This window comes from Papio anubis, chromosome 1, assembly GCF_008728515.1.
Source record: "Papio anubis isolate 15944 chromosome 1, Panubis1.0, whole genome shotgun sequence".
Classification (NCBI taxonomy): Eukaryota; Metazoa; Chordata; class Mammalia; order Primates; family Cercopithecidae; genus Papio; species Papio anubis.
Genome location: NC_044976.1, coordinates 108388131 through 108447197, shown reverse-complemented (window position 1 = coordinate 108447197; position 59067 = coordinate 108388131). Strand labels below are relative to the sequence as shown.

At 42.9% G+C, this 59067-nt stretch overlaps 1 protein-coding gene across 3 annotated transcripts; it reads right to left on the bottom strand.

The window, feature by feature from the left end:
• Positions 1-10640: 10640 nt before the first annotated feature.
• AHCYL1 (adenosylhomocysteinase like 1) lies at positions 10641-51797 on the bottom strand. 3 transcript variants are annotated; one of them, XR_002515509.2, is made up of 17 exons: positions 51310-51704; positions 25924-26035; positions 23708-23851; positions 22614-22714; positions 22076-22178; positions 19861-19955; positions 19188-19294; positions 18246-18362; positions 17965-18028; positions 17112-17200; positions 16677-16747; positions 16226-16320; positions 16043-16141; positions 15573-15817; positions 15066-15144; positions 13821-13941; positions 10641-12703 (listed from the first exon to the last, which is right to left on the bottom strand). XR_002515509.2 is itself a non-coding variant. In XM_003892349.3 (17 exons), exons 1-17 carry the CDS (start codon positions 51427-51429, stop codon positions 12697-12699), a joined length of 1593 nt encoding a protein of 530 aa, XP_003892398.1. In that variant the 5' UTR covers positions 51430-51797; the 3' UTR covers positions 10641-12696. The 3 variants fall into 3 exon arrangements, 2 of the variants coding, with proteins under 2 accessions (XP_003892398.1, XP_003892399.1); XM_003892349.3 differs by having other exon boundaries at positions 15573-15641; positions 51310-51797; XM_003892350.5 differs by lacking the exon at positions 51310-51704 and adding an exon at positions 31659-33748 and having other exon boundaries at positions 10648-12703; positions 15573-15641.
• Between the last annotated feature and the right edge of the window lie 7270 nt (positions 51798-59067).

The window sequence follows — 59067 nt, the reverse complement described above, 5'->3', positions numbered from 1 at the left end:
CCATGGTGATAGTTACAGAGACCACTACAACCAGACCTTGCAGTGAAGAAGAGGAATTAGACTCAACTCACTCCAACAAGAAACAGTGGAGATTTATAACCAAAGAGCAGGATGACGGTCAGTGGACGGAAAACTGTCATGCCCAACCGTGTGAAGAGACCACCAAACAGGCTTTGTGTGAGCAACATGGCTGTTTATTTCACCTGGGTGCAGGCGGGCTGAGTCTGAAAAGAGAGTCAGCGAAGGGAGATAAGGGTGGGGTCGTTTTACAGGATTTGGGTAGGTAAAGGAAAATTGCAGTCAAAGGGGGGTTGTTCTCTGGCGGGCAGGAGTGGGAGTCAAAAGGTGCTCAGTGGGGGAGCTTTTTGAGGCAGGATGAGCCAGGCACAAGATAATGTCATCGCTTAAGGCAAGGACCGACCATTTTCACTTCTTTTGGGGTGGAATGTCATCAGTTAAGGTGGGGCAGGGCCTTTTTCACGTTTTTTGTGATTCTTCAGTTACTTCAGGCCATCTGGGCGTATATGTGCAAGTCACAGGGGATGCGATGGCTTGGCTTGGGCTCAGAGGCCTGAGAAAAACTACTAAGAGAAACATCAAGGATAAGAAGTTTCTTGCTAAACTGACTTAACAGGATTATTGCTGAAAGCAGGACAGGGTGCTAAGATGTTGAGGGTGGTCAGATACCGAGTGCTATGGTTTGACTGTGTCCCCCAAATTCCATACGTTGGAAACTCAATCCTAAAGTTCATATGTTGATAGTATTTGGAGGTGGAGCCTTGAAGGGGTAACTAGGATTAGATAAAATCATCAGGGTAGGGCCCCTGTGATGGGACTGGTGGCTTTATAAGAAGACGACGAGTGATCTGAGCTGGCACACATGCTCTTGCTCTCTCATCGTGAGAGGCTCTCTACCATGCAGTTTAAGAAAGCCCTCACCAGATGCAACCCCTCGACTTTAGGCTCCCCAGGCTCCAGAACTGCAAAAAATAACTTTCCTTACTTTATAAATTACCCTCTTTGGTATTCTGTTACAGCAACAAAAAATGGACTAGGACGCCAAGAGTGGAGAGTTCTTGCACAAACTGGATTCAACAAGGACAGAAAGGGAAGCCCAAAGGGTTAGGCCTAGTCAGGCAGAGGACTAACAGGAGCCTGACTAGAGTTTTGGTCAAAGAAGAGAATCTTTGTTAGAAGAAACAAAAATTAAGAGGTTAAAAGGTGGCAGTGGGGCGGGGGACGGGTTGGTGGAGGCGGAGAATGTGGCTATAATACAAGCATGCTGCCCAGGGAAGGCCTGAGGGTGTGATTTTAGATGAGTTCTGAAAGAAGTGAGGAGAAGCCCTGCAAAGTTCCAGGAAGGGCACACAGACAGAGGAAACGGCTAAATGCAAAAGCCCTGATGTTAGAGTGTCTGGAATTGAGTGAGCCAAGGGAGGGATAGTAGTTGATGAGAGCCATATAATGATAATGCAGGGACCAGAAGAATGCAGGGCCTTGAAGGCAGTGGGAAGGAGTTTGAATTTTATTCTAAGTGAAATGGAAAACCATTCGAGGGTGTTAACCACGGAGATGTTATGGTGTGATGTTTACAAGTTCAATCTGGCTGCTTTTGGAGAAGGGATTGGAGAGTTGCAAGAGTGGATAAGGCAAGACATGTTAGGGGACCATGTAGATGGAGATGATGGTACTTGTACCAGAGTGGAGCGTTGGGTTGATATTTCTATTTTGTGTAGGTAGGGGGACAGGATTTGCTGGAATCTGATCAGCTGGGTGGGGGGAATAAACAATGACCCCCTAGATCTAGGTTTGGGCAACTGAGTGGATGGCTGTATCACTTTAATAAATAAGTAAGCCCAAGAGTAAGAAAAACAGGTTTAGAGGAAAGATCAAGACTTCAGTTTTGGACACATCAAGTTCAAGATACTCATCAGACATCTTAGAAGTGTTGTGTGATAATAGCTCTTACTATTATCTCTTGTTATACTGTGAAATCCTTAAAGGCATTTTATCTATCTTTGTCTCTCCAGCTTTACATATTGCCTGCTCTACACCCCAGGCTCAAGTCCAGAAAGTCCCTGTGATACAGCTCTCCAGGGATTTTCCCTGAGGTCCAACCTAGTAGGTGCTTAAAAAGTCTTTGTTGTAAATTTAAATAATCCAAAACTACCACGCTGCTATTTCTTCCTATCTATCTTCCTGTGCCTATCATAAGCTGTGCCACCTGGGGAAAAACATGTTTCAGCTAAATTTAGAACAGGGAAGGTTTTGGTTCAATAATTCCACTTCTAGTAATAGATTCTAAGGAAATAATCAGATTTAAATAAAGATAGGTGTACAATAATATTCCAGGCAATGATGTTTTCAATAGTGTAAAGCTGCGATTAACCTAATTTGAGAAATAGCCAATAAGAAAATGGTTAACTTTGAGAGGCCAGGCACATGGCTCACTCCTGTAAGCTCAGCACTTTGAGAAGTTGAAGTGGGAGGATCGTTTGAGCCCAGGAATTTGAGACCAGCCTGGGCAACAGAGCGAGACCCTATCTGTACCCCCCCCACAAAAAAAAATCAAATTTAAAAATTTTTGAAAAAGAAATGGCTAACTAATGGAATGGGGCATGCATAAGACAGAGTATACAGATCTGGAAGGAAAAAGAATCCCAAATGTGAAGGAGCAGAAGCACAGCTGGAGAGCTCACTACTCCAACTTGCTAGGAAACTTTGAGAGAAGCACAACCCAGTAGAGAGTAGAAGTTGTAAAGTGTCTTCATGCACTTCTCTTTGTTCCTTCCCCATCTGTAAAATGAGAATAATCCCACTTGCCTTTTTGTCGGAGGTGTGTGAACCAGGGCAACTCCATCTTGAATAGGGGCTGGGTAAAATGAGGCTGAGACCTTCTGGGCTGCATTCCCAGGAGAGTAGGGCATTCTTAGTCACAGGATGAGATAGAGGTCAGCACAAGATACACGTCATAAAGATCCTGCTGATAAAACAGTTTGCAGTAAAGAAGCTGGCCCAAACCCACCAAAATCAACATGGCGATGAGAGTGACAGCTAGTCCTCCTCGCTTTTACACTCCCACCAGCACCATGACAGTTTACAAATGCCATGGCAACACCAGGAAGTTATCCCAGATGGTCTACAAAGGGGAGGCATGAATAACCCACCCCTTGTTTAGCATATAATCAAGAAATAAGCATAAAAATGGGCAACCAGCAGCCGTCGGGGCTGCTCTGCCTATGGAGTAGCCATTCTTTTATACTTTGACTTTCATAATAAACTTGTTTTCACATTACGCTATGGACTCGCCCTGAATTCTTTCTTGTGAGAGATCTAAGAGCCCTCTCTTGGGGTCTGGATTGAGACTCTTTCTGTAACATTTTGAGCCATGGTGGCAGGCGCCTGAAATCCCAGCTACTCAGGAGGCTGAGGCAGGAAAATAGCTTGAACCTGGGAGGCAGAGGCTGCAGTGAGCCGAGACTGCACCACTGCACTCCAACCTGGGTGACAGAGGAAGACTGTGCCTCCAAAAAAAAAAAAAAGAAAAGAAAAAAGAAAACTATAAAGCATTATTTGTTTTTGTTTGTTTGTTTTAATAAAGGAGAATTATTACCAAGAGGTGATAATCAAGGTGAGAAGCCCTTCCTTCACCACGAGCAGTCATTGTTCAAGAGACTGGAGGAAGAAATTTCATATTTGAGCCATTCTAGTATTGCAGGAGCTGCAGGAATATAGTGGCTGCTCCAGTTGGGCTCTGTAGAAGGAAATTGGCATGTATTCTGTGCCCACAGCGTGTCAGGTACTCGGTAACATGTTTCACATTCATTGATACCTAAGTATATGCTGGGAGGCAGAGTGAGCCTGTTTCTAGCAATTTCCATCCTAGCCCTGGACAATACATTGCTAGTCACTGAAATGCTCAATATTAAAGTAATCTATATAGCATATAAAACATTTATGGGTCTGGTCTTACCCTCTAGTTACTGTGTCACATGGAGTTCTCTCCATTAATGGCTATCAGAAGAGGATAATATTAATAATGTTTTGGTTAATTAATAAGGCAAATAACTAATAGTTAATTCTGTCTTCCAAAGGGACCAGCCAGCTTCACTCTGTCTCAGGTCAGATTAATTTATAACATCTCAGCTTTCTTACATACAACATGAATTAGTCAAAAGACTACGTCAAGGCTGGTCATGGTAGCTTATGCCTGTAATCATAGCACTTTGGTAGGCCAAAGTGGAAAGATCACTTGAGATCATGAGTTTAAGACCAGCCTGGGCAACATAGCGAGACCTGATCTCTACAAAAAAATTATAAAATTAGAGGCATTGTGGTGTGCCTGTCATCCCAGCTGCTCAGGAGTCTGAGGTGAGAGAATCGCTTGAGACCAGGAGTTCTGGGCTGCAATGAGGTACGATCCTGCCATTGCACTCCAGCCTGGGAGAAAGAGCAAGACCCTGTCTCTAAACTGAAAACTAAAAAAAAGATTAAGTCAAAGTATTATGTAATATACTGTGTCTTTATCTATTTCCTAAACACCTGGGAAATTCTCAATTTCAAAATATAGGGGTTTCAGAGAAAGAATTTCAGACCTGTATTTTATTATCCTTTCTTGGCAGGCGACCCTGACAACCAGATCACATGAGAAAACGCGCCATCTGGTGGTTGCAGTGGAGAACCACGCCACAAGACAGCCAGATGAGGAAGAAAGGCCTGGATCTAAGACAAGTACCCTCAGGGCCACAACCCAGAACAATTCCTTCTGGAGGACATTATAAAATGTCTTCAAAGTCCGGGCGGGGTGGCTTAGGCCTGTAATCTCAGCACTTTGGGAGACCGAGGCGGGCGATCACGAGGTCAGGAGATCGAGACCATCCTGGCTAACACAGTGAAACCCTGTCTCTACTAAAAATACAAAAAAAAAAAAAAAAAAAATTAGCCAGGGGTAGTGGTGCGTGCCTGTGGTCCCGGCTACTCCGGGGGCTGAGGCAGGTGAATCGCTTGAACCTGGGAGGCGGAGGTTGCAGTGAGCCGAGATTGCACCACTGCACTCCAGCTTGGGCAACAGAGTGAGACTTCTCAAAAAATAAATAAATAAATAAATGAAATAAAAATGTCTTCAAGGGCTGCCTGTGTGGACAGATGAGATGTTACTTCAGCTTAATAAGTTACTATTCAATGTATTAACGTAACAAAAACATGACTTAAGCTTTTTGAAGTTCAGCTTATAGGCCAGGCCCGGTGGCTCGCACCTGTAATCCCAGCACTTTGGGAAGTCAGGGTGGGTAGATCACTTGAGGTCAGGAGTTCAAGATCATCCTGGCCAAGATGGTGAAACCCCATCTTTACGTAAAATACAAAATCTTACGCAGGAGTGGTGGTACACGCCTGTAGTTCCAGCTACTCAGGAGGCTGAGATGGGAGCATCGCTTGAACCCAGGAGGCAGAGGTTGCAGTGAGCCGAGATCATGCCACTGCACTCCAGCCTGGACAACAGAGTGAGACTCCGTCTCAAAAGAAAAAAAAGAAAAAAAAAGTTCAGCTTATAAATCTTATTGTAAAAACCTAGCAAATATTAATGACTTCTAAGGGATTTTGAATATCCCACTTAAAAACTTAAATTCCTTTAAACCTTTTCAAATATGTTTATACATTTAATATATTAAGTTGCCTTTTGTCAATGGGCACAAAATACAAACAAAATAAAAGCAAACAAAATACTATTCTTTCTTTTCCTTCCTTCCTTCTTTCTTTCCTTCCTTTTTTTTTTTTTTTTCAATTTGAGACAGAGTTTCAATTTGAGACAGAGTTTCAATCTTGGCTCACTGCGACCTCCGCCTCCTGGGTTCAAGCGATTTTCCTGACTCAGCCTCCCAAGTAGCTGGGATTACAGGCGCATGCCACCACACTCGACTAATTTTTTGTGTTTTTAGTAGAATCGGGGTTTCACCATGTTAGCCAGGCTGGTCTCGAACTCCTGACCTCAGGTGATCCGCCCACCTCGGCCTCCCAAAGTGCTGGGGTTACAGGCGTGAGCCACCGCGCCCTGCCCAAAATACTATTCTTAAAAGTTCTGATACTGTGTACTTGTATGTTTCCAATACATAGTATAAATTTCCAATACTGTATGTAAAATTGGTTGCAACTTAAAATTGCAAGTTTAAATTGATTACTCAAGTACATATTTCTAAATTGCAATAACAATTACCTTCCCAAGCACTATCTGAGTTGCTTTATCAGTTTGCAAGATTTCCTAATCCTAAAGTGAATCCTGGCCAGGATGCAGGTGAATTTAGCATCTGCAACCTAGACTGGAAAACTCTTTGTTCGATATCCTTTTCTTTCATGTTTATTCTCTGTTTCTGCTCTCACACAGAGATCCCTCTTGTTACCTAACAGATTGCAAATCAAATGCTTTCTGTTACATCTTTACCTTTATACCTAACACAACTTTTATACCTGGGATCAGAAAACTTTCTGTAAAGGGCCAGATAGTAAGCATTTTGGGTTTTGTAAGACATTTGTTTGCACCTATTCAGCTTTACCACTGTGGCACGAAAGTAGCCATAGACATTTCATAAATGAATGAGTGTGGCTATGTATTAAAGTTCCATTTATGGACACTAAAATTTGAATCTTATATAATTTTCACATGTTACAAAATATTAGTGATTTTTTTCAACTGTGTAAAAATGTAAAAACCATTCTTAGCTTGTGAACTACACAAACACAAGCAGTAGGCCAGTTTGGCTGCTGGGAGAGCTATAGTTTTGCCAACCATTGCCCTAACCCAGTGTTTCATACCCATTAGCAGAGAAGTACAGCTGTTTAATTCTTCTTTTACATTCTTTCAAAATTTACAAATTTCTCTAGAAATGTCCTGAATTCAGAAGTTATTTGGTGGGGAAGACTTTGTTCAGTATCCATAACCAAGGAACACTCTGGAGTAGTTTCTTGCAACCCCACTCGTCACTCGTCACTTTTTTTTTTTTTTTTTTTTTTTGAGACAGGGTCTCACTCTTCTACCCAGGCTGGAGTGATCAGGGTTACACTGCAGCCTTGACTTCCTGGGCTCAAGCAATCTTCCCACCTCAGCCCTCAAAGTTGTTGGGACTACAGGTGTGCACCACCACACCCAGGTAATTTTTAAAATGAGTCTCACTAATGTTGCGTAGGCTGGTCTCCAACTCCTGAGCTCAAGCAGTCCTCCCACCCTGGCCTCGCAACGTGCTGAGATTACAGGAGAAAGCCACTCCGGTTTCTTGTCGAACCCTCTGTGTATTACTTTAGTGGTGACGTATTGTCAGTGAAATACTTTTTTTGTATAGGCATGTAAAATGCTGTTTTTCTGTTGATTTTATTTTCCTTTACTAATCCAAAAGCCTTCACCTTTATTTTTGGTCTAAGATGTCCCTAAATAGAGCACAATTGATTTTTAAAGTTTTCTCGATCAAGCTGGTCGGATTTTGTGATCTTCAAATTCTCATTGAACAAAATTTTAACTTTGAAATAAACAAACAAAAAAGTAGCAAGTATATTACAAATAATTTTTTCCAGACCCATCCGAAAGTGAATTGTTGACTTGGTAACCCATCACTTCTAATACTTTAGTGTTGATTTCCTACAAACAAGCATTCTGTATAACCACAGATCAGCCATTAACATTTGGAAATTAACAGATATTACTATCGCCGCATCCTCCAAGCTCTTTCAAGTTTTACCAGTTGTCCCTATAAAGTCCTTTATATCTTTATATAGCAAAATGAACAAGTTCAGGATAGCATTTGGTTGTTGTCTTAGTCTCCTGCAGTTCTTTAGTCATTCGTTGACTTTGATACCTTAGACGAGCCAGTCCTTTTGTAAAATGTCCTTCAATATGGATTTGTCATATAAGGGATGCTGTATTCTTCTCAGTGCAACCTATCAAGTGGCAAAGATCTAGATTTGTCCCATTACTGAGGTTCATTTCTTTCCATTGATTAAGGTGGTCTGCCAGACTTCACTACTGTGAAGCTACTCTTTTCCCCATTATTGTATTTAAGAAATACTTTACGGAAGGCTGCTTTGAAAGTATATATAGGCTGGGCACGGTGGCTCACACCTGCAATCCCAGCACTTTGGGAGGCCGAGGCGGGTGGATCACATGAGGTCAGGAGTTGAAGACCAGCCTGGCCAACATGGTGAAACCCCATCTCTACTAAAAATACAAAAATTAGCCGGGTGTGGTGGTGGGAGTCTGTAATCCCAGCCACTCGGGAGGCTGAGGCACAAGAATCACTTGAATCCGGAAGGCAGAGATTGCAGTGAGCCAAGATCACGCCATTGCATTCCACCCTGGGCGACAGAGTGAGCCTCCATCTCAAAAATAAATAAATAGAATAAAAGAAAATATGTACATATACCATTCCTCATTAAATTTCTATTTACTTATTCAGTCATTCATTTCTATTAGCAGAGTCTTAGTTTTCTATTTTGTTACAATGGGTTACAAGTCATTACTATTCTGATGCTCAGATTGTCTCAGATTTACCCCATGTAAATCCCTTAAAGCTGGCTTATGTATTCTTTTTTAAGCCCTTCCTTGCTTTCTGGCTTATCTTGTACTTTTTTTGCTCTGCCATGAAATCAATCATTTCTCCAGTGAGTCCTGGCTCCTCTCAGTGGAGAATGTAGTGCCTAGACAGATTTCAAAGGATGCCTTGGAGAGTTTTGAGTTCCAGGCACAGAACTGCCACAGGGGCAGGGCTACTGTGGAGTTCCCACTAGGGCAATGCCTAGTGGAGCTATGGAAGTAAGGTGACCTCAAGAACCCAGAACAAACTCCAGCCTGGGAGAGCTGCAGACATGAGACTCCAACCTGAGAGTTGTCACATGGGCTGCACCAAGCAAAGCTTTTGGAGCCCAAACCCCACCCCAGTGTGTCCAGAGGTAGGGCATGGAGTCAGATTATTCTGAAGCTGTAAGATTTAACATGTGACCTGTTGGATTTTAGATTCGACTGGAATCTGTTACTCCTTCTTTCTTTCCTATTTCTCCCTTTTGGAATAAGAATGTTCCCTATGCCTACCCCACCATTGTATTTTGGAAGTACCTAACTCATTTGATTTTACAGGTTCACAGATGGAGAACAATTTGTCTCAGGATGAATTGTATCTTTTTTTTTTTAAGATGGAGTTTCGCTCTGTTGCCCAGGCTGGAGTGCAGTGGTACTATCTCAGCTCACTCACTGCAAACTCTGACTCCCAGTTTCAAGTGATGCTCCTGTCTCAGCCCCTGAGTAGCTAGGATTATGGGCACCCACCACCAGGCCCGGCTAATTTTTGTATTTTTAGTAGAGACAGGGTTTGGCCATGTTGGCCAGGCTGGTCTCGAACTCCTGACCTCAGGTGATCCACCCGCTTCAGCCTCCCCAAATGCTGGGATTACAGGTGTGAGCCACTATGTCTGGCCTTGGATGAATTATATCTTGAGTCTCACCTGTATCTGATTTAAATGAGACTCTAGACTTCTGAGTTGGTGCTGGAATGTGTTAAGACTTTAAAGGGTATTGAGATGGATTGAATGTATTTTGCATATAAGGAGGACATGAATTTGGGAGGCCAGGGATGGAATGCTGTGATCTGAATGTGTCCCTCAAAATTCATCTGTTGAAGCTTAATTGCCAATGTGATAGTATCAAGACGTAGGGCCTTTAGGAGCTCTGTCCTCATGAATGGGTTGAATGACCTTAAAAAAGGACTGGAGGGAAATAGGTAGGTCCTTTTTGCCCTTCTACTTTCTGCTATATTAGGATGCATAAGAGGCACCATCTTGGAAGCAGGGAGCAGCCCTCTTCAGACACCAAATCTGCCAACGACTTGACCTTGGACTTCCCAGCCTCCAGAACTGTGAGAATATCAATTTCTGTTCTTTATAAATTACTTAGTCTCAGGATTTGGCTGGAGCAGCAGAAACTGACTAAGACAAATACTTTGTTACATCAGAAGACACTAGCCAGTAATCCCAGTACTTTGGGAGGCAGAGGCAGGAGGATCACTTGAGCCCAGGAGTTTGAGATCAGCCTGGACTTCATGATGAAACTCCATCCTTACCAAAAATACAAAAAATTAGCTGAGACTGTGGTCCCAGCTACTTGGGAGGTTGAGGTGGGAGGATCACTTGAGCCCGGGAGGCAGAAGTTGCAGTAAGCTGAGATCAAGCCACTGTACTCCAAGCTGGGTGACAGAGTGAGACCTTGTCTCAAAAAAAAAAAAAAAACAAAAAAAAAACCCAGACACTGAGACCACTTCAGAAATGGATACAGGTGTAGGAGGAGGCTGAAGCTTATGTAACTTTGGGGGCATTCTTTAGAAATTAGGTCTTAGAAGGAACTATGCAAATGAGGAGCCCTGAGGCTGAAGCAGCAAGTCTGCTTCCTGAAGGAAGTTAGGAGTGAAAGTACCCAGGCCCGGTGCTTGGCACAGAGCAGGCATAGAAAACTTCAGATATTACTGAAGAATCCTGTATCCAGCCTCTACATATTAGGCCCTTAACACATCTCTATTAAATGCTGTTGACCTATAACTTGTCACACCCTAGAAAACAGGTTCTGATGAAGTTTTGCTGTTCAACAAAGAATGACACATACAGACTGCCAATAAGGTCTTATCATTTTAATCGATTTTAATGATTATTGCTCATCTGCAAGGATTAATATTGCATTCATTAAAAATCATTCAATACAAAATGAACTTGTTCCTCCCAAGTTGCTCTCCACATGCTCCCTCTGATGCCAGACTTTTTTTTTTTTTTTTACAGTGTCCTTTGTTACATGGCTTGACAGAGACACAGCCCTTACCTATTATTCCTATGGACACGGTAATAGATATGGGATCGGGGGCAGGCCAGAGGGCAGGTGAATGTGGGTCCCTTCCCTCCAGCAGGGCTGATGTGATGGACACACTGTTGGCCAGGTTACCTCCCCTAACAGATGTGGTGTTCTGATTGGCTGGTTAAGTGCCTGAGGAAAATGGGCCTTAACTGTTAACATCTACAGCGAAGAAAGCATGGTCACACTGGCAAGGAGTGAGAAGGGACTGGGTGGGAGAAAATGGGAGAGAAAAGGGAAAAAAGTTTTGGCAAGACAATTGTCCCCTGCTAAGAAGCTGCAGGGTGAAAGCTTTCCTTTCTTCTATTTTTGTTTTTAATGTCTGTCTCTCTGATCAGTGGAAAAGTGAAAATTTCTAGTATCTAGCACTAATGTATGACCCAACTTTGAAGGATCACAAGCTAGAACAAGTTGAGGATTTAAAATCCTGGATAATTATATACTTAAAGCTCATGAGCATAAAGCTCATTTGACCATGCAGAAATGCTGGGAAGCAGGGTGCATGGCATGGGAATATATCTCCCTGATCTTTGAGAGAGCCTCTCTGGAGATTCTTTCAGAGCATGAGCCAGGATGTACTGACTACTTTCTTCCCACATCAACTGCCCTTTAAGATCTCAGTTCATAAACTTCTTGTGGTATGTAGCAATCAAAAAGTCGCATTACTTCTGTAAAACTAACATTATATAGGGTGTATAATCCCAGACAAATTATATGAAGCTAGATATTTCTTGCCCTGGCCCAATTTATCATTTCTCCTCCTGCCCACACCTACCTCCCTTTAAATATTTTAGGTTGCAGAAGCACAGCTGACCAGAAATTTGCTCTTAAAGATAAATCCTAAAGATAGAACTCAGTGCTTTATACTAAGCAATGGCTCAAGAAATTTGCCTTCAGCACAAGCTGTATGGGACAGAGCTGATAGAATTTGCTGTTATGGCTCCAGTTCACTGATGCTATAAACTATAGGCTAGAAACAGAGGGACTTAAAAGGGCTTGAGACTAGCACTTCTCTAGACTCAGCACCCTTAGCTCCAAAGGTTCGAAAGAGAAATTGGTAACAACTAACCACTCAAGTAGTTCCTCAGCATTAACACTAAAAATTCTCCTTAATTTTTCTGTGTTTTTCTTTTTTGGACAACAGAAATAAATCCTAGAGGACAAAATTAAACTCAATAGAGTCTAGTTAAAAACTAGAAAAATGAGAAAGTCTGGTGGGAGTAGAGGAAGGGCTGTACTATAAATCCAAGTGGGCCTCCTGGTCTTAACAAGCAACGCTCATTATACACATCTCTGAACCAGACATACCACCTTTACACAGGAAACAGGGCTTGGAACTTCTAAGGGAAATTAACATGCACCACCTACACCTAACCTACCTGCCGGGTAGGTACCATCCCTGCTTCTCTGAAGAAGTGAAAGAGCACTGATTTCAGCAGCTAAGAAATGGGCTCTTTTAAGGCGATTTAGACATTGCAGATTGTTCCACAGAGAAGGTACCTTAGCATTTCCTGTTAATAAGGTACCTAATTAAGACTAAAGTCCCCAGAAATGGTAAAGAAAGAATCACCTTTCTGGGATGGGAGAGTAAAATCCTTCTTTAGTGACTAGGATGAGGAACCCTGAACTTCTATTTCATCTAAAGAGCCATGAAGCAAGTTCCTGTGTGGTCTGCAGAACTTGGATAATGAGATGAAAAAACAAGAATGAAATTATAGGAAAGAAATCAAGAGGAAAGGAATAAGAAGAAAATAAAAGTTATCTTAAAAAATATTTCTTTTAGAGTGTGTGGGGTCATGTGGACTGGTCCTTGGTAATATGGTCCATTAGTATCTGTAAAGAGAGAGAGACTGGTTAACACTTATGTCTTCCATATGAGAGTTCCAAGAGAACAATCAGAAACAGAGCACCTTCTCCAGGGCCCCTCCCCAGCCTGGGTGGGATCCCTGCAGTCATTCTCCAGGGCACCATTCTCCCTTGTTCTTCCACAGGGTCTCTAGCAATGCCATTTCTGGTGTTACCACCTGTTCCCAGGAATGAGTCAGTGTTTTTTTCTTTTTCTTTTTTTTTTTTGAGACGGAGTCTCGCTTTGTCGCCCAGGCTGGAGTGCAGTGGCCGGATCTCAGCTCACTGCAAGTTCCGCCTCCCGGGTTTACGCCATTCTCCTGCCTCAGCCTCCTCTGTAGCTGGGACTACAGGCGCCCGCCACCTCGCCCTGCTAGTTTTTTGTATTTTTTAGTAGAGACGGGGTTTCACCGTGTTAGCCAGGATGGTCTCGATCTCCTGACCGTCTCGGCCTCCCAAAGTGCTGGGATTACAGGCTTGAGCCACCGCGCCCGGCCGAGTCAGTGTTTTTCAACCCTGACTAAACATTACAATAATCTGGGGAGGTTTTACAAAATAATGTTTTGTAAATTTGGTCCCATCGCAGACCATATATATCAGAATCTCTTGGGGTGAGGCCCAGGCTCCAAAATTTCAAAAAAAACCCCGAACTCCCTTACATCTACGACAATTTCTCTATCTACCTTGTTAATTGGAACAGGTTTTTTTTTTTTTTTTTTTTTTTTTTTAAGACAGACTCTCACTCCATCACCCAGGCTGGAGTGCAGTGGTGTGATCCTGGCTCACTGCAACCTCTGCCTCCCGGGTTCAAGTGATTCTTGTGCCTCAGCTACCTGAGTAACTGGGATTAGGTGCCTGCCACCATGCCTGGCTAAGAGATAGGGCTTCACCATGTTGGCCAGGGTGGTCTTGAACTCCTGACCTCGTGATCCACCCGCCTACACCTCTCAAAGTGCTGGGATTACAGGTGTGAGCCACCGTGCCTGGCCTGGAACAGATTTCTTGTACTCTGGTACAACATTTGATCTTTATGTCAGAAACAGGCTAGCCTGCTTGGTTTAATACTGGGAAAAAGAGCTTTTCACTTGCTTCTCCCCAGGTTTACCTGTAATAATTAGGTTTGAATGGCCCATTTTTGTTGAGTCCCAGATATTTTGCTTGGTCATCTGTCAGCTCTGTAAGGTGGGCATCAAATGATGGCAGGTGCAAGCTGGCAACGTATTCATCTAGGAAGAGCAAAGTGGCAGGAGAGCACACTCCTTTTCAAAATGTCTCTCAGGTTATAACTTCCCATTTTCATTTGAAGCTTTTTTAAGAAAGCAGACAAGGGATGGAATAACTCTAAAAGAATCCACAACTTGAAATATTTGCTTAATAAAAAAAAACCTCAAGGCTACCTTTCTGGGCAGGGTGCTTCTCTAAGCACATCTCAAGTGAGTTCAGAAAAGCCACTTACCAGGGTAAAAAAAGGGAGTGGGCTTTTACCTCTTTATCCTTCTGTGACAAAGCAGGGGCCTTCCCTGCAGTGGCCAACATGTCACATGCTACTCCTACCTTCCTGCAGTAACCTCCTTAACTAGATTAAATTATAGTCAAATTAGCAATCAAAGTGGACACCAGTAAGCTAGAAAGAGCCTATGTCAATAACACTTATTTAGGATAAGATCCATGGATCTTAGGATCAAATCTTAGGATCATGAATTTCCAAGGTAGTTGGCACAAAATTATTACTTTTCCAGAGATAAGCTTCCCTTTTATAATTATACACTTAAAAAAAAAAAAAAGTCTGAAGTAAGCTATAGGAGGAGAGGACAGCAAGAAGTATTTTAGCGTTAAGAAGTAAGGGATTTGGCCTAGCCAAGGAGATATGGGAGATGGGTACCACCGTGCAGAAAGGTAAAGGACTACAGATGATGTATTATGTCACTTTAACACAGCATGGGTTGCTTATAAGAGATTGGATAGTTTGCATATCCTCACAGATAATGGACAATAAAACCTGTGTTTCTTTCATTTTGGTCCAAGGCTGTATGTACTCAGCTGCACTAGGAAGTTTACTGAACTTAATAAGGCTACTTAGAGTAAGAACATCTACCCTAAACCATTTTGTTAAGCACTGTTACTCATTAGCTGGGATTCTCACACAATTCTACAATGTATGTAGTATTATTCTCATTTTACCAATCAAGAAACTGAGGATCATGGAGATTAGAACTTGTCCTGAGGTCAAACAACCAGTAAGCACAAGAACAGGAATTGGAACTCTGACTCTAAATCCAATGCCTTTCATGGCAGTCATTTTACCAAACTATGCAGCTGTCTGCATAGGATTCCACTGTTTTTCACTCACCCATTTTCTTAGGAAGCAAGTATACATCCTGCTTGTATCGTCCCTCAGGTGCATTATAGAGTTCTATCAGTGCCAAAGCCTAAGGTGGGAAAAGAAGGCCAGAAAACATAAAAATAATTGTTAGACAGGTACATAAAAATAAAACCAGGTTTAATAGCATTTGGGTAAGTACTACAGTGATCTACCATAGTGACAGCACCTAAGACTTTGCCTATACTAAAGGGCAGCACACATCCTAAGAGGATTTGTTGTTTTTGTTTAGTTCCTGACAAAAGAACAACTCAAATAAAACTAAGCTGGAACATTATATTCTCAACTAAACAGCCAATTCAACAAATACTGACTAGTGACTCTTTTCTGTACTTGAGAATACCTAAGTCTCAACAATTTATTACATAAAAAAAGAATAGGATGATGAGAACATAGTACAGTACACCCTCACTGGAACTGATCTACGCCCAGTTCCACAAATTGCAGTGCAGTGTAAGCAGGCATTTTGCCACATACCTGTGTTGTGGCTGTGATGGACAGAACAAAGGTGGGAACTGTGGAGCAGCTCAAATTGAGTAGACGACCCTGGAAAGGTAAGAGAGAGCCCTGGGATGAGCTCTGTCTCAGATTCCAATGGCATACAAGTCAAGCCAAAGCGGAAGAAGACTTTACACCCCTCTAGACTCAGCTGGAAGAGGAAGAATTACAGTTCCAGATCAGGACTCTAGGCTTTTTCCTATTTTCTGCAAATCCATCTGAGTCTGAAAGGTTAAAGAATCAGCTGTGGTTAGGAAATAGTGTTACTTAGTAATGAGATTTTTTTAAAGTGGTTTTATTTTGGGGACCAGATAATTTGTGAAATATATCTCTCTCCAAAGATAAAATTCAGGGAAACACAGGCCCAATATTTGTTCCCCCCGCCACCCCCACCATGGATCTAACTACTCTGCTTGTGCTGCTCTGCCAGAGTCCTTTTCTGTGTGTACCTCTGCCAGGAGGACAACTCGTTTGCCATCTGGCCAGATGACATGGTCCACCTGAGAACGTACTCGCTCCCACGTCAGCTCTGGAGTGCGGAGGCTGGTCTGAAAGGAAGAAAGCACAGTTGACTATCATTATTAATGAAAGGTAGTAGAGAAATGCCTAGCAACAAATGAAAGGAGCCTTACCACATCGATTTCCGTATTGGAATGGCCCATATTGCATACGATACAACTGTTTTTCATGCGATCCAAGTGCTCCCGTGTCACTACATTCTTATTTCCTAAAAGTAAAGATGGGTGGCTAAGGAAAGAGATGCTGGGCAACAAAGGTACCGGCTGGCTTTCTGGTAGAACATAGGAGACAGGAGGCTTGCTGGCATTAAAGGACATGTACACATTCTGAGAGAAGACATGCATAACCACTCCTTAGGCTACCTGGTTTTCAGATCAAGCAGTATAAAAAGTCACCAGGGAAAAATGTTTTTTACTCTGGAAAACATGTTAAGGTTCTGACAGCTTATTCTAGTTCTGAGATCTTTATACTGAACAGAGGTCTCACCTCCTTTGTATAAAAGTCACTAAGACTACTTTCAAGATTTAGCCTCTGAATAAACACCCCTCTATGCAAGTTATTTACCTGTGCAAGTTATTACGACATCAACTTGCCGGATGACTTCATTTAACTTTACCACCCTGAACCCATCCATGCTAGAAGAAAAGAAAGGAACATTATGAGTAAAGCAAGAAGGCAGTGGGAGGGAAGATGGTCATGAAATGAGACAAGATCCCCTTCTAAAGTTGGATCCAGTGCCACCTCACAGGAATGGTGAGTGATAAGCTGTGCTAAACTATATACACTGGCCTCTTCAGAGTCCCTAAGACTCCATCCAGGAAGGAAAACTGCCAAGAGGCTCTAAGAGAGCCCTAGGGTTAGAGTGAGAAGAACAGAGCAGTCCTAGCCTTCTCTTCCCCTAGGTGATTTCTGCAAAAATGATTAATATACTCAATTATGAACTCTCAGTAACATAAAGTACCTAGGGTGAATCTAATAGTATTATCAGTCTGTTCTTACCAAGCCTGCAGAGCACAGATGGGGTCGATTTCGGTAATGTAGACAATTGCTCCAAGAGCTTTGAGAGCAGCACAGCAGCCCTTGCCTACCTGCAGAAGAAAAGAACGGTCAAGTCATTAGGTTCATTACATCATGGATATTTCGGATAGGTAGGTTATTTGTGAGACAGGAATTAACCTTCATGAAACAGCCCGTCATCTGATGAGCAACTGCACAGATGCTCCAATCCCAAGCAGAACAGAAACAGATCCAGATTACGTTGTGAACCTCAGTTAGAGAGGTAATTTAGCAGACATGTCATAGGAAGGACTGGGCTTTGCACAGCAGTTTTCATTAGGGAAACAAGACTAAGCAAAAGCAACTTACTCTAAGCAACCTCTAATTTCTTATACTCTTACTTGACAAGAATCTACTCAAGGATAGCTTCGTAGCTCAGGAACTTCTGTGGGTCATTGCTGAAGACAACAAAATCTGTGACCTATTCCAGTTTGGAGATATTCAACTGTATGCCATTTCAGATTCCACCCTTAATTCTACTGCAAGTCACTTGTGGAGGCTAAAATGCTACACATTCATTTGAATTAAGTCTCATTAAAGGTTATTGTTATAATTGGGGAAAATGATACTGGTATCTATTCCACAAAACAAAATGGTAAAATCTGAAAACTCAATTCATTTTGTATGTTTCTGTTCATAAATCTGAATAAAAGACTTTTGCTATTGTTTGAGATACATTATCTAAAAAAATTTAAACCTTGTATCAGTGACTCTAGATTGACAGCATAAGCCTCCTTCACCAACTATTTCTAATAAGTACACAAAAAGAAAGAGACACTGAGACCCAGCTATTTACCTCACCATAGCCACACACCACCACTTGTTTCCCACCAAACATCACATCTGTGGTCCTCTTCAGGCTGTGGAAACAGACAAGGACTCAACTCAAATGTTAACAGCTCAAACTCAGTTCCTCTTCACAGTTAAAAGTGTGGGCCAATGCCCTTGAGAATATCAATTGGAAGCTGGCAGAGCTCAGTATGAAATGGTCCCTCTAATAAACTTTTAAAGCCAAAGGAAGACCAGGGGACAAGACCAGAGCCCCTAGAAATTTGAATATATATACATTCAACCTACCCATCCAAAATGGATTCTCGGCAGCAGTACAAGTTATCAAACTTCTGTTTGGTAACAGAATCATTGACGTTCATGGCTGGAACACAGAGCTTCCCAGCTTTGGAGAGCTGATATAGCCTAAAGGGAGAAGAGGTCACAAAAACAAACAAAACCCAAGTTAGCTGGCACAACATAATATGTGGCAAAATCTGCCTAATTCTCTTCAAGTTCCATGCTGCCCTTCCCAGTCTCATTTATTGCCCAAGGATATTAGAAAACATGATTATTTCCTTGTCATCCCTCCACACTTCTTTTCATTTTCTTCTCCCTTTACCCCTTTTTTGGAAGAAAAAAAAAGCCTTTCAGTTGAAGAAATGTACTTCTCTTCCCTTTATAGGGCGTGTTATTTCCTCTGATCAGCAGTTTTCAATAGAAATCCATGCCTACTTCTGATAAACAAAGACTATCAATGATTCTGATATGGTTCCGTGTGTGTGTGTGTGTGTGAGAGAGAGAGTAAGCATGTGCAATGTGCCCCCAAGAAACACTCTTTCAGATATCTTTTCAGTATTCCAACAAGCCAAGAATATTTTGCCCAGTTTTACTTTTTGTAGTGTTAACATGTAGTTTTACAATAGGATTGTTTTTCATATTTCAAATATAAAATGATAATACAATATTGAATACAGTTTTTCAAGATACACTTATTCCCTACCCGCCCCTCAACACTAGTTGAGAATCACTCAGTGGAGTAAATGGGAGAGAAAAATGTATGAACTAGAACCTGAAATAACTTCCTTCTAGGATCAACTTGATTTTTCAAAAGTAAAAACTCGGAAGTTTTATCTAATGAAGATATTCCCATTTAGTTATAAGTCTGAAACACAGTCCTAAAGCCTAAGAGAGACCAGAAGAGTTTGCTGAGGCAAGGACACAAGGGGCAGCTACTCCAGAATCTGTTACCTGTGAACACCAGTCACGCTCTCTTCCACAATGCCTCGGATCTTCTTAAACACGTTTGGATACTTCTTATAAACCCAGTGGGTTAAGTCTCCCCCATCATCCAGGATCTATAGAACAGCCAGAAGACTTCTATGGGCATTCAGGCTGCTAGGGCTGGGGGGAACTTTGAACCCACTTTCTGTACTAGTAAGAGAGCCCTGTATGTTTTGGAAGAGCACTCCTCAGAGCTCCTTAGAGCAGGCTTAGATAGTGGAAATACAGTCAAATTTGTTGGTGTAAAATGGTTAAAAGGATTCCTAGGTTTGTTTTAGGCTACAGTGATGAGTATTAAGCTAATCACAGACTCATTTTTAGTCTAGAGTCTTGAAATATATAGGCCCTTTGAATATAAAAGGAGAACTGGGGCAGAAGGAAAGAAAGCAGAATCCTACTCCAAAGAAGCACCACTATTTCGTTCTGGTGTGTCTGAGCCATGTGTTCAGCTAGTCTTACCCTTCCCCCACCTTTCCATTCAGTACTCAGACCCATTCTGAATAGGTATCAAGCTAAACACTTTAGCAACAAAGTCAGTGCATAAGACCAAACATCCAAAACATATTTAGGGAACCATGCTTTGAGGGAAAAAAAGGAAATAAATCTATTGTCAAAGTGTAGGATGTATATGCATTATTACCATGTTGGCCTGCCACCCATCCATGTTCACACAGCGGTCAATACACCACCAGAAGTCATCTTCTGACTCGCCCTTCCAAGCGAACACTGCAACTCCTGTAGAGACAGAAATGAATCAGCTGCCCGCCTCCTTTGAGGAATGTCCTGTACCAAATCACTTTCTGAGATCCATGTGAAGAGAAAAAGGCAAAAGAAACAATTTCAGAAAGGAAAATATTTAGAGCCAAAAGTCAAAGAATCACTTTTGCTTCAGAAATTAATTATGTTAAGAAATTAAGGAATTTTTGTTTTAAAAGTATTTTGGAACCTTAAAGTGTTCCTTTCTTTGGGCTAATTTTATACTGAGAAGGAGATAAAAAGAAGTGGGAATTAATATAAAGCTGTTAACTGGAGCATTATTGATATTAGTAAACATCTTGAAACAATCTAAATGTTCACCATTAGGAAAATAGTGAAGTAAAATCACATAGCCATATGAATGAGTATTACAAATGATGCTGTCAAACTTTTCAGTGACATGGAAAACTACGTCTGAAAATATTATATTTAGGTTATAAAACTGTATACATATTAGAATTTATTTCATCCATGTAAAGTAGAAAAAAGGAAAAGGAAAAAAATTCATCAAATACTCTATGTAGTGGGATTGTAGGTTTTTTGGGAACTTCCTAAATTTTTTGCAGTAAACACTTACCAGAAAAGAATAAACAAAAAACCCCAAAAGTATTATAAAGTTACTTTCTGAGGTTCTTAGAAAGATGAGAGGTCTGGCTGGGTGCAGTGTCTCACGCCTGTAATCCCAGCACTTTGGGAGGCCAAGGCAGGCAGATCAAACATCCAGGCTGGTCAGGAGTTCGAGACTAGCCTGGCCAACATGGTGAAACCCCATCTCTACTACAAATACAAAAATTAGCTGGGTGTGGTGGCATGCATCTGCAATCCCAGCTACTCAGGAGGCTGAGGCACGAAAATCACTTGAATCCAGGAGGCAGGGGTTGCAGTTAGCCGAGACTGCACCATTGCACTCCAGCCTGGGCAACAGAGTAAGGCTCCATCTTGAGAAAGAGAAAGAGAAGGGAAGAGAGAAAGATGAGAGGTCCTCAAAGAAACTTCATGGTGATTTTCTTCTGAACATTTGAATAATAAAAATTATTATTATTATTGTTATTAATTTTTGAGATGGAGTTTCACTCTGTCGCCCAGGCTGCAGTGCAGTGGCATGATCTCGGATCACTGCAGTCTCTGCCTCCCGGGTTCAAGTGATTCTCCTACCTCAGCCTCCGGAGTAGCTGAAATTACAGGCGCACACCACCACTCCCGGCTAACTTTTGTATTTTTAGTAGAGGTGGGGTTTTACCATGTTGGCCAGGCAGGTCTTGAACTCCTGGCCTCAAGTGATCTGCCCGCCTCGGCCTCCCAAAGTGCTGGGATTACAGGCATGGGCCACCAGGCCTGGCCTGAATAATAAAAAATTATTTTGTTTAATTAAACTCATGAATAGCTCATATATTTTCAATGCCATACTGAATACCAAATTATTTAATGCACTATCAATATAAAAGGCACTTCCTACTTGTGCTCTCTCACAAAACTGATAGCACGTATATAGTTTAACATTCTTCCTCGTTCAACTAACACCAGAACTGTGCATGTCCCCATGCCATTAGATTATTTTCTTTTTTTTTTTTTTTTTTTGAGACGGAGTCTTGCTCTGTGCCCCAGGCTGGAGTGCAGTGGCGCGATCTCGGCTCACCGCAAGCTCCGCCCCCCCGGGTTCACGCCATTCTCCTGCCTCAGCCTCCCGAGTAGCTGGGACTACAGGCGCCCGCCACCTCGCCCGGCTAATTTTTCTTGTATTTTTAGCAGCGACGGGGTTTCACCGTGTTAGCCAGGATGGTCTCGATCTCCTGACCTCGTGATCCGCCCGTCTCGGCCTCCCAAAGTGCTGGGATTACAGGCTTGAGCCACCACGCCCGGCCGCCATTAGATTATTTTCAAAGGTCATTTTTAATGACTACATAATATTCCATCATGGATATACATCTTAATTTTATTATCCACATTCTTCCTGTTGAGGTTTTCATCATCCCCAATTTTACAGCCTTTAGACATATATGACATTGTAATGACAATTTTGATACATAAAAGTTATATGTTTGGATAACTATTTTGGGGCAAATTTGGTAAAAAAAAAAAAAAAAAAAAACTGAACTTACCAGCTTCAGCCAGTGCTGCAGCTACTTCATTCTGAGTTGAGTAGATGTTACAAGCAGACCAGCGGCACTGAGCCCCCAGAGCACAGAGTGTCTCAATCAACACCTGTGTAGAGGTATAGGAAGACAGGGTGAGGAAGAGAAGGGCCACCCAGGAATGGAGAGCAAGCCTCAGCAAGATAACAATACCTATGAACTCTGCACCAACAGGCGCTACACTGGGAAGTTAGAAAGGGGTATACTCCAGCGAGGTGGTGCACTGGTGTTTAACTTTACATAAAACGTAGGTTTCTAAAAGTCTTAATAACATTTTATAACAATCGTATGTTTGCAAATCTAGACTTTCCTAGGTCAAGTTTGCTGAAAGTGGGTTTACACATACAAAAAAACCCCAGAAAACCCCACTATTGTGTAGCAGGGAGATCCTACTAATAGTTAGCATTTGGAGGTTGGTGAGTTAGGAAGGAAAAGTGAAACAAAAAAAAAATTGATTTCTTTCTTCCCCTTATCAGAAGTCCCTCTTTTCTTCCAACAAACTCACCGCTGTCTGGGCTGTGATGTGTGTACAGCCCACTATTTTAGCACCAGCCAAGGGCTTCTCCCCCTGAGCACGTTTCCTGAGTGAAATCAGAGCAGACATGTCTGTGAAAGAACAGAGGATTTGAGCTAGGTCTGCACTAGCAGTATCATCAGTTCCTGCCCCAGGGCTGGTCTGGATCTGTTGAGATACGGTGAGATGAGACAGAAAAACTTTAAGCCTATTTTCATGATGACTGGCAGCTTCAACAGCACAGTAATAGTGGAGAGTGGTCATGCAACCACTTGGAGTTTCTCTCTTCCTCTACTGCTTCAGCTTTATACACAGAGGACTGAACAGAGAATGAAGTAAATCCTTAAAACTGATCAAAATGAAGGGTAAATCTCATCATTCATTTGGGAAGAGAGGAAAGTAGTTAAGGCACTGGCTAACAGATCCCTATATATAAAATCATCAGACCAGAAAGACTGTACCCTCAGCTGAAATCACTAACTTCTGTTTTTCTATGCTGTCTTACCGTATCCTGTCAGTCTGTTTGGTTTCTCTATTCTCTTTCAGTAAAGAACATGCCTTCAACGTGTAAACAACACAAGAGTAAAGAGGACCTTACTGGGAGTGGTTGGGGTAGGGAAACCAAGATTCAACTGTTTGTCAGTCACTTTTACTCTGCTCCAGCAGAGGGTGCTCAGGACCAAACAAGACGCTAGGTCACCACATCCTTAGCTTAAAACCCTTCCTCATCAGCTGTGTCTCTGGCATTGGCAGCTATAGTAAGATCCCATATAACCAACTACCAAGTAGTGATCTAGGACTTGCCAATTCTGCCATGTAGATCTTTGAATACGGTGGTGGGGTGGGGTGGGGAGGAAAACAGAAACTACTCTGTGTGTCATCACCACATGCTGAGAACAGAAGGAAGAGAGAACAAGAATCCTGAGACTCAAGTTCCATAGAGAGAGAAGTGTTTATCCGGAAGTCCATAATACTTTCTTCCCAGTATACTTTCAAGTCAGCTTTCAAGTCTTAAGTTGTTTGTGGATTCTGATGGCCAACAAGAGGGTCGTTTCTCGTCCCCTAAACCACTCCCTTTTCTTTACCTTGCTCTGCAATCTCAATCTCCCGGCGTCCAAATTCTGCCTGCTTGATGTTCTTCACACAGAAATTGCTGCTGCCCTTGGAGTTGGTTTGCTGCTTCTCTCGGGGAGAAACCTCGTCATCAGAGCTATCTGTGTAGGATGCAGCTAGAGCCAGGAAAGAAAAAAACAAGGATAGAAAAACCTCAGTGGCCCCAACTCTACAGAGTGCAGTCCCCAAGGGACTTTCATTTAAGTCAAGGGAACACTCTTAATTGGAGTTACCTTTTATAACCCTCTCACTTCTGCTCCTCTAGGTTCTAATTGGTGGTATGAATGAAAATGTTGTGGATGCTTCCGTGTTGCAGCTCTTTCACCCACCCTAACAATATTATGCCATTAGTGCCTGTGATAAGGGACTACTGATTCTAAACCTGTACCAGCTATAGTAATCCCAGATAATAGAGGTACCTGGTCCCATCTGGATTGGAACTAGACCTGGCAGAAACAGAAGAACAATTTAGGGCAGATAAGGAACGGTATTTCTGTAGATTACTGGTTCTCAAATTCAAGCATCTGTCAGGATCACATGGAAGGTTTGTTAAAACATATATTGCTAGACCCCATGGCCAGTTTCCCATTTGGCAGGTATGGGGTGGCACCTAAGAATAGTATTTCTAACAAGTTACCAGGTGTTGCTGATGCTGCTAGTCAGAGGACCATGCTTTGAGAACCATGGATATAGACAAAAGTGATCAGATAGTCTTACAAGGGATTTTACACTAAGTTGTGCTCAAGGAATAGAGAAAGAAATAAATGGCACAAAAGGCAAGCAGCTCTGGTTCTATTGATAGCCCTGGGAAAGTCTGTCAAAATGACCAACTTAAAAAGCGGTTTCACATAAAAGCCAAAAATACCACTTATCCGACAGATATGCATGAGGATATACAACAATCATTCCTTACCTCTCAAATCACTTTTTTCCTCTCTGAATTATTTTCCTCATCACAGTTTCTAGTATATCTGGACTCTCTCATGGACTGACTTCTATGTACAGGTCCTCCTCCGGTCCAGCTAACACAAATACTACTAAAGCTTATCTTCCCCATGATGACAATTTAACCATATCACTAAGCTTTTTAAAAGGCTCTAATACATTTCTGTAACATGGCCATCAAGATCTTTGAAGACTTTTTAAAAGCCTTCTTCAGTCGTTTTATCGTTCTTCCTCTCTTCCTCTCATAACTCAATTTTTCACAATTAATTTTTCTTCTTTCTTGGCTACAATTAGCCTGCTTGTCACACACCACTTTTTATCTGTCACTCCAAGATCACATATAATGGCTTTTCATTTATGTTAATCCTTAATGTTAGTAATACAATGTAAAAGGTATTCTGGCAAAGGACAATGAATGGTTTTTGGTACAAATATCTGCTGACATTAATAGCAATCTGTAACCTCTTAATCTTTTAACAATGAGTCTTCACTTAAACAACAACAAAGTTGTACTGGATGCCCCATTAGATGTCCCTAATGTTTTCTCCTATATTCAGCTGCCAAGATTCTATATTCTTTTCCATGCTAATTTTCTAATACATACTCTGTAGTTGGGAAGGACACAATACGAAATAGAAAAAGACTTTATTTATAGAGAGTTAAGACAGGAGGAGAGAACTACAAAGAAACAGAGCTGGAGTCACATTATAGTAGTCTGAATCTTTCCTACTCCAGAGGCTAACAGGGAGGATATTTCAACAGAAGGAATAACCCAATAAATAAAAGAAGCCTAGATATTAATTTTCTTGTTACAATCTAAGCAGTCTTGGGGACAAGAAAGAAAGAGATAGGTGGCAGGATATATTTCATACAAAGAAATCGTGCTTCAAAATGCACTTCTTTTTTAAGGCCAATTCTGTCAGCCAAAATAGCATTGATTTCTTCCCTTTGAAATGCGGGTGGATCAATGTGGGAATGGGAACTAGCCCAGTCCTACCAACTGGCCACTGGCCACAGACCACACACATAGACAGCCAGGGGGAAGAAAGTCTCGAGTCAACAGAAGCTTCCCCAGCTACTAGCCTGACTGCAGAACATTCCCAGTGCCCAGCCACTAACTAACAGTTTTCAGCACAAAGGTGGGCAGTCATAACATGAGGTATTTTCAGATTGCTAAGTGAACAACACTGGTAGCAAACAGGGAAGAGAGATTAGAGAGGACATAGAGTTCATTCACACCTACCTGAACTGTAGCTGTCAGTGGAGGACTGTGAAATCGAGCGAGACAAAGATCTTCGGCCAGTTTTGGTGGGGAATTTGGTGAACTCCTGCATGTCATCAGCAAACTGGATTTGCTATATAAAAGGAAAACAAACAGTTGAAAACTTGTACGGAAAATCAGTGAAATGTTTTCTTTTTGTAAGGTTATACATTGCCTTTCCTAAAAGCCAGTGTTGTCACATGGCTCCTACTAAGCCAGCAACTTTCCCACCAGAAATGGGGGAAGGCCGAGGCTCCCAAAACATCAATCACTGTCTCCTCCCAATTGTTTCTGCAGGATTTGGGAGGAGGGGCTAAGGTTAAGACCCAACTTCTTTTAGTATTTGTCCAATTTTACAAATCTTTCTCACATTCCATCAATTTTTTTTTCCCTCTTATAACCCTGACAGATTAAACTCTTTACCCTTCTTCCCAAATCTTTCAGAAAACAGAATCTCATAGTGCTACTGGGGTTTTTTGGTTTTTGTTTTCAGAATATTCTCTTGTAGCACATTCCTAAAGTTGGCGATGGTCTTGCTTTCTGAAAGAATTATAAAGAGATGCCTAGAAATGGTGATGGGCATTAGGGTGCCAATACTCGGAGCCCAACCATATGTCTATACTTCACAAAGCCAATGTAGTATCTCCAGAACCTTCTATCCTAGTAAAAATTTAAAATACCAGAATATAATTATAAAGATAAATTGAAAAACCCACACACACTATAGTAAAATCTAACTCATTAGGACTAATTTGAAGGAAGGAGAAAATAATGACTTGGTAAACTTTGCATTAAAAACTTCCTTAAATGGGCCAGGCACGGTGGCTCACGCCTGTAATCCCAGCACTTTGGGAGGTCAAGGCGGGTAGATCACGAGGTCAGGAGATGGAGACCAGCCTGGCCAAGATGGTGAAACCCCTTCTCTACTAAAAATACAAAAATTAGCTGGGATTGGTGGCAGGCACCTGTAATCCCAGCTACTTGGGAGGCTGAGGCAGGGAACTGCTTGAACCCGGGAGGCGGTGGTTGCAGTAGGCTGAGATCGTGCCACTGCACTCCAGCCTGGGTGACAGAGCAAGACTCCATCTCAAACAACAATGACAACAACAAAAACAAACAAACAAACTTCCTTAAATGAAGTAAGTCAGAACTAGATAATTCTTTGAAGAATACTTGGAAAACTGGATCTAATCAATAGCAAATAGCTTGCAATTGATATTATTTATAGATTTATAAAGTGTGTAACACTTTTATTACATGGTTTAAACCTTCCTCCTGAACTCCTGTTTAAACTCTGATAAACCCTTTCTTCAAAATAAAATAAACTTCACCATCCTGAAATAAGCAGGATGGTTTGAGAATGTGAACTGAGATTCTGTCCACAATCCAACTAAATCTGAAAAGGTTCCCATAGAGAATCCATTAAGCTAAGTCTTTGGCAAATACTCTGGAAGTGTAAATGACTACAGATTAAAATCTTCTCTGTATAATACTGGCAACATGGGTATAGCCACTTTAAATTAAAGCCAGGAACAGTAAACTACTCGTTAGTTACAGCTACAAAAGCTTCACCTCCTCTTTCACAAGTACCCTTCAGCTAGAGGAGCACCAGATTGCAGTGTAGGAATCAGGTTTAAGTGGGCAGCCTAGGCATAAGCAGCTAATATAAACAAATTGGAAACGGAATTAGCAGGACTCCACAGGTAATAAGGCAGTAATTAAGGGAACACAGGTTTGTGTTTGCAACTTTCTTTTTTTTTTTTTTTTGAGACGGAGTCTCGCTCTGTCGCCCAGGCTGGAGTGCAGTGGCGCGATCTCGGCTCACTGCAAGCTCCGCCTCCCGGGTTCACGCCATTCTCCCGCCTCAGCCTCCGAGTAGCTGGGACTACAGGCGCCCGCCACCACGCCCGGCTAGTTTTTTGTATTTTTAGTAGAGACGGGGTTTCACCATGTTAGCCAGGATGGTCTCGATCTCCTGACCTCGTGATCCATCCGCCTCGGCCTCCCAAAGTGCTGGGATTACAGGCTTGAGCCACCGCGCCCGGCCGTGTTTGCAACTTTCTATCTAGCATGGTTCACAGCAAGAATGAAAGCAGAGACCAGCCATGTAGTAACAGCCATGGATACTATCAGTAGTAGGCCTAAGATAAAACTCCGAGGGTACTTCTATTTAAAACTTATCCTAGTTCAGTATCCAGCTGGGCAAATTTTTTTCTTTAGCCTACTCTGTGAAATAAGGAGGTGACAGAGGACAGATCCTGTTTAATTAAATCTAAGGACAGATCCTAAAGGCATGAAAGGGAATGAGCTACCTATGCTGGCACTTAGCCCAGGGTCTTAAACATATGGGAAGGCATTCAATGAGTATCTGTGGAAGGAGTGATCCTTTCAAAATCCTTTCTTATGTTTCCACACAATTAGGATTCAAAAAAGGAAAGGAAGAAAAAAATACTTTCTTGTGTAAAATAAATCAATCAAGTTTCAAAGATAAATAAAAAAGTAAATAAAGACTCAAGTCAAACCACATATACTGCACCGGAGCTAAACAAATATCTTTATACATCCAAAGCTGCTTTTTTAGTTTAGGTGCTAAAATTTTAACGATAAATAGCTTAAACATCAAAAGCACAACTATCTTTCAAAAAAAAAAAAAATACTCATTGAGGTGGCCACAGGTCAGCATTTGCCCTTCTAGATAGGATTCCTCACTGCATGTTCACATGATTTCTGCTGTCAGCAAAGCTAGTTTCACTGAAGAAATTAATCCAGGACCAAGGTAATGACTTCCAATTCAATATGCTGTTATTTTGGTGATGGCAAAAAATACAGTCACGAGACCATCAAACCCTCTTAACACTCTCCAGAGGCAGCCCTTCCTCCACCAGCCTCCCTGCTGCCGGCATAATGCAGACTATTCTATTCAGAAGCTGCTCTCCCCTCTGCTGATTCCTTCCTCTGTTTGCCTTTTTTCAAAGGGTTCTGGGCATGTTCCCAGATGCCAGGTACATGAAGGGTGACGGTGGGGGAGGGAACTGCAATAACGCTTGCAGTTTTTTAGATAGAGAGGTGGCTGTGGCAAGAGAGAAATGTTTTTCTTCAGCAACTTAAAAACTGAATAATCATAATTTCCCCTTATATTAATACAGCTCATCAGTAGCCTAAAGCTAAGCAAAATCTTTCCCATCTAAAAATACTGGACTGTATTGCAAGCAGCTTAGCAGCTTACTAACCAGTGCAGTGCCCCTACCTCCCCATCTCTCAAATAATGAATATGGTCCATATTTGAAGTGGGTAGAATGTTAACTCAAGCCATGGCAAGGATGAATGGGTTGCGTATTCTTGCAGCTGTTTGACATTCTCACCACTTATAAGGTGTCCCAGCAAGGTCTTCTCTTCCACCCCAAATTACATGCTGAAGAGAATCTGTGTTACAACTGATGCTGTGGAATACATTTGCTCTGCCAGTTTCCTCCAGACCTGTTAGCTCCACTGGTTATCTTCACAGCTAGTAGCTGTTTTCTCTTGGTGAACTACCTCCTGGAGCATTGTTCACCCTCACACTGTAAATATAAACACTGCTGCCAAAAGCAACTTTTGGATATCACAAGTTTTCTCTCCAGATCTCAACAACAGCCTTCTGATTGGGTTGGACTCACTGCATTTAAGGCAAATATGATAATCTGGGTAAGACGAAAAGACTACAAAGTTGTTCTGTTTCTATTAATTCCTATCATCATAATTTCTTCCAAACATTAAATCTTAATTGCTGTGCTTTCATCTTTCTTCAAATCTACCATCTACAAGGAATACTACACCTAAAAAAAAAGTAGGATTGGGAAGAGAAGGAATGGAAAGGAAATACAGTGGTTGAAACGCAGAAAGTATCTTTAAGTAAAAAGTCTTATGTTAAAGAACGATGTTATGCTTGAGTACTCACCACCTCATAAACAGCCTTACCCACAACTGAACAAGCACACCAGTGTTCCATTCTTACACTAAGAGCATATTTATGAAAGGCTAGAAGGTCAGATTGACCCATTCTTCAAATAGCACACCCAAATACAGAAGTCTACTTGCTGCGTCTTAAAAACCCAATTAAATATCAGGCCAGTTTAACATGCTATTTAAAGCACCTCTTCAAATAGCTTAGCAGGTACAATGGTTGACTTTCTTCCATTTGATACTGAGAATGGTAAAGAAAAGCTCTACCAAACGAATAATTTGGGGTATATCCACTACCTAGTGGGAAGTCTGCTGACAAAGTGAGCTGAAAGAATTGTGCAGACCTTACCAAGAAAAGGGTAGCAGACACAATCCAAAAAAGTTACACACCTCAAGAGAAGAAAAATTGTATGCTATTCATTTAGTTGATCCTAATTGATATATATTTTTTACCATTAGAAGCTGAGTTTACTTTCACAAACACACATCCTATATTCTTAGAAGTTAAAGAGCCCAGCTACACTCCTTCCCAGGGCCCACCCAGTTTTGCCTGCTATCTCCTGAATGAGAAAGAATTAACAGCTACCAGAATTCCACTACAACATTAAAATGTTCTTTAACATTTTAGCCTAGAAATGGTGATCAGGATAATACCTGTGGTGCATTATATTCTTTAATCATCACATTTGCTAGGCACCAACTAAGTATCCAGTGCTACTCCAGGAAAGTTCTATGTAAGGAAACATGGTCCCTTAAAATCTGTAGACATGTTTTGACCCACAGTATAGTAACATAAGTGGCTTTGGCATGGAATTTCACTGCTCCATGAGGAACATGCCAGATACTATAGTCTTCATAGCCTTATCTGGATATTGTTTAACCTAGGTTTAACTTAGACATTTTGTCAAATTTGTTATTTTAAATGCCAATCTAATAGCTTTTAATTTCCTCAGAAAGGTTTCTTCCTAAGGGTAAAGAACTAGATTCAAAGATAAACAGCAATTACTAGGAAAACAAATCATTAAGAAAGTGTAACGTAGAAGTAAGCAAAGCAGTCTTTCTTACTGCAGAGAATTATTTGAAGGGCTAGTATCCCTCTTTTGGTACACTACTGATTCTCTGGGATATTCCTAAATTTATATATTCTGTCCCACTGTCTCTCCTAGCATATTGTGTGTAGAGATTTTTCTGTTTAGAAATTATGGTCAGCATATTTCTTAGCAACTGAGCAAAAAAAAAAAGTAACAATAAAAAACTAGAAATTTTAACAAGTTCATCATTACTAAGCATAGTGTGTTAGAACACTTTTCAAGATTCCTACATCTTTTCTAATCCCTCTTTCACACATATTTTCTGGTTAAATTATTCTTTCTTCTACAGATTCTACCCTCACCCACTCCTTTTTCAGAGGAAAGGAAGAGGATATGGCAGACAGCCAAAACAGGTGTAACACCTTTACTTCCTTACTCTTTCTCTCTTTTTAAAGAGACAGGGTCTCACTATGTTTGCCAGGCTGGCTGCAAACTGCTGGGCTCAAACAATCTTCTCACCTCCTGAGCAGCTGGGACTATAGGCCCATACCACCCTGCCCAGTTTTTCTTGATATTTACCAGTCTGATTCCCATTTCAGATGAACCCAAAGAAACAGTTATCAATAAAAACCCACTCCTTGGTACAAGAAATACACACGTCTGAATACCTTTCACCTCAAGTAAAAAAAAGTTTCCCCAAGAAAGGAATTCCCTTCCCAACACAATGCCCCCAGACACACCCACCGAAAAACAACTTATCTCAAGGGCATCAGTCTCAGGCCAGAGTTGAATCCACAGCCACCTCCAGTCACTTCTTCCATTCCCTCGTGCAGAAACCAGTCTTCTGAGACTCAGCAGGTTTTGGCTGCTCCCTGCTCTCCTTCCCTGTCTCAAGTTTCTTAAGTTCTCAGTCTCCCCAGATGGGGCCTGAGTTTCTGGGGGGAGAGGGAGGGCAGGCTGACTAATCTCAGCACATATCTTCCCCCCCAACTCCCGCCTCTGTCTCAACAGTAACAGGATATAATACACACACAGCTAGAATCGAATTCCACAGTCAGAAGCAATACTCCTTTCAAAGTAGGACTCAACTAGATCTTCTGTCAATGCTGGCGGCAAGAAGAGGTGAGGCAATACCAGGCTCCAAACTGCTGAGTCACTTAAAAGGTAAGGAATATACAGCTTGAAAAACTCTGCCAAAGAGTAGTTTGACCCTTGTGAGCTACTCCCCTCTCTTCCTATAAGACAAAACACTTCACTATTATCTCCCAAAGTGCTCCAGTCAATATGCAGGATCGAGGCCTGCGACTGTCAACTAGAAGTAAAAATAAGAGGTTTAAAAAAAAAGCAATAAGTAGGACTGAAAAGGGCCAATCTTTTGACCACAATTTGCAAAAGAATGTAACACACATCTAGACTGTTTCCATACCTATTTAGCTATCTACTACCTACCCAGTTGCCTGACCTGTCCATATTTCTCTTTTCCTCAGTCCCACCACCAATAGTATATTAACACATGCCAGTCATCTCTGTTTCTCCCGACATTGAATTATAATCAATTCTAGGTTTTAAAAAAACTCAGTACAGGTGACTGAAGAAATCCTGGTTCCTGGAACATATCCACTACTTTAGTGATAACACTAAAGTCTCCTCTCCCACCTGCTACCCTCCATCCTCACTTGCTAGCACCACTGTTTACTTTTCCAACTTTATTATAATCATTTTCAGCATACAAAAAATGTAAAAGCATAGTATAATAAACACCTGTACTCTCCACCTAGAATGAATCTTTCCATTTTCCATAATAGGTTTTTTTCTCTGTATATATACACACATACACATGCATACTTTCACATGGTCCTGTAAAAATAAAGGTTGCAAACATGAACATTACCAATAAATTGTTCCGAATGTATCTTCTAAGAATATTCTCCTACAGAACCATGATGACATATCACACTTAATATTAACAATTATTCTATATCATCATATATCCAGACTGTCCAGATGATATTCAAATTTCCCTAATTTTCTCAAGAATATTTTTTATATCCCAACAGTCTCCTCAACCCTGCCAACCCAGCATGGATTCAAGGTTCATTAAATGCAGTTGGTTGTTAGGTTCTGTTAGCCTCTGCTAATCTAGAACAGTCTCTCCAATGTCCCCCAGCCCCTTGTGATACTGGCTTTTCTTTGAGGAACCCAGATTAATTGTCTCATAAAATCACTCATGTTTTGAATTTTTCAGAGGGTTTCCTTCCTATAAACTGGAAGTTCAGTTCTGAGGTTTTATTAGAAAAAGGTTAAAATTTCCTGGATTATGTAGTATATTTCACCTAGCATCATTATTAGGAGGCACATGTCAGGTTGTTCCACTATTAGCAATGCTAAGATTGAGTCCTGGTTAAAGTGAGACCATCAGATCTCTCCTTTGAAAGGTACATTTTCTCTTCTGCAAGTAAAAGTTAATTTGTAGGGTGATACTTTTTTTCAACATGTTAATATCCTATTCCCTAATGACTTTACCATCTGTTAATAATCCTTGCCTGAACCAATTATATTGGGAAGGTTATAGAATCACAACTTGTATTTTTCTATCAATCCTTTCACATTAGCTGGCATTCTTTTGCAAAGAAAACTCTTCTCCATTTGTCATTCAGATTTTTATGTATTTAACAGATTACACTTAATTACACATTAATTGCACTGAATACTCATATTGTCTCAAACTGGGCCAGTGGGAGCCTCCTTCAAGCTGGCTCTTCTGTCCTTTTGACATGATTCCATTACAGTCCTTCCACTCGTTTTGACAAAAGAAGATATACCAGGCTCACCTTATTCTTCCTCTTCTCCAAACCCGGATTCAACCATTTCTCTCAGGAGCCTTTCTTTTTTTTTTTTTTTTTTTTTTGAGACGTAGTCTCGCTCTGTCGCCCAGGCTGGAGTGCAGTGGCGCGATCTCGGCTCACTGCAAGCTCCGCCTCCCGGGTTCACGCCATTCTCCTGCCTCAGCCTCCCGAGTAGCTGGGACTACAGGCGCCTGCCACCTCGCCCGGCTAAGTTTTTGTATTTTTAGTAGAGACGGGGTTTCACTATGTTAGCCAGGATGGTCTCGATCTCCTGACCTTGTGATCCGCCCGTCTCGGCCTCCCAAAGTGCTGGGATTACAGGCGCGAGCCACCGCGCCCGGCTCAGGAGCCTTTCTTTTAGGAGGGGGTAGTATTTAGAAGCTAGTATCTGGAGTAAGAGGTGTGATCATTGCTATTAGAGATGCCTCTACGCCTAGGTTCTTTTGGTAGAGAGAGAAATCAATCCTTTTACTTATGAGTTCATATTGATATTTCTACTTCAGATTCAATATTACTTTTTAAAAAAAGTTTTACTATTTGTATGTCATCTCTAATAAATGTTTACTTATTTGATTTATTCTATAACGCATATAAAATAGTTTCAAAATGACAAGACTAATGATATTATGCACCAAAATTTACTGAGTGAAGTGTCAAGGTTTCATCGAAGCTCTTTTCGTCCTCAGAATATATTTCATAAAGATGTATAGTCAAAGTACTATTTTCTGGGTGACTGAGTAATCAATTTGATATATTAGCTTTGGATTTTATATTTTACTTGGGTTCATTCCTTTTTGTTTGTAAGCAACTTAAAGGTTTCCTTTTTTCTCTTTGATTTTGACATATAAAACATTTACATGTCTCAAAACTTTAAAAGGTATACTCAGAGAAGTTTCACTGCTATTCCTAGCCCTGATACTCTGCGTGTCCCTCCCCATTTTCACTGGTTTCTGGTTTATCTTTTTTATGTTTCTTTTTAGGAGTGTGGGAAGCAAATACATATTATTTTCCCTCCCTTACTCAAAAGGTAGCATGATAATATAGTCTGCACCTTGTTTTTTCACTTGGGAATCATTTTGTATTGGTTCATAGGGTATAAGAACCAACTAGCATAGGCTCAGGGAAAGAAAAAGCTGTCAAGGCGGGGTGCGGTGGCTCATGCCTGTAATCCCAGTACTTTGGGAGGTCGATGGGGGTGGATCACCTAACGTCAGGAGTTTGAGACCAGCCTGACCAATATGGTGAAACCCCGTCTCTACTAAAATTACAAAAATCAGCCAGGCATGGTGGCATGTGCCTGTAGTCTCAGTTACTCGGGAGGCTGAGGCAGGAGAATTGCTTGAACCTGGGAGGGGAAGGTTGCAGTGAGCCAAGATCACACCACTGCATTCCAGCCTAGGCGACACAGTGAGACTGTCTAAAAAAAAAAAAAAAAAAATTAAATTTTGTGTAGGAAAATATCGGCAAATTTTGTCAATATGTATCACTGCCAGAATATCACTGATCTAAATAGTTTACAAATCATTTTTGTTGAACTTTTGGCATACAAATAACAAGCATCGCTGGTACCACCACCTGACAGCACTAGATGAAGATTTTTACTTAAAGTTGACTGGACAGGAAGTTTGAAATCCACACTTACTAGTAGGGTGGACACCAAGATCCTGAATGCCTAGATTTATATGACTTTAAGTGCTTTGCCTCAACACCTGTGGCTTACAATTTATAGAGGATTTGCATTTTTAAAACATTCCAGAATCCTTTGAATGTTGCATCTATGCTTCACAAATGAGAAAACAACAGGGGTTGGGGTTAAGTGATTTGCTTAAGGCAATTTGCTACCAACACTGAGATTTAAAAAGCAAAAAAACAACAAAACAAAACAAAAAAACCCACCCACAAGTCCAGTTCTATTTTCCTTCTTTTGGAATAGGCTGGGGAAACGGCAGCTTTCCCCTTTATTTCCAAGGGGTCAGGTTACCTTGGAATGGTCTACTTTTGCACTATAAGCTTTCTGAGCTTATAATACCAGATAAACATTTGTAAGCATTGGTAAAGGAAAATAATTCAGTTCCAAAAATCTTTACTAATTTTCAGAAAAGTAAAATGATGCAAAGAAACGTAATGTTTTTAAGTTGCCAACGAATTGCCATTGAGAAGTACTGCTCCATAGACCTAGAAAGGGTGGGGAGAGTCCAGGAAAAGCAGAGCCCAAACACTGTGGTAACAAAATGTTTCATTCTAGAATATACTTCCATTGTCTTTTGGGAATGGAGTAAGGAGGAGAACGTATGGGCAATCTAATCTTGACTACTTTTCTAGGACAAAAGAAATTAATTCAGAATTCCCTATTTGTATCATTTCCACCAGTGTTTAAGCAAAAATTTTAGTTTAGTATAGTTAAATTGACCACTGATTTTTTTCTTTTTCCTCTTTTGGTCACTGGGGAAATTCACTGGTTATTTCATGAGAAGTTACCATATTCTAAAACATGCAACAGAGAATATACTTTAAATGTGCTTTTTGAAGGGGTTTATCCTGTGCTGAATGGTGCTGGAGGACTACTTCTTTCACACATCTACACTTAGCACAATCAGAGAATGTCTTTTAAACTAAAAACATTCCATTAGGTTCCTTTCTCATCTGTAGTGTGCCACTCAAAAAGCACCCTTTCCAAGTCACCTCACATCTTATGTCTAAAAGATCTAGCAAAGTTGAATTCTACCAACAGAAAAAGAGTTATATTTGGCCAGGTGCAGTGGCTCACACTTATAAACCAAGCACTTTGGGAGGCTGAGGAGGGAGGACCCCTTGAGCCCAGGAATTTGAGACCAGCCCTGGCAACATTGTGAGCCCTTGGCTCTACAACAAATAAAAAAAATTAGCGGGGAATGGTGGTGCGCACTTGTAGTCCCAGCTACTCGGGAGGCTGAGGTGGAAGAATCACTTGAGTCTGGGAGGTCGAGGCTGCAGTGAGCTGTGACTGTGCCAGTGTACAGAGCAAGACCCTGTCTCAAAAAAAAAAAAAAAGTTATATTAAATTTGAAGACCTCGGGTTAAAAAAAAAAAATTACCATTGATGTATTTCCACTTTCTGGTACCACCTTTGTGACTACTATGACTAACAAAAGTTCTTGTAAGGCTATTATTTTTATTGAAGTATTCTGGATTTAAGTAACATGATATGTGATTACTGAATCTTGGTTTCAAAGTTATGGTAGGTATTTATTTAAAGTAATCAATTAAATAATCTCACTTTTATGTGCAATCTAAAAAAGCCAAACTCATAGAAGCAAAAAGCAGAAGGTTCTTACCAGGAGTCAGGAAGGTGGAAGAAATGAGGAAATGTTGGTTAAAGGGTACAGTTTGGAGTTATAAGATAAATAAGTTCTGGAGAGTTAATGAACAGCACAGTGACTACAGTTAACAATAACATATTGTATACTAGAAATTTGCTAAGAGTAGATCCTAAGTATTCTCATCACATACAACACACACATACACACAAAGTAACTATGAGGTGATGGATATATTAGCTAGCTTGACTGTGGTAATAATTTCACAATGTATACATCAAAATATCACACTGTACACCTTGAATACTTTTTTTTTTCCAAGAGACAGAGTCTTGCTGTCACCCCGACTAGAGTAAAGTGGCAGGATCATAGCTCACTGCAACCAACTTCTGGGCTCAAGCAATCCTCCGGCCTCAGCCTCCTGAGTGGCTAGGCTAACAGTCATGTGCCACCATGCCCAGTTGATTTTTTTTTTCCTTTTTTGTAAAAGATGGGGATTTCATTATGTTGCCCCGGCTGGTCTTGAACTCTTGGCCCTGAGCAATCTTCCCACCTCAACCTCCCAAAGACGTGAGCCACTGCTCCTGGCCCAAATACATACAGTTTTCACTTGTCAATTATACTTTAATAAGGTTGAAAAAAATATCCAATACTCAATGAATAGAGAAAATTTTTCACTTAAGAATTTTTACGGCCAGGCTCGGTGGCCCACACCTGTAATCCTAGCACTTTGGGAGGCCAAGGTGGGTGGATCACCTGAGGTCAGAAGTTTGAGACCAGCCTGGCCAACATGGCGAAACCTCATCTGTACTAAAAATACAAAAATCAGCCAGGAGTGGTGGTGGGCACCTGTAATCCCAGCTACTCAGGAGGCTGAGGCAAGAGGATCGCTTGAACCCAGGGGACGGAGGTGGTAGTGAGCTGAGATCACGCCACTGCATTCTAGCCTGGGCAAAAGAGTGAAACTCGGTCTCAAAAAAACAATTTTTATTTATTTTTATTTTTTAGAGACAGGGTCTCCCTGTGTTACCCAGGCTGGCCTCAAACTCCTGAGCTCAGAGGATCCTCCTGCTTTGGCCTCCCCAAGTGCTAGCATTACAGGCATGAGCCACCACACCTGGCCCAAGAATAAGAATTTTTAATTATAATTTTTAAGAATAATTTTTCTGAAAACCAAGTAGCAAGTTTTAACTATATAACTTCACAAGCTGAATACAACTGCAAAACAGACCCAGTCCCAGGAAGTGAGGTGTGAAATTCTTTTGGTTATTTTAAAGGGGTTCTTTGAAAAAAAAAAAAAAAAAAAGATAATTGGTATATGATTATATTATCTAGCTTAGGCAGCCTCAGCTTTAATGCACCACTGAGCAAACAATGAGATGTCTTTATGTGAGTAGCTGGCTGGAAGGTTTCATAGCAGAACCGTTTTTCCATATGCTGGAGAGCAGTTATAACTGGAACCATCTAGAGCCTCCTCACTCCTCTGGGGAGGACTGTGGGCTCTGTTCTCTAATGAGATGAGTTTATACAAGTTTAGCCTGAACACAGCCCTTATTCAGCTACCTTTCAGTGTGCATATGGAAAGTCTCCCTTAGGTATCCCTGTAAAGATCAACCTAAAGTAAAGAGGTCTTGGCCTATGGTTATATTAAAGATCAGATTTCAGGGAGGTAAAGGTGGAACTGGCACAGGACTCTGTGCTCCAACCTCTAAATCTGGCTATCTTCCTACATAATTCTCTCTCCCAGTGTCCCATTTCATTCATGTTTCTGCAGTACGTGTTACACACTGCACCAACCCTCAGGCATGGTTTGGCCATTCTTTCAAGTTTAACACCAACTTTTCCAGCAACAAAGATAGATTAACATTGGTATAAATCAGGCAAACCCTTATCTGCCCTCCCCCTTTTTATCCCGGGTCCTATTTGGTAACAAAGCAACAATGACAGACCCCTCCAAGACCAAAAAGGAGTATTTTTCTGTATGTAAGTCTCAGATCGGCTCACTATGGCTTAAGGAGAAAGCTACTCTCCTGGCTACTGGCTCACCAGCTTAGTTGACTGCCTGAGTTCTGCCCTCCTTTTCTTCCTGTCATCTTTCTCTAATCTTTACTCTGGCTATTTCATCAGCCCCTCAACCAACTCCTGTCACCTTCTGTGTTTTTGAAGCCAGAATTTCACTAAAATGTCCTCTTCTCGTGATCTTTATAACTTTACTATCACTGTCAGTCTAGGAATTCATAATATAAATGAGCACATTAGGGAAATTCTTATTCTGACCTGACTTTTAATCTATTGAACACCAGAAGCCCAGCCAACCAGAAACTAGGGGTAACAGTGAGAACAGAGTCAGAATCATTCTTAGCATTTCACATAAAACACAGACTCTTTAGCTTAGAGAAGGCTTAGCCATTCCCTGTTTTTCTAGTGATATCCTTGAGTTGTTTACACACTGCTCTGGCTGTACAGATCAAGAAACTACAACCCAGTCTGGCTAGGAGATAATGGTTCCAAACACCCAATTCAGGGCCTGGTTTTATCCCAATCACCACATCCTCAATTCTAGACAAGTCTTCTAGGTTCTTAGCACTGGGTCCATGGATGGGCTTCAGGCTGCCAATTTCCTCTTATATGGTCCTGTGCTGTGCAATAAAGGTTGGTCAATGATGGACCACATATACAGTGGTGGTTCCACAGAATATGATAGAGCTGAAAAATTCCTATTGCCTGGTGACACTGTAGTGCAGCGCATTACTCACATGTTTGTGGTAATGCTGGTGTAACAAACCTACTGTGCTGTCAGTCATTTAAAGTCTCTATGATGTTTGCACAACAACAAAATCACCTAAGGACACAGCTTACAGAATGTATCCCCCTTGTTAAGTGACACATGACTATGTGCATTTTGCTGGAATATGTACACATCTCTCAGAGGGTTCCAAACCCCAAATGGTTAAGAACCACTACACTGGACTTAAATGATCCAAATAATAACCTCACAAGAATGTCAGCTCTACAGAGTATGAATCTCTGTTTTGTTCACTGATGTGCCCTAAGTGCCTAGCACAGGTCCTGGGACACTGCATCCTGAGCAGACAGGGCTACATGATTTCTGGTCATGGTTTACTCCGAATACTTGCAGAAAAAGAGCAACAGTAGACTATTTTCAGGACCTTTCACATGAGGGAGGACCAATATTTCTCCTTGTGATCAGAATCATCCAGGAGAGGTGGTAGCTGCATTACCATCTTTTTTTTCTTTTTTGAGACATAGTCTTGCTCTGTTGCCCAGGCTGGAGTGTAGTCACGCCATCTCGGCGCACTGCAACCTCCTGCGCCCTATGGATTCAAGTGATTCTCCTGCCTCAGCCTCCTGAGTAGCTGGGCCTACAGGCACCCGCCACCACACCCGGCTAATTTTTGTATTTTTAGTAGAGATGGGGTTTTGCCATGTTGGCCAGGCTGGTCTCGAACCCTGATCTGAAGTGATCTGCCTGCCTTGGCCTCCCAAAGTGTTGGGATTGCAGGCATGAGCCACCGTGCCTGGCCCATTAGCATCTGAATATTAGATTTCCTAACAGTGTTGGCCAGTCTTGCTAGATAATCTAAAAGAATAGTTCTAAATCTGGGAGCTTTCAAGTTTATCTGGTGAAGCTGTTTCAAAATGTCAATCGATTCTCCATCTGCTCTCTTACTCTCAGCTCCTCCCCCATTCTGATTACACAGCTCTAGTTTAGAACCAGGTAATGAGTTACTGCGAAAAGCTCCCCATGTGACTGATACCTTCTTCTCCTTCTACAGAATGAGAAGTGCTGATCTAAGAAATAATCTAAGCAGGATCAGAAAAGGAAACACAAGCACACTGAGTTTACCAGGCTCTTGACAAAGCAACTTCCAACACAGGGAACAAATGCATTAGATATGCCTTGTTCAGAAATAAAACAAATAAGGCGAAGGAAGTAGAGAATCTACCTTTAATACCAACTCCATCTGTTAGGAACAGACAATCCATCAGAGGGATCCACAGGGGTTGGGAGAATATGACAAAGAGACTGTCTGAGGAAGACAGAGACTGTATTTTTATTACGGTTTGGTCCAAATTCAGTAAAAATTGGCAAAGTGCTGTCATTCCAAACATGCCCAGCGCTCAGCTAATCCCCTCACTGTGGAATAAGAATGTACAGAATTATGAACCCCCTACTCCCCAAATAGGAGGGGCTCCACCTTCTGAACACAAGGGCCAAAACTAATCTCATCAACCATCCCCTCCCAATTATAAACTACGTAGAGAAATAAGGTGCTTAACAAAGGTGTTCTCCTTCTAAACTTTATGATTTGTAAACTCACTTTATCCCACTTCCACTGAAAACCCAGCCTTTCCCAACCTCAATTCATTCTTGATTGGTGAACAAGAACAGAAACTATCCCCAGAATAGTGTTTCTCTCTGTAAATCTTGGGGAAGGGGTGCAATAAGGTCAGCCCCTCCAAGATGCATTTTCCTTGGACTTACAATACATCTTATTACACTGAGAACACCATGTTCCCAACCAGCTTGGTCTCTTTTCTGTTACAAACCTGAAGTAAACAGATTCTACAGCAGCTACAAGTCTGTTACCAAGGCCACTGTATTATCAATATAATTAACATTCACAATTCATCTAGTCCAGCATGACAAGCCAGCTGGGAACACTGGGAATCTTCATGTCTTGCTTGCTAAGAAATCTGGTGCTCAGAAGCTGGGCACCGAACCCTCAAGTATTGAATTAGAAGTGGGATACCACCCGGCCACCCACAGGAAACTGAATTAGTTACCGAAGCACCTATTTCAACTTCCAAAATAGCAAAATTCGCCGGGCGCAGTGGCTCACGTCTGTAATCCCAACACTTTGGGAGGCTGAAGGTGGTGGATCACCTGAGATCAGGAGTTCAAGACCACCCTGACCAACATGGTGAAATCCCATCTCTACAAAACACACACACGCGCACACACACACACACACACACATATACACAATTAGTCAGGTGTGGTGGCACATGCCTGTAATCCCAGCTACCTGGGAGGCTGAGGCAGGAGAATCTCTTGAACACGGGAGGCAGAGATTGCAGTGAGCCGAGATCGTGCCATCACACTCCAGCCTGGGCGACAAGAGCGAAAATCCATCTCAAACAAACAAACAACACAAAATAGCAAAATTCTGAAGGTCTCCCTTTCCCCTGAATCTTGCCTAAGTTACACACTTGAAGTGAAACAGAACAGACAAAATTTAGTGCCAACTACAGCCTGAGCTTCTGGCTAGGACAAGCATTGGCCTGGTTCCCAGAAGACTGTAATTCTAAAGAAGGTGTGTTTCAAAGAGAGAAGGGCATGTATAGCTTTTGAGCATCAAACGCAGCCTTTGGCTCAGAAGGGGAAGCCAGGGTTGCAGAGTAAGAACCAGAAGTTTGCTCATCACTGCCGGGCAGAGCTATTGTTTATTACTTTCAGAGTTCCAATGTACTTTTCAAAATCAAACTATTCAACTCATCACAAATCCCCAAACCTCAAACACCCTATGTGAAAGCCTCCCTGTTCTTTAAATCAAGAGCATGTATAAACCAGGATACCAGTTTCAATTTTGGGCAGAGTGTCCCTAATGCTAAGGGCTTAAAAGTTGTTTCAATGGTGAGAAATTCAAGTCACCTTCCCCGTTATTGTCTAAGGATATCCCTGTGCCCACTGCCACTGGGCTAAGAAGCTGGAGGCATATATTCAGATGTCTTCTCCCTGACCTCCTATTTCTGGCATTATAAAGGGATATATTAAGTTGGAAATTCTCATCAGTTTCTCACCTGCAGTTCTTGGTACTTCCTTACACCTATGTGAGAGGGCTCTAAGAGTTAGAAAAATCACCCCAGCCAACTGAAAGGGAAAGTGAGTCAAAGCCACCACATGAGTCCAACTTACTTTCTCCTAGGAATGATTATCTCACATTATTTTATTCAATAAACATTTATTGACAGTATTATCTGTCAGGTACTATATACATATGCGTGAGATATGGTCTTTGCCCTCAACATGTTCCATCTAGAAAAGTCAAATGACGAGTAAGATTCAAATATCATCAGGTCAGTCCTTAAGATATAAGTTTGAGAAGTACTACATTGAAATCAAACTTATTTTTGAGAGACACAGAGAAGAAAATTATTTTGCTTAGTTTTGATAATCTACTATGTGAGCTCCTATTTCAAACACTCCTATGGAATCAGCTCTGAAGCTTCAGGGGCATCCGCATTTCATATGAAGAGCGGTAGAGTTAAGGTAATACCAAAAAAATCCCCGAAGTGGTCGAAATGCTGGTTCCAATGTGTGTAAGTTCCTGAGCTGAACTCTCAAGGCACTTTTAATGAGTCTTCTGGGAAGCTGAGGAGCATCCCAAAGAGGCAGCTGACAACGCCAACAACCTCAGCTTTGTTCCAAGCCATAAGGACAAACTGCAGGCTGGAAACTTAATCTCTTAGTAGTTTGTGGACTTGTAATGAAAAGAGATAGTGTGGCTTGGAGGCCTGGCCTTCTATATCAGGGCTTTAAAACCCAGGATCCATGAGTTTCAGAAGTCCCATAAATCCTCTAACAGAGTATGCAAATTCCTGTGCTCCTGAATTTTCCTGAGGAAAGAACCAGGATTTTCATTAAATTCTTAAAAGGACCTCTGACTCAAAGAGTAAGAACCATTGTTCTACGGTCTCTAATCCAGTGATTCTCAAAAGCATTCCCTCAAATAGGCAAAAAAGAAGCATATTCCAATTCTCTATCTACTACACAAATCTGTCTACTTATTGACCTCTCTTCTAAAATTAGAAACAAAGACGGGGATGTGCATTTTGAAAATTCAAGGTGAATCTCTTTTCTACATCTCCAAAATAAAGCTAACAGTCATGAGAACCTGAAGTCTTTTCCTTAAAGTCTTTGAGGAAGGAGAAGGGGTGGGTCTGGTCAAAGAGGGCAGATCAGAATCTCTGTCCTATTAACTTTTTTTTGAGACGGAGTCTCGCTCTATCACCAGGCTGGAGTGCAGTGGTACGATCTTGGCTCACTGCAACCTCCGCCTCCCAGGTTCAAGCGATTCTCCTGCCTCAGCCTCCTGGGTAGCTGGGACTACAGGTGTGTGCCACCACACCCAGGTAATTTGTTTTGTATTTTTAGTAGAGACGGGGTTTCACCAGGCTGGCCAGGATGGTCTTGATTTCCTGACCTCATGATCCACCCGCCTCGGCCTCCCAAAGTGCTGGGATTACAGGCATGAGCCATCGTGCCCGGCCTGTCCTATTAACTTTTAGGATAGGTCTCTCTCTCTCTCTCTCTTTTTCCCCTGATTTTTGGAACCACAAAGGAAACAGGTCATGGCCCAAAAACTCTGACATGAGGTCAAGCCAGTCCTGGGGGAAAAGGGACGAAGTACTTCCCATTATGCACATGGAAACCTATGTCCCAAAGGTTCACCTTAATACAATTAGTAAGTACTAGAAGAGTTGGAGCCATTTATTAAAAACAGAACTTCCACAATCCTCTCATTGCTCAAAACTCAGTATGAACAGCTTCATTCAGGAGGTCTAAGTGAATGAAAGATGGTTACACTTATCTCCTCCAGCCTCCTGCCCCTTTACTCTGTCACTCACAGATTTACCATCTAGCTCACACTGAGCCACGCATTATTGTGGATCAGCACAGTAGTATTTTCCTTGGCACACAGGCTCAGAGGGATTCCACTAATGCCATCGTACACTCACAGGTTCCGGAGAAAAGAGAAAAACATGTCAACAACAGGGTGTGCTCTTGCTGGGCAGTTCCTCAAACTGTGAAGAAGTAAGCCTGAGGCAGGTCCAAGATGAACAGCATGGAACAGAGAGCAGTCTCAGACCCCTCCTGTTTAATACGCCTCATTTCCATCACACAACTGAGTACAGGCTGTCCACTTTAAAACAAGTGAACTGGCTAGGGCTGGTAGGGGAGAACATGTTAAGCCCATTAAGCCCCACAGGTTAAGTACACAGGCACATTAGCGGAGGCATTGGGGCTTTTATGGTAAGAAAGCAGGAGCATGCTTGGAGAGTCTTGTACCTGTGGTTCTCAAACGCACTTTCCCAATCTCTACCCCAGGATTCCAAATACTACCTTTCACCAGTAGTTTATTAAACTTTTTACTTTGTGTCCCATTTGGGTAGTAAATGATTAAGTTGCCCAGTGTATACTGCTAAGCAGTATCAATCATTATCTATATTCTGAGAGTAAGGCACCAGGCTAAATCCTTTAGAAAAATTAAACAGAGATAGAAACAAAAATGAAACCAGCCTGAGTCTCTCAATAAAGGCATGGATGCTCTACTCTAGTTCTATGAGTGGCATGCAGCAAAGGCCACACATTTCTACAGGAGAAAATCAGTTATACACAATTAGGAGCAAGCTGTTAAGAGCAAAAAAAAAATAGTACCTGCAGGGATGTGGGGCGGGGTGCTGGAGTACATATCTAAAATGATAAAGTCACAGTTCAGCAGTCTTTGGAATTATTTAATGTAATTCAAGGATTCTAGTTTGGGAAAACCCCCAAACACCTGCAGTTTAAGGAAATAAACTCCTGGACTGAGACTGGCCCACTGTTTGACAAATACCCACATTCTATGAGTGCATTATGTATTATGGGGGACGAATGGGGGAATGGTAAGGTAGAGGACATCTCAACTCCACCAAAAGCTCTAAGATTTCTGTCTACATACCCCGCCCCCGTAATCAACAAAATGTTTTGGGGTTCAGTAGCTGTAAGCTCTATATAAAATAACATTTTTGTCAGAAAAAAAATTTTCCTATTGAAAAGACATTCCAATACAAACTTCTTTGTTTTGGTTTTTTAACATTTCAAAATTAGGCTCTCATTTGCACTATCGTGTTGCATCATCCAGAGAGTTATAAATAGGGTGGCCACATAAACCAGGGTAACTTTCAGAGTTGCGGAGGCACTCATTGGACTGCATGCTAGGATAACACGTATAAACCAGAATTGCACCAGGCAAACCAGAATATATGGTCACTCTAGGTACAAAATAAGCCACTAATTTACATTTACTAAATGCTAATCCTCTCAACCATCTATAGAGGTAGCACTATCATTGTTCCCCATTTTATAGATGAGAAAAGGACGCTCACTTGTTGAATGTCCCACAACTAGTAGATGGTAGAGACTAAAGGTAAAACTGACTCCAAAAATCAAGTGCCTAACTTACGTTGTACTACTACTCACAGTTTTAGGAACAGAAACGGGAAGTTAAAGGGGTCTCATGTAGCAGCCAAGCAACAGTGGGACAAAAGAACTACTTGAGTGAGTCAAAGGAAAATATGGAATCAGAAGAGGAAAGGCAACTGCAATTCTGTGTGAATTTTTATCAACTGCTTACTACACAACAGGCACTGATAGTATTGACAATAATCAAAAGGAAAATTTGTGGTAAGAATTTGTCTTCAACTTGGGATTCTCAGATGAAAAAACTCTGGTCTATGCACACAGGTTGTCCTTCACACATGATAGGAATGCATCTGACGCAGCTTATTAGCATGTGTTCTGAGTTACTACTCAGTTCTGAATTATAATAAAATGTGTCCAGTATAATCAGGGTTGACATTCTTTCTAAAAATGCAATACTCACATTCCCAAACTTGAGAAACAGGTAGGTATAAATGATTCTCCTTTACTCGCCAGTTCCTTTAAAACAACCCCAAGAGGGCATTAAAGTGCTTATTTACAGATCATTAACTACTTGGAGTGGCAGAGTACACTTGCTAGGAGTCACAGGCAACTAAAGACCTGCATGTTTCCATGTATCAAATAGCTTTTATAGACAACTTTCCAAGAATACAATATTGAGGGTGGGCATGGTGGCTCATGCCTGTAATCCCAGCACTTCGGGAGGCCGAGGTGGGAAATCGCTTGAGCCCAGGAGTTCGAGACAAGCCTGGACAACACAGGGATTTCCCCATCTCTATAAAAAATAAAAATACATTTTAAAAAAGAATATTATATTGGGTAAAACACTCTGGATCCAAATGACACACTCCTGATAAAAGAAAAGGTATATCTTTGTAACCTTGGCAGCAAAAGCTCTAGACAACTACTGATCTAGAAATCTTCTAACAGATTTCTTTCTGTTACAAGCTAAATGTCTAAAGGAACTTAGAACAAAGTAATCTGGAAACTAGAGTGTAACTAACTAAACCAAACAAGAAAAAGAGAGGTAATCAATATCTGTGGAGAAATCTTAAAAAGAGGATCTTCTTAAACCCCAACTCCTGTTTCAAAGACTGCTACTAAAACAGCAGCCACTCTAAAGAGAATCAAGAGATACTAATGATGTGAAGATAGGAAATGCCAACCTATGAAATCTCCTTTCAGTGATTCTGACAAGTCCTGGTGTAAATTCTATACAACTGCACCAAAAATTAACCATAAGATAACTTTTATGAGAAAACGAGAAACCCGGATTTTATCTATCAGGTTAACAGCCAAGCTGTACCCACTGGGGCTCTACTTGATGTGCTTCCTAAGTCTCAGCTGACCCTTTTGATGAATTAGTGCCACATAGCTTCATTCAAATAAAGAATATCCTATAAACAAAAGTAGTTTCTTTTGCGCTCTTCTCCTTCCCCACATTTTGCTGGTGGGTCTGACTGCACAGATCCTAGGTCAAAATGTTTAATGGATCACTCTGGAGAGAGCCCTTAATGTTCAGAAGTTCAGAGAACAGCAAACGTTCTGACAGGCCTTCCAGAGAAACATGCTTATTGTAAGAGCTCTCCAACAAGTTGGAGATTTGGGTTTATATTATGAAAAAAGAATAAACTTGACACAGTGTCAATTTCTAAAGGTCCAAGGACAGTTATCACTCCTGTTACACAAAGTAGCAGAAAAAGAGGCATAAATAACCAGGGGTTATGGGGAACTACATTACTTACTTGGTTTGACTGATAACTGCCAACATTAAACAAGGATCTTCTTCAGTTGTGGTAGACTTAACTCTTACAACTCAAGGATTCCTTTTCTTACCTCAAATTTTCCTAGCCATACCATCTGAAATCACCAGTGACAGTCGTGAACAAGCCTTGCAATGTGAATTATACTACAGCTATTAAGATAGTCCCGTGAAAAATTCTTTTAGAACTCTGTGTCAGGAAAAGTTGTCCTCTTGAGGAACTGACATGTATTATTTCCCATGCCTGCTAAGGAGACTGTAACTATGATTCTTTTTATCCTCTGGTTGCTAAAAGTTTAAAGTTGCATGTGATCAACCTCATCAACTATCTTAGCCCTCGAGGTTAACAATATTTTTTTCATTCTTTCTATAGTTTTTACTTCCTCTTATATCACATATAGGTTCTGTGTTATAAGCCACTTCAAATGCCCACTGAAGAATATAAATATACAAATAAGACTTTTAAAAAATTACACTTGCTATCTTAACTCCCCAACATGCCCCTATCTCCACCTGTTCCAAAAAATAGGCATGTATTTGGCAGATGAGATGGAGGTACAAAAGCTAATTAATTTGCTCAAGGTCATACCCCTTTAGTTGACTTCTCGACACCCAGATATCCGAAATCTTCAATCAAACCAACAAGTCCTATTTTGTTCACAGCAGTGTGACAGACCTTGGCATAGAAAACTGAGTAAGTCATGATTACAGTTGAAGAATCTAGATATTTATACTTTTAATTGATGGACATCCACTCTATCTCAAACAAAGCAAACAAAATGAATAAAAACTGACTCTATCTCAAACAAAGCAAACAAAATGAACAAAAGCTGACCAGAAAGTGACACTGGGATCTGATCTAATTGAGGATCATCAAGGTCACCCTGAAGTAACCTATATCCTCTGGTATCAAGAACATCCTCAATTCCTGAGGCCGGCCTCAGGGCTTCAGAATAATCCAAGGATTACTGGTCTAGAGCCAGGGTAGAATTCTCATAGGTGAAGGACTGCACCATTTGAAGAGGTCTTTTTCTACACCATTAAGTACCATGCCAAGTTACTTTTTTCCCTCTTACTTTTCCCATGCTTTCTCACATTATCAACACATGGCAGAGGTACAAAAGTGACTTAAGTCATAATGTTCAATTCAGCACTTCTGAAAAACAGACTAGGACTTGCTATGTGACCTTGACTAGTCCTCAACTGATCCATTAACTAAATAAATGTCTTTTATCATCACTAGGGAAAGGGTAATTAGTCATCATAAAACACTTTATTACAAAGTACTACGTAAATGCTGAACAATAAAACCCAGAAGAGAAAGATTAATAAGAAACACGGTGGGGCACATTTACTGGCAAATGGAAACTTAAAACGGGGTCTTCCCACATTCCTGGCAAAGCCTGCTTCTTTTAGCTAATGCAATGTAAGTCTAAAATCATCAGCACTTGGCCTGACAATAATACACATAAGTAATATTCCTCCTGGGAAGAAGAGGGGAAAAGGGATAGTTATTCCTGGTAGGTAGCAATATGGACATCTCAGTTACTAGTTAGCCAGGTGGGCAATTAATATTTGAGTACCTACTATATGCTGGGTACAACGCTAGGCACACTGGATACAAAGGTGAACAAGAATTCCTTCCTTAATGAGTTTTTACAATCTACAATATAGACTTTGTCTTATCAACAGAGGTACTTTCAAGAATAGAGATTTACTAACATAAAGGCAAGTAAGAGCAAAGATGTCAGAGTCTAGGAAATTCAGGTATTAGGGCTCTTCCATTCTTTCCTCTAACTCACCTAAGGTCCCACTCTCAATCATTCTGCTTATAAGGACTGACTGTTTCTCCAAAGAATAGTGCAGATTGCAAAGGGTCATTGTCCCAACAAAGCAGTCAACTGAACTGACAGCACTAAAGTTAATCAGATGCCTCAGAGTCAAGGGATCTTCCACAACCTTTTAAAGAATTAAATTCTTAATTTTGTGAAAAAACAGAATGAAAGCACACAGTGGCGACTTGTCTTTTTAATCCTGCATTTGATTTCTGGAGTGGCAGGTTAATTCACTTAAAAAAAAAAAAAAAAAAAAAAAAAAAAAGCCATCTCTCCCACTTAAGACAGCTTAACTAGTTGAAGCCTCAAGGACTTAACTATTCCTGCAGCCCTTGCTTTGTTCAGCCCTGCATCCTATTAAACACTGCATACAGGCAGAGACAGCTTTGTGAGACTCCGTCTTTATAGAGAAGGGAGACATTTATCTGGGTTCTCACTGGCTTCAGGAAGGTCACCTCTTTGTAAAGGTTCTCTGATCTACTGCTAACTGGGTGCCAGGTGTATGCATAATCAAGATGTGGTTGGCAGTAAATGATCAGAAAGCAATAAGGATCCCAATTCCACCACTCAGAGAGCTAGTGAGACTAACATCTTCAAAGGCTGCCATTTATGAGAGAATTCTAAGGGTGTCCTTTGAGCTCAACCCACAGCACAATAGATCAAACTTGTTCTGCCTCAAAAGTACAGTCAAGAGTGAGCAATCTTTCCTTACCACCCACCACTCCAACCCACCCAAGCTCCTTTCTCCAGGGATGCCTAAGTAATCTATTCACATGACTCTAGGATCCACCTGTATCCATGACAGTGTCTGCTGTCACCACCCTCCAAATGTCAATTTCTTACATATTTCGGAGTAACTGGAAGGCTGTAGAAAGTGAAAATCACAGATTTTCAATTTCATGTTACTCTCATTGCTTTCACCTGTATATCAGAGCTAGCTTCACGCATTCTTTTCTCTTGCCTCCCAGCTATCACGCAGTTGTTGGATAAACCAACCACTGCTCCCAAAGATCTGACGGAAGTTCTGCCAGATTTACCCACTCAAATGAAAGGAGATTTTCTGTACACCCCATGCCCCCGGACCGGTCACAGGGTCAGCTGAGTTGGTTCACCCCCTCCCACTCTCGTCTTCGAGGACCTTCATCTAGGAAAAGTCAGTCGCAAATTTAAGGCCTGGCCCTGTCGGGTTTCAAAATGATCCCGGAGGACTTGGGCCGAGGGACAAAGGAAAGCGAGGTCAGAGGCGGCCTTTTCAACCCGGGATAGGCCTGGGGCCGCATAGCCGCCACCCCCTACATCACCTCCGCCGTCCCCAGTCACCCCAACCCCAGCCCCAGAAGTCCCAAACTAGCCAGAGCCCGGGCTTGCTCGCGTCCCTTCCGCGAGGCCGGAGCCCAAGCCCCCGCCGCCACCCAGAGCCCCCGCACCTTCTTGGGCGCCTTGGTGACGGTGGCCATGAAGGAGTACTTCTCGGCGTCCTCGATCTCCTTGGCCTGCTTCAGCTCCTCCCCGACCCCGGGCAGCGGCATCGCGTCAGGCATCGACATCCCCCGGCCGGCCCGGCCCGCGGCTGACCCGCCGCCCCCGCCTCTTTCCCCCTCAGGCGCCCGCCCGCCTGCCCGCGCGGCGCCCTCCGACACGCGATCGCCCACCCTCCCGCCGGGCCCTGCGTCGAGCTGCGTTGGCTTCTGAGGTGCTGTGGCCCACGCCTCGTCTGTTCAGCAGCTCAAGCCAGCCGGACAGCGACGGCGGCCACAAGAGAACCAGAAGCAGCAGCTCCGAGCTCCGACCTGCCCGCGCCGCCACCTCCGCTGTACGCAAACACGCACGCAAAGCGAGGGTAGAGGGCGGTGACGCCACGTCAAGTACTGGCAGCTCCCGGGAGGGGGAAGAGGCGGGGAGAAACGACACTCTGTCGTGACGTCACCACGCTGGGCTGGGCCACAGAAGCCGCTCCTTCTCTCCCGCTCGAGAGCGAAGTTCCCAGAGTGAGCAGGACTCTTTGTGCCACCAGGTGGCACCATCAGCCCTGGGAGGAGCGCGTGGTTCATGCAAGGACGCTGCGGAACGGAGGGTCTTTGGGCTGCGGGGTTCCTGACGAGGCCTCAGTGGCGCATAAAAAGGGTATTTGGGAGCAAAGACCAGAGCCCAACACGACACATCCTACAACCATTCCTAGGAAAAGTCCGGGGCTTGAGACAACTCACTCACTCACTGCCCCAGCCCCAGGCCCTTTGTATTAAAGCTCCTTCCCAAGGGGCAGTGCCTGCCTCTTTGACTTCATAGGGAGCAGAACTGACTCAGAGTAGTCTGGTTTCTGCACAACCCTTTGTGACTTCCTCCACCATCATCTCCGACTGGGCCTTGCCTGTTTACAAAACCCTCATTGGAATAGGGCTGATGGCTATGAGGGTGGAGACCAGGAGAGCTGATGGAGAAGTCCCCAGCCAGAATGGCTTTCCGGTCCTTGCTCCACCAAAGCATTAGACTCTTCCAGCTCTCAGTGGGCATCCAGGACATTCATGGACCGTTCACACCCTTTTACAGGGCCTACTATGTGCAGTGCCTGTGCTAAGGCCCTGCTGGCAAAAGGGCATGTGACGCATTTTATGTTTGGCAAGACTTAGTTCAGCTGGAGAGGCAAAGCCTGCCTGTAACCTAATGTCAGCTGAGGTAGCTTGTCCTTTGAGATTCAAATGACATTGGCTCTAATTACCATGTCCTGTGGAAAGTCCAGTGCCCTCCCCGGGATTTCTGTGAATTACTGGGAGGACTTGGATTTTCATGGTCACCTCTGGTTCTACTTTTTTGTTGTTGTTGTTGTTTTTTGCCTTGTCTGGCATTTTATTCACTATTCTGATCTTGTGACTGTTTCTGTAGCTCCTGGGGTCAATTCTGCTGCTGCTTCTTTCAACCCCCACCCCATGCTAAACAAATACAAAATAAGGCTGTAACATGTAGTAAAACTTTTCATAAAGGTTTGTGGGTCACAGGGGAGAGATTACATCACACAGCAAACAATTTAAGATCACATTTCTGAAATGTTCTGAAAAGTTATGTTGGCTGTCTCACCACCCAGGGATTTCTCAATGGCCACAAGATCCCACTACGCTCCCTAGCCCATTGCCATCTAATCTAGCTTCCTCCTGTTCCTCCCTTCCCATCCCTGCACCTCATCCTTCCTTCCTTGATGGACTCTGGGAAGCCAGATTCTCCTCTGCTGTGCTGAGCAAGTCTAGTCTTTCCAGTGTCCTTTCCCTAAATTCCTCCCGAGGACCACTTTTTTTTTTTTTTTTGGAGATGAAGTCTCTCTCTGTTGCCCAAGCTGGAGTGCTCTCGGCTCACTGCAACCTCCGCCTGCCGGGTTCAAGCAATTCTCCTGCCTCGGCCTCCTGAGCTGGGACTACAGACGTGCACCACCATGCCCAGCTAATTTTTGTATTTTTAGTAGAGACAGGGTTTAGTAGAGACAGACCATCTCGGCCAGGCTGGTCTCGAATCCTGACCTCGTGATCCACCCGCCTCGGCCTCCCGAAGTGCTGGGATTACAGGCGTGAGCCACCGCACCTGGCCAGGACCACCTTTTAACATGCAGAAACCTCCCAGGTTTTTAACAGGGCATACCCATTCAAGAAGGAAGTTTGGGTTTGAAATGACATTTTCCCCACTGATTAATGTTCAGGGCTGGGGAGAGTGTGAAATATTCACCTCTAGGGCCCTAAAAGTCTTAGTAAGGGAATCCTGTGTTCCAGCCACCTAGCCTCATGAGACTGTCTGTTTGAAAAGGGCTGTAGAAGTGCCTGGAAGAATACACTCTTTGCAGATCTTGCTCTTGAACTATTTGAATTCTTTCATCTGCTCACTTTTTTGAGCGCTCAGACTTCCCTGTCAGGGGTATCGCTGTAGCAGAACGGGAACAGAAATGGAGACCAGAATACCAGGTTCATCCATGAGGGCGCCAGACTGGCATCTTTCAGCTAGGGGTCGGGAACCACACCTGGTGCACTGAGGACTCTTTGGACATAAGGCTCACAGTGTCTTTCATCCTTATGGGTTTGCCTGAACTGTTGGCAGAGCCCAGGGATCAGAGATGCCTGCCCAAAGACCCGAGGCAGAGCCCGTTGGAACTAGGGATGAAATCTCAAGTCCCTGTAACAGAAAAACGTGTGACTTAAGATGAACTTTTTTTTTTTTTTTTTTTTTTTAAAGAGAAGTATCAGTGCATCTGCCTTTTGGATTTGATTTTTAGAACTCACTTTGGGCCGGGTGCAGTGGCTCAAGCCTGTAATCCCAGCACTTTGGGAGGCCGAGACGGGCGGATCATGAGGTCAGGAGATCGAGACCATCCTGGCTAACACGGTGAAACCCCGTCTCTACTAAAAAAATACAAAAAACTAGCCGAGCAAGGTGGCAGGCGCCTGTAGTCCCAGCTACTCGGGAGGCTGAGGCAGGAGAATGGCGTGAACCTGGGAGGCGGAGCTTGCAGTGAGCTGAGATCCGGCCTGGGCGACAGAGCAAGACTCCGTCTCAAAAAAAAAAAAAAAAAAACCTCACTTTGTCTAAACATGTCTCTCAGTCCCCCAGTTCTGCTGTTCATTTAAGCATCCAGACTGTGAGCTTCCTGGAGATTGAAGTTCAGTCTTTCCTTTGCTCCTCCTGGACCAGGTCTGCCCTAGCACCAGGCTCACAGTGTTGTCTGCTATTGCTGCTGCCACCGAGGATGACAGACAGGGCCAGGCCTAGAGCATGCAGTACCTTAGCAGTCTGGGCTAAGAAGGAGATCAGCAGGTCAGACTTCACTCACCTGAGTGGCTGGCCTGAGGGGAGATTGATGAGCTGATGTAGGAGAGTCCGGGGGCTCAAACTGGAAAGGGGAAGGGCAGCGCCCCCTACCCTGGTGGAAAGCATTAGGCCTATGTGGTTCAAGTGAGGCCAGGGGCCCGGGACATTCTTGGAAACCAGCCACTGCAGGGGGCATGGGTGGCTGCCATCCCTTCCATCACGTGTGTGCTGGAGATCAAAGAGCTCACCCAGCCGGGGAGTGTGACAACATAACATCCATGAGAATCATTGCACCCTGTCCCCCACCCCCAAAGCCAATCCTCAGATAGCCTCACATGGCACAGCTAAGGCGGTTGCTTCTCATGAATGCCAAGAGATGACTTGTCTTCAGCCTACCCACCCACCTGACTCAGCACCTCTACTGGCAAGCTCACTGCCCTGAACAGCACAGTCCACACACAGGTGAGAGACCCCTCTACGGGGCAGTTGGAGAAGAGCAGGGACCCAAAGACAGATGCACCTGCTGTGTGTGGTGGTGGGAAGTCTCCAAGGGCCTGGAGACCAGCGAGGACCCTTGCTAGAAAGGAGTGGCCTAAGGGCAGTGGTGAATTGGGAGATGCTGTCACCAGAAATGTAGTGGCATTGGACTACCACACATGGGCTTGGTCTGGTTAATCAGATTCACTCTTTGTCCACTCCCAAATTTATGTTCCACATTCAGTCATTTGTTCTCTTATTTACAAAATATATACTGAATGCCGAAGAAGTGCCAGCAGCAGGGCTAGATGTTGGTCGGGACTACAGAGACAAATAAGCTGAGGTGCTGATCTCTACGTGGGGACAGGTGATGGGGGTGGGGTGCAGTGGAGGGCAAAGGAATGACACACAGGGAGATGCTGCTGGAGCTGAGTCTTGACAGATAAGCAGCTGGGCAAGGGAGGGAAGATTCTCCATGCTGAAGAAACAGCCTCAGAATAGGCATGGTGATGGAAACAGTTTGGCATATTACGGGAACTGTAAATATCGCCATGTGGGTGGGGTACAGGGTGCAAAGCAGGGTGAAGTGAGCACTGAAGCCAGGGCCAGATCCTGCAGGGCCTGTTAAGCCCTGGGCGGGTGGTGGTGATGTCTGCCATGCTGGGGAGCACAGGAGGAGAAGCAGATGTGGCTAGAGGGGTGGAGGGGGTGCTGCTGAGAGGAGTCAGCTTGGGACATGTTGAGTTTGATATGTCTGTGGAGGGCACTGTCCCTGAGTCTCAGGGGAGCCCAGGTTGGCACCTTTTGGAACTGCCTGCTCCCTACCAGTCAGGCTCCCCACCAGGGGGAGGCTGTGCTCCTCCTGAAGGCCTTTCACCTCCTGTTGGCCAGGCCAAATGTTAGCTCTCTGGAATTAAAATGCAGAAAAACTGCAGAGATCTTGGGTGACAATGGAAGTCCGGAAGAAGGTGAAGAGGGCAGTGGCTCTGCCTCTAGCTCTCCAGCATGGGCAAACCCTCCAACTCCAGCGTTCTTTCTGTCCCAGAATTGCTACCTTGCACAGCTCTAGGTGGCACCACTGACATTGTAATTGTTGTGAAAGGTGCCCTGGAGCACCACTTCAGGTTGGTCACCTACCTTGCTGGCCCTGAGGGACTCCCAGAGGCTGGGCTCCTGGTTGCGTCTCTGTGGCTGTAGATGCTGGTACTCAGGCTTCCTGGCTCCTACTTCCCACCGAGTTCCCTCCCTCCCTACCCTCAGCCTCTTCTCCTTCCCCTTCTCCAGTTCCAGTGAGGAAACATTCCTCCTTCTCTGTCTCCCCCTCTGCTTATTATTATCATATCTATTGGGATCATTTACTCTTTATTATCATTTTGAACATTATAGGAAAGAAAAACCCGTGAAGATTTTTTAAAAATCTCTTTTCATCTTGTTAAGTTCACTCCTAGTTTTTAGCAATTTGCAGAAACTCATTTTTACATACGTGTGATTGGTAGGTTCATGTCCTTTTGTATACTGCTTTGATCAAATTACAATATTTCAAAAACACATGACCCATACAGAGAACATCGACATACTTGTTATTATTGCCCATGTTTCCCAAGCATTCTGTCTTACTGCTTTATGAGTTTGTTTAACTGTTTTCCTATTGTTGGGTATTTGAGTTGCTTCCAACTAGTGCAATATAATGGAATGGAGGGAGGTGGTTTCGGAGTGGGTGTGGGGATGGCTTTCAAGCAAAACAGGCGAAGATGGGTCACAGCACCAGGTCCTGCCAGAGAAAGGAAGCAAAAATGTAAGTAGTGGGGCCAGTTGTACTGACTGTAAACAAGGACCAGGATAAGGAGGCACCTTTTGACCCTAGAGGATCTGAGGTCCTGTGTCTGGATCTCGTGATAGCTGACTCATGGCAAGGCTGCATGGTGTGAGGAAGCAGGAAAACTGGGCAGAGATGTGGGCTCAGATCTTTACTCTGCTACTAACTCGGCCCCTGGCATCCTGGACCTTTTTTGACCTCTTCTTCCTCATGCAAGACAGGTTGATAGCTCTCCATCTGGGACTTGTGATGACCTAATCCAGTGTGATCATAAATATGTAAGAGCTTTGAACAAGTTGCAAATACTGTGCAAATGTAAGGTACTAAGATGTGGGTCCGGGCTAACCATGGAGGGCAAAGGAGCTATTGTTGAGAATTTGGAATTCTCTCTTTTCTCTGCTTCCCAGAACGACAGGAATAAGCAGAAACCCATCTGCTGCAGGAAAGGATTGTCATTGCTGGTTTTGAGTACTTGTTGACATGTGGATTGTGTTTCCTCAAAAGGGAGGGCTGACACTGCCCCAGCCATGAGCAATTGCTGCTTTCCTGGCCCAACCTGGCCCCGGGGTCTGGCTGTGTGACCAGCAGCCCCTTGGAACTTCCTCACATGCTTTTTATCTAGGTTGGACCAGAGATCCTGATGTATCTTTCTTTAGTTCCCAAAGCTGCCACACGTTAAAGTTCAAACTGAGAAGGCATCCACCAATTGTAAACAATGTTCAAGAAATCTGTTCTGATGACTCTTTGTGCTACTTTGTATGTTTTTTTCCTGCTCTTAAGTGCCTATATGGGAGGGGGGAGGATGGAGGTGGGGATGGTGAGGAGTTTACCAAAAAAGCAGAAATTGTGAAACTGGCCTTGGACTTCAGCCTCTGCCTAGTCAGTTATTTATTGAGCATCAGCTCTGTCCCTGGAGCTGTGCTGAGCATTAAGGATCCCACAGTAAACAAGACAGACACAGTTCCTGTCCTCATGGGGTTTAGAGTCCATAGCAAAACTCTGTCAGAAAATCGAGATTCCCAGTACTGAGAGGGCACACCCCCTCTTTGCTGTCTCCATGTGCTCCACCCCGAGCAGTCTTCCAGAGTGTGTGGTATGCTTCCTCTCCCTGCCTCTGAGGCTGTGTCTAGCCCCATGCTAGGGAAGGAAGAGCAGTCTCTCTCCTGAGTTCAGAGAGGCTGACCCACCCTTGAAGTAGCCCCGAGTCTTTTGGAAGCTTCTGGGATACTGCTTCCCTGGCAGATGGGCTCCCCCAGGACAATGGTGAGTGGGCTAGCGAGATGTAAGTGTCAGCTTCTGGGACAAAGGGGGCACTGCCTGTCTTTGCCTCTCCCAGGCCTGCCTCTCTACCCACAACCTGCAACCTGCCTCTAGTACTGGAAACAGTCCTGGAATCGCAGAGACACAGGTGGCCAGGATGGTTCAATATCCTGGTGGGTATTCCTTCAGGATGCCTGCTGGGGGCTAGCAGAGGATTTGTCTTGACTGGAAAGGTGCTGGGGCTGATGGCGTGGAACAGACAGAAGCTGCCATCTCCCAAAGCTCACGTGCTCAGGGTCTTGCCCCTTTGCCCTGAAGGGCCCGGCCTGTGGCTGGTTTGGTGGAGCCAGAGGAGAGTGGTCGGCTGCTGGTGGTGTGGAGGCTGCTGCAGGGTGGGAGCCTGCCTTCCTCACCCTCTCTGGTGTGCAGGGCGGGCCCCATTGCATCACCCTTGGAGTCTCTGCTCCTGGTTTTGCAGCCAACTGGGCCCCTGGAGGAGGGACTCTCCCTGTTTTTCAACAAACCATTAACCATTTCACCCTCTCAAACCCTCCCTGCAGCCGACCTGGATTCCCAAGGCTGCTCCTTATGCCTGTCAAACCTCCCTTCTGCTGCACAATTCCAGGAGCTCTGCCTGGGCAGCCTTTTAAGGGTTGAAGGCTCCACATGCACAACACAAGCCTGGCCTCTTCCCCGGGGAAAGAGTTAAGCTTCGTCCTCCACACCCTCAGCATTTGTCCCATTCTGCAGCAGTGAGGACAGAGCTCTTCAGCCTCCAGCATGAGCTCATGCCACTTCCACACTTCCACAGAATTCCAACGGAGGGTCAACACAATGTTTAGACCAACGG

Excerpts from the sequence above, each read along its gene's own strand:
- AHCYL1 (XM_003892349.3), bottom strand. The coding sequence starts at position 51,429 with ATGTCGATGCCTGACGCGATGCCGCTGCCCGGGGTCGGGGAGGAGCTG. Across the intron at positions 16,748-17,111 it reads ATCTGTGCTCTGCAGGCTTG|CATGGATGGGTTCAGGGTGG; the intron begins GTAAGAACAGAC and ends CTTTTCTTCTAG. Across the intron at positions 15,145-15,572 it reads CCATCACAGCCACAACACAG|GCTTTGGCACTGATAGAACT; the intron begins GTATGTGGCAAA and ends TTCCCACCTTAG.